Source organism: Cryptomeria japonica, chromosome 10 (genome assembly GCF_030272615.1).
Source record: "Cryptomeria japonica chromosome 10, Sugi_1.0, whole genome shotgun sequence".
In the NCBI taxonomy this organism is placed as follows: Eukaryota; Viridiplantae; Streptophyta; class Pinopsida; order Cupressales; family Cupressaceae; genus Cryptomeria; species Cryptomeria japonica.
Window position 1 is genome coordinate 162,103,538 of NC_081414.1, and position 72,089 is coordinate 162,175,626.

The 72,089-nt window shown below is 35.7% G+C and overlaps 1 protein-coding gene across 1 annotated transcript; it reads right to left on the bottom strand.

The window, feature by feature from the left end:
* Positions 1–21,620: 21,620 nt before the first annotated feature.
* Positions 21,621–58,200, bottom strand: LOC131068065 (pentatricopeptide repeat-containing protein At4g13650-like). The gene is made up of 3 exons (XM_059212284.1): positions 55,358–58,200; positions 54,845–54,913; positions 21,621–24,456 (listed from the first exon to the last, which is right to left on the bottom strand). Exons 1-3 carry the CDS (start codon positions 57,937–57,939, stop codon positions 21,621–21,623), a joined length of 5,487 nt encoding a protein of 1,828 aa, XP_059068267.1. The 5' UTR covers positions 57,940–58,200.
* Positions 58,201–72,089: the final 13,889 nt, after the last annotated feature.

Below are 72,089 nucleotides of genomic sequence, written 5' to 3' on the forward strand. Positions count from 1 at the left end.
TATTTTGGAGATGTTTTGATCGGTCAAATTGTCAGACAAAGGTTGAATCAAGAGGGTTTTTAAAAATTAGGGTTTTGACACTTAACCACTTAATTTTCAAAATTAAAGCACAAATATGAATTGATAATTTGTAATAGAAGGGCAGATCTGAAACAAGCATTAACATTTAGACATTTCACAAGCTTAATTACTAAAAAGAAATTTTAGGGTTTTTATGCAATCACCTCTAAAATTTTGCAAAAGATCAAACATGGAAATGTAATCAATTTTTTCAGATCTAAGCATGAAAAATCAGAAAGGATGTTCACGTCGGGTTCACCAAAATGTAAAGCGGAAAATCGCGATCGAACCCTAGTTGTTCTCCCCTCTTCCAACTCCGAGGAGAGAGAAGGGAGGTTCGCTAGGATTCGATGGTTTTCACTTAGGGGAGAGACTTTACATTCAAAAGAGGGGTTGAAACTCATAAGATCCAATCCCACATAATGCAAGATTGGATGCTAAATGAATTTCAAGGGTCAAGACAACAAGGCTACCCTCTTTTGTAAAGAATATTGATAAAGGAATTGAGCTAGGAATGCATAGAAAGTGACAAAGATTTACTTATAAACTGAGTTCGGATTATAGGATGAAGCTGCGGACCTGGAATTAGCAATAAAATGTCGATACGGCGCTGTCCTACAAATTTGAGCGAAAGTTGTCGGGATGATGGCGCCCGGCGCCACGGTCCTCCGAAAAATCCGCGAAACGAAGGGGGATCTGTTCGTCTCTGCACAAGGATTCCAGATCTTCAATTTCAGCCGCGTACCTGCAACCTACACACAGAAAAGCGAAGATGATTGGGGGGTTAGGGATTAGGGGTTTGCCTTTAGGTCAAACCCCGGTTTTGGAATTAACCAAGAAATGAGCAAGAGCTGTAAATGTAAATGACTGTAAAACAAGTACTAATACCTTGTTCTAAGGATGTTTGTATCCTTATGTGCGAAGGTTTTAGATGTTGTATGTTGTATGTTGTAGTAGTATGTGATCTCCTCTTCAATGGTTGAATCCTTGTCTTGAATGCAACACTTAGCCTTGAATGGAGACTTAGAAGGAATGCTTGAATGCTTGAATGCTTGAATGCTTGAATGCTTGAATGCTTGAGTATAGTTTCCACGCTTTGTACACATATCCTCTTCATGCCAAATGAGAGAGAAAAATGTAGTTTATATACTTGTCATTTAGGGCTGATAGACTGATTTTCCCGACCTTAGGCCGACCAAGAAAGTTAATTGCCAATTTGCAAACAAAAAGACCCGAGACCCCTTAGGAGACCGGGCCCAAAATAGGACCCAGGGACCAGGGCGCTAGGCGCCATGGTCCTGGGGACCAGGGCGCTGGGTGCCCTGGTCCTAAGGGACTAGGGCGTTGGACGCTCTGGTCCCACCTCTCGGGACAGCAGGGTGCAAGGAGGTTCAGGCCAGGGTACTTGAAAAATGCAGTTTTTGGTGTCGTGAGCAGGCTTCGGGGTCTCCATTTAGGTTGCGTGTTGCGTCGCCATCGTGAAGACTGAAATGCAGTCGAAATTGCAAGTGGTACAATTTTAGGACGCTACAGAAATATGCCTTCATCACTGTTGGTATCAAACTTACCAACATAATCACCTCTTTTGATAAAACATCTGCAACCAAAATTTTTAAAGTAACTGACATTACGTGATCCACCATACCAGTACTCATAGGGAGTTATATCCTTACCTCTTTTAACCAGTATCCAGTTCATTGTGTAAACAACTATGCTAACAACTTCTCTCTAGAATGTCTTAGCTACACCTCCTTGAATTAGCATAGTCATAGCAGCTTCAACTACTTACCGGTTGTTCCTTTCTGCAATACCATTCTGCTGTGGTGTTCTAGGTGCAAAAAGTTGCCTCTTGATTCCATTGTCTTCATAGTATCTAGTGAACTCCACTGAAGTAAATTCATCACCTTGATCAGTTCTTAAGCACTTTATCTTCTTTCCACTTTAATTTTCAGCTAAGGCTTTGAATGCCTTAAACTTGCTAAATACTTCTATCTTGTCTTTCAATAATGTGACCCGCATCATCCTTGAGCAATCATGGGTAAAAATCATGAAGTACCGATCACCTTGAATACTCCTAGTCCTCATTGGTCCACAAAGGTCGGTATGAACCAAATCTAGCAAAGCTGAGAAAGATTTTCTCTTGAAGGTTGAGGATGTCATCTTCCCTAACTGACATTCCTTGCACAAATCATTCACCGGTTTGTCCAACTATGGCAAACCTCTTACTGATTTGGACTTACTAACTTTTCCAATGTTATCAAAATTTACATGACAAAATCTTTGATGCCAAAGACAACTATCTTCTACTTTTTCAATTAAACAACTATTGACTTTAGAGCTTAAATTAAACAAGTTGCCTCTGGTCCATTTGTCGGTAGCAATCAGTTCACCTTTGCTTCTATAAATCTTGCAGACTCCATTCTTGAATTCCAGTGGGAACAACCACTATCTATTATCCAGTCATTTGAACTATCCATGCGAGAGACCAATGCCTTCTAATCTGATATCTCTTCTTTAATAGAAACAAAGACAATGTCCTCATTTGTATCTTCCTCAAATTCTTCATCTTTAATTCCTCCATCCACTACAATGAGACAATCTCTTTTAACTTTGCCTTTATACTTCTTATACTTCTCATGTTTTTTCTCATTATCTCCATTTGGGCAGTTAGCAATGATATGTCCAATCCGGTTACATGCAAAATATTTCAATGGTAATTTACCTCTGTACTTACTGGTACCTCTGGGTAACCGCTTGGCCAACAATTCTTCAAGCTCAATCAAACCATATTCATCATCTGCCTCTCTGTTGGATCTAGACTCCTGACTGTAGCTCACTTCTCTTCTTTTCCTTACCGGTGGGGTTGAAACTGAGGCTCTAAATGCAGATTCTAATCTCTAAACACTTCCATCAAAACCATTTAATTCAAATACATTTAATTTACCAATGATGAAGTCAAGAGTTACCTTTGTTTTATCAATAGACTCGAGTTCCTGAATGGTTGCAACTCGGATAGCGTAGACCGGTAGAAGGGTTCTCAATACCTTGCTAACCACTGTGGTATCCTCCACTATACCTCCAACACTTTCTCCTTGATCCTTTGACCATACTATGGAATGTTTTATCCTTCAGCCATCCATATATCATCAAATTTACCTCTCAGACTCTCTTCTTTAGCATTCTTAACATGCTCATCACTGTTATAGATATCTTCTAGTTTCTTCCATACTTCATATGTAGTCTCCAATCTATGAACATCAACATACTCTGAATCAGACAAGGAACTGATGATGGCCTCCAATGCTCGATTGTTTTCCAGTTGCTCCTTATTTTGATCATTTGTCACAATCCCACTAGGCAATTTATATGTAGTAACAACATGTTCCCAATATTGAATTCCTAAGCTCTTGATATAGATCTTCATCCTATCATTCTAGATTCTATAGTTTTCCCTATTGAACTTTAGACCTTCTTTCTTCATCATGTTCTCCTAGATCTTTTCCTCAAGCTGTTAGGTTTAAACACAAGAGGACCTGAAATGCTCTAATACCAACTGATAATATGATGAAACTATAAGGATCCAGTCAACTACTAAGAGAGAGGGGGGGGGGTGAATCCGTAGATAGAAAATAAACTAAAATTTCACCAAACAAACATTCAACTCAGAATCTAATCACTAAACTTAACTGGTTGACCAAAACATCAATGATACAATGCAACAGATCTGAAACTAAATACCATTTAACCAAAACATTAAACCACTTCACTAATATCAGTAATAGCTCATTTCAGATCACTTCCAGTCATCGAAACATATCTAAGTGGATTTACCAGTTAATCATATCAACCGTATCAAAACACATCCACAAAATCATTCACCACTTGACACAATGATTTTTCACGTGGAAACCCAAATGAGAAAAACCATGGTGGGGATGAATACCCACAAGTATTTTGAACTCTTTTGAAGTTTTCCCTGTTAGGAGCCAAGCCTTGTTAGAAGCTTATACAATAATGCCCTATTAAGAACAGATCCGGTTAAGGACCACCAAGTTAAGGGATTGAGTACAATACCTTGTTAAAGGTAATACCCTATTAGAGGTAAGCTCAGTAGAGGATTTCAAATCCAAGCTAATGGGTCACCTTGTTAGAGGATTTAAACAAGAAGCATGTTAAAGCTTACCCAGTTAGGGGATTTAACTGTTGTAATGGTTAGAGAACAACAAGTTCTTTGTTGATCTGGTAATAGCACTACCTTTCTTAATAAGATCCTTTATAGCTCCTATCTACCTTCACAACATTTTGCAAACACTCCTTCTGGTTTGGCAACAATCACACTACGACACTTAACCGAATTGCCAACACGATTACAAACAACTCATCGACCTTAAATACAAATATAATAGGTTGGTAACACAACACAAAACCTATTGTCGTGCTCTGTGAAGTGTACCTATACCTACAAACACAATGCACTCAATAAATCATTATAAGCATGGTTAGAAGATTTAAATCAAAGACATGTAAAACCATAGCTAATTGACTTATTGACTCCTAGTAAATGTGAGTATGAAAAATGCTCTCAGATCGGATTATGCAAAATTCAGTGACTTGACTACACTTAGATGGAGGATTTGAATGCTGAAAATGCATGATCTAGCAAGAATAGCATGATTAAGCTATATGAATACATTGATTGATCTAGAAAATTAACTAAAATGAAGATGCAATTAAGCTAAAATGAGCATGATAACATTGCTACCAAATGATAAACTAGAAGCTAGATGCCTATAGTAACAATGCTTAAGCTATGAATGAGATGAGATCCATATTGCTCAAAATGAGGTCTATTTATAGGATTTTCCAAGGCTAGGGGTGAGTTGGCATGAATCAATGGTTAAATTGGAGGAGGTTGGCAAAGGGAGTTGGATGAAAGGGAACACTTAGTGACAAGTGTCACAAGGTTCTAGAAGATATTGGATGAAAGAGGACATGGTGGTAGGTAGAATGGGTTAGGTTTAGGAGTCGTAGAAGTTAGGAGAATTTGAATTTAGAAATTCAAATAATAGGAAAAGGCTAATTAATCTTAACAACTCATAAATTTGATTTGTTTTAATTAATTAAAGGATTTAGAAGAAATGATTTTGGATGAAGGGAATTAATTAATTTGAATTAATTAATTAAAGGGGATTATTGGAATGAACCTATTAAGTAAATCCTTAGATTTATTAATAAGTAGGTGAAAGGGGAAATTTAATCAAATTGCTTAGTGAATTCAATTAAATTGGGGAGGAGAGATTAATTAAATAATTGCTTATTCAATTAATTATCTTCAGACCATTTTTAGGTGTATACACCTACAAATCTCATAGAGATTACAAACATATCGGTTCAATCATAACCATTGGACTACATAGCAATCAAATACACATTGTTCTAGATAACTTCAACTGCTCCAGGATCACCACACATTGGATCTTGTAGCTCATCATGTGTTTTTCACTTCATGCTATGCATTTGATCATTCCCAAGATAAACAATTATCTTCATGCGCCAAAACCTTTTTGAAACTCATCATGCTTATGTGGTATCTTCATCTCCGATTATCATTCGGTCATAGATCATCACAACTGATTCACCAAGCTCCGTTGGTTAGGGTTTTACATATCAACTGGTTGGGGTTACCGGTTGATCACTTTGCTTCAATAACAATACCGATTTCCTTCACTGATTTACTATTGGTTGCATTATTGCACCATTACCGGTTGCAATACAACTCCATTACCAGTTATTATTGACATCAATGACAAACTATACTTCATCAATGCAATCTTCATGCAATGCCAACAATAAGATAGGTATATATCTTGGGGAATAGAGGAGAGAGTGAGAGAGAGAGGTAGAGAGAGGGGAGAGAGGGAGAGTGATAGGGATAGAGATAAGTATAAAGCTTATGAGAGATAAAGAGAAATAGAGAGGGAAGGAGGGAGGAAGGGAGCAAGAGAGAGGAATAGAGGGAGATTTATGATAATAAATACAAGTAGGTAGTGAGGGAAGATAATGTATGTAGAGAGAGGGAAGGGGGAGATAGAGATAAGAAGAGAGGGAAAGGGTGAGAGAAAGATAATTGGAGAGGGAGCATGGGAGGGTGGGACATGGAGAAAGGGAGAGAGAGAGAGGGAGAGGTATGTAGAGAACTAGAGGTAGGGAAAGTATTGAGCACATTTTTTCATTATTCTTTTGCTTGGGAACTTTGGTCTATTGTTCTCTCTGATCTAGTTGTTTGCTGAATTCTCCCTAGTAATATGAAACAATTTCAAGATTCTTGGAACCTTTACCCTTTCTCCCACATGGTAACTGTTGAGATTTCAAAGAAGATTTTCCCTTTTATCTATTGGGGGCTATGGAAGGAGAGAAACAATCATATATTTAGGGAGAAAACTAAACAACTAATGAGTTGTTTATGATGATAAAACATAAAATCAATGAGAGCATTAATGTTGTTTCTTTTGGATTTTCTAAATGCTTGTTGTCTTACTCTAAGATGACACAAAAAAAAAGTTTGGTGTTTAAACCAGGACCTTACAAAGATGAATTGGAAAAAAATTCTTCTTAGAGGGTTAAGCAAATGGCAACCTTCGGAGGTGGGTGCGTCAAATGTAAAGTTTTGATGGTTGTTCCAAAGACAACCTTGGGAGAATGTTGGAGGGGTTATAAGAGATGGAAAGATAAAACTAATTGAATGCTATGTGAAGAAGATCAAAGTTGGTACCGGTAATAATGTTGAGGCAATTTCATCATGGAAAGGATTGAAGAGGTTGAAGGACCTTAATTATCAGAAATTTATCCTTCAAGGTGACTCTAAACTTATTGTGGATATCCTCAATGGGATTGTTGAAAGTCCATGGAATATCAAGTGCATCATTGATGACAACAAACTTATCCTTAGAAGCTTCACTCATTCTAAGATTATGCATATTTATAGGGAAGCTAATAAGGTTGCTGACAAAGTTTCAAACTAGGATATTAATTTTAATGAATAGAGGCCTATCGAGTTTATTAATTGTTCAACCAAGGTGAAAGACCTATTGTTTAATGATAGAGTAAATTTTCATAATAATGACAACCCCTTTAATTCATTTAATATTGGCCTTGGATTTTAATTATAAGTGTATTATTCAATGGGTGTTTGCCTTGATCAGATATCTCCTCGGTACGATTTTATTTTCCACGTTGCATATGGAACAAGAGGGTGGTTATTTCTAAGATGACTATTTCATTTTTGCATGTTGTGTAATAATGACAAGTTCTATTGAAGTAAACCTAGAGGAATGGAAATATTATTTGATTTTCAATTCATTTGTGCGATAACTTTAATCCATAATGATTTTGCTCAAACATATCAATTAAGCCATATTTTGAATTGGGTTCTTTGGTAATTTCTCTTTGCATATTTTCAGTTGGTTGTTAAGGATTTTTTCTTTCTATGTTAAAAAAGTCTATATGGGAGGGCCTTCAAAATGATTAGAACTAGGGAAATGTGATTACCTCAAGAAAATTGAGAAGCTCTTAGAGTTTTTGGCAAACACGGGCTTAACACCTTTTTTTTAATCCATGAGGGGATATGATCGAATCCTTACCACTAGATTTTGTAACTCTTGGAAAAAAAATGAAGTGACGATAGGCATCATTCAATTTTAGGTCACTTTGGAGTTAATAACCAAGTCTATAGGTTTGAAAAATGGAGGGGTTAAGGTAGTTAGTGTTAGACTTGTGTTGAATGGTTTCATTGATGTCAAATCCTATGATATAGTTAGGACAAGATGTGGCACCTTGAGTAGCAGTGGGAGACATGTATGTATGTGATGTTGATGGTTTTTGGTTGATATCCCAAAATATATGTTTACCATAAGGTTTGGTTCTCTAGAAGATGTGCTACAGTTGATATTAAATGTTGATTGATCACATTGATCCAAATTTCTCTGTTTACCAGATATGGTTTTGATCGATTGTATTCAAGAGTTTCTTGGTTCCATTCTTATTTTTGCTAAGTTGAGTAGTGTTATTTTGGGTCTAGTTTGATCCAAAATTGGAGATTGAGTTACAACATATATGCAAAGTATGATTCATGTTTTGGGTCCCGTATTGTGATGGATGCAATGTGTTTATTTGTCCAATGAAGTGCATTGTCGTATTGTCTACTTCTTATTCCCCTCCACCACCGGAATGTTTAGTGTTGACCTATTTCAAATCTCTGCTTCGCCAACTTAGAATATTATGTTGTTTGGGGATGTTACAAATAAGAGGATGATCTAAAGATGTGATGTATGGAAGATATGTGAGATTGAAAGGAAAAATCCGATTGATATGTGAAGTGTGTTGTTGCTGAGAGGCACCAGAAGTAGTTTCGGTATTGCAGATTGTGTCGCAGTGGTGGATTCTCTTTTCTTTCTTCTTCCTTCGATAGTGAGCCTTTTTGGGCAGTGAGACCTCCTACAATGAGTATTATAGTAGTGAGCCACCCTTTTGTAAAAACCACCTTAACTAGTGTCACCTTAACCAGTGTTATATTTTAAGAACTACCATTATCCATGTTTTTTCCCCTCTTTGGTTTTCCACGTAAATCCTAGTGTTCATTGTCTGATCTTTGGTTATATCTATTTTAATTAAATCCGTTGGTTGTTCTGGGTCTGTGAAATAATTAAAAGGAAACTTTAATTATCAACTAATTCACCCCCTTCTTATTTGCTTGGATATTCAACAATTAGAAGAAGTGGGGATTACAGAACATTCATGAACAAGTTCTTTGAAGATTACGAGAAGACGGTTGCTCTTCAAAATGGCTTCGACAACTCTGTTCTTCCCTCTCCTTAGGCCTTGGTCAAATACCATATTATGCGATATTTTATTATACAGGGTTGGTCTTCCAATATTCATATATACCACTTCCATATCCTTAATCATATTAGACACAGAATTCATCAATATCCTATTTATTTTGTTCTCCTCTTTCATTTATAACATAAAGGTTAAGGGAGTTGACCTGCCAATCCATCAAGGGTTAATCTTTTCCTTGTACAGTTATGTTTCTAGTTTCACACCCATAAGTAGTAGGCTTCTCACTCACCTTAACAACCCTAAGGTGAATCCCAACTATGTTAATATTGAATTGATTGAGAGAAAGATGCATACCCTTGAAAAAACCTAGTTCTTTCGGGAAGAAAAAAGGAAAGAAAAGTGATAAGCCTAATACTAAGGTGGAGGAAGATGAATTAAAAAGGAAATTTACTAGTCCTATACCAGGGGGTAAAAATAAAAAAAATGGAAGTGTAGTCTAAGGCCAGTAGTGTGATAATTGATTAGGACAATACTGAGAAAGAGCCTATGGAAGAGGAGAGACCCTAGAAAGACATTTTCAAATAAGAGGAGGGTCAAGGGGGTTGTAGGTCTTCTTGTCTAAAAGAAAAAGACACTAAAATTAAATAAAAACACCAAGAAGATGAGAAACTTGAGGCACCTTTAGGAAAGGAATTCCTCCTAGAATTTGATGATAGTAGAAAAGATTCAAGTTACAGTGATGAGGAGATGGGTCTAGAGAAAATTGAGGAAACCATGGTGGTTCAAGGAGGAGAAGAGGAGGCCAAGGACAATGTTATGGTACAAAATATGGGCATGTTAAATGTATAGGGAAAGCAGGAAAATTTGATAGCTCCGAAGAATTCCACTTCATGTTCTAATGACATGGTGGTAAATCTAAAAGTCTATGTGGTTGATTTGTAGGTGAGACTAAGGATTACATAATCTATTGTGGAAAGCCTTAGGGATGATAAAAAGTCCCTAATTAAAGCATTCAATTCCCTTACATTGATCACCAATGGTATAATGAGGGAGGTGATGTTTAGTGCTTTGGAATCAAGGAACACTGAGAGGGGGGGTGAATCAGTGTTCTACAATTTTTAACCTTATTAAATTGATCCTTCAAGTACTTAATGCAAATGAACAAAAGAAAGATGTAGAAACACAAAGCAATCAGAAAAAACACCATAACACCAAGATTTATACATGGAAAACCGGGTCAAGGGAAAAACCATGGTGGGGATGAGACCCACAAAATGAGTATACTTAAATATAATGTTTACAATGAAATACAAATGCATTCAGGCACACTTCGTAGAGCTCACTGCTCAAAATTTCAAGGGCTACAACCCTAGGAAGACTCACTGTCTTACAATATCTTTTAAAAAAGATAATTGGAATGTTTGAACTGAAAAACAACATCTACATATGCCAAAATATAGTTTCAGTTAAGCACAAAATACTTAATCTCACTCTACTTTTCTACACTACTCTATTCCACTGTTATGCAATATTCTGGAGCACAAGTCCTTCACTTGCGCATGTGAAACTACACACAATCGATTAAAAAAACTTTCCACACTTCCACTGATATTCAAAATGACAATATCCATCAGTCATATTTATCCGCAACATGAAATTAGGTCTTCTACATGTCGGCTTCAAGAACACTTTACAAATAATGAAATGTGTATACATAGTCAGCTCAATTCGAACTCCAATGCATATGCGGACCAAAAATAATTGTCCACACACTTCCCAGATGTTGGCTAAACATCCTCAAACACAAAAACAATTACCAAAATTACTCCATCAATTCCACACAATGATCAACTAACCAAAACGACCATACCACACTGTTCAAACCAAAAACCTATACACCGAATCTTCTAATTCACACAACAATCATCACTAGAGGCTAAGATTCTGTAATAAGGTACTCCAGACATCTAACAATCTTCCTCTATCTCTACAACACAAAATATTCAACAGAAATGAAATGCCAACCAAAATACTACATTCTATCGGATACTTTGTTCTAACTCACCAAACAACCAAATTTGCATTCTGACTTCCGGTAGGATCAGATCATACACTACGAATAGAAAAACTGACTTTGGTTACTATCAATGAAAACACTGAATGACTTGTACAGTGTCTCTTGCCAACAATCTCCCCTTTGGCATTGATGGCAACACTTAGTGAAAAATGACTAAGTGTCGAAATCAGTACGGACATATATATATATATACTGTAAAACTTCAAAAAATTCAACAACTCCAAAACTCCCCCTGAGATGAATACAACATTTTTCACTACCCTACACTCCCCCTTTGACATCAATGAAAAAGGTAGGGATCCACATGCCTAAAATTTACACAAAATTCTATATACATTAGCATATATACACTAAGACCTTACTAATTTACATACACTTGAAAATATCTGCAAAAATGTTTTTCAATGAGCTCAAATGGCTATCCCAACCCTTCTTGAGACACTCAAGAACATATATGAGGCCACTAAAAAGATAAGCTTACATCTTAGCTGACTTAAGATCAAAGGAGTCACCTATAGTAACAACATCCTGAGCGTCTTTCAATGCACTAAGCATTGTGTCCAACTTGGGAGTGATGTGGCTCCGAAGCTCATCAACTTTGCCTATAATCGTTTCCTTGTCATGACCCAAACTCCCAATTTTGTCAAGTAAAGATATTAATTTGTCTTCCTAACTAGTCACAGAGACTGACGATGGATCAAGCGACTGAGATATGTTGGCTAATTGTTTGTCATGCTCCTTAGACTTCTTTTCAATATCCCCAGTGAACTTTGACAATGATAAACATGACTTGTAAATGTTGCTACCTTCAAATACTACATATTGAATGCTCTTAATACAGGTATCCAACACAACTCTATCATCTGCAATCATTCTCTTCATTGTCTTGATCCTCTTGGCATTAAATTCATTACAAAACTTGGCCTCAACTGACTTCTCAAATGACTCAAAATGAGTACTCATCGAATTGATCAAACTTTTTAGCTAGTCGAAGGGGGTGTCAAATTTGAACTTGACATAGGAGGGCATTATCTTCTCAAGAATACCTGATGCAAGTGAGAGAAATTCACTATCTTAAGTGTGAGATTTTAGCAGGTCTTCACTTGCCTTGGCTTGAGAAAATGAGGCTAATTGCAGCTTTTGAATAGGAGATAGAGAGGCAAGGTTGATGGGAGCTGGGAAAAATTATGGATCAAGAATATTCTTATCCTTCACTGCTCCTACATTTTCTCTTGCTTCCAGAGCAGGTTCTTCCTTAACCTCAACCTTCTTCTCTTGTGCTACCTTCTCTGCATTGTCCTTCACTGGGACTGCATCCTACTCAGTTGCCTCAACAGTGTCGACCGGAGGATTTTGAGATTCCTCAACTGCATCCACATGAACCAAATCATCATCTTCCTTCTTCTCACCTTCTACCAAAATGGAAGGAACATCAACTCCAACCTGTGCATCATAGGATTGAATCATTGGAGCTTCCAGAGCAGATGACTTAGCAACATTATCTTGACCTTTCTTAGGAATAACCTCATATTGATTTAGGAGCAACATTTTCCGCAAGATTGTTTTAGTTTATTTCATGAATTCACCTGATTTTCCAATCATTAGCTTGTTGATCCTAGTTTTGCTCCCAAACTCACTTTTAGCTTCCTTAAGAATTTTGTCAACTTCTTGCACAGCTATAACATGACATAGTTGAACTAACAAATATTCTCTTAGTCTTTCCTCTTCTAATTTTTCACTATCCCTTCTTCTTTCCAAAACATCATAGAGACTTTTGGGGACTTCTAATACAATCTCTATAAGAGCTTTATTGAATTTTTTCAAGTAAACTATAGTGGCTTCTTCCAAAGTTCTCTGCCTGACTTCATCAAATTTGTCATAAAACTCAAAAAGCGGATTGAGATTACCTTGGACAGTTACTACTTTATCCAATTCTTTAAGTGACATCTCAAACTTGGTGAAATTTGTCTTTTTCTTCTTTCTTGCTTGGCCTTCACCAAAGGGCTTGTCCTTAGGGACATTTGAAGCTTTGGTTCCCTTTTGCTTAATTTCTTTAACCGCCTCATCAAATTTTGTCTCCTCATCATCATGGACAACAACATAGACTTTTGTTGGCTTGTCTTTCTTCCTCTTTCCTTCACCACCAGATGAATTAACTTTGGGTTTTACTAAGATGACAATCTTCTAAGAACCGGAGGAGGGCACAAAGCTCCTAGTTTGTTTTGGCTTGGGAGCAAAGACTTCCGATTTGGCCTTCTTCTCCTTAGCAAGTTCCTCTGCAGGTAGAATGTTCCTTTTCCTTTCTTTCTGGACAACCTCCTTAGAGATCCCAATGCTCTCTGCATATACTTCAACCTCCATCCTCACTTTCTTCTAGATTACTGGCTTCTTGAATTGTTTATGTAGTTTTAGGCTCTTCTCATCATAGGTTCCAATTCTCTCCTCATAATTGTCCACCGATTTGCTAAGAAAATGTTGAGGATATAGCTCAGGAATTTCCTTTTCAACCTCATACCCCATGGGCATGATCCAAAAAGTGCTTGGTTCCACAACTTCCATCAGACATGGATCTGTATCTACCATGAAGCAAATTGTGTCCTGGTACTTCTCAACTACTGATTTAGGAATCCTCTCCCTATCATGCATTGCACTCTGAAATTTTTTGAAGTAACCCTAGAGAGTGGCTTTCTGGGTCTTTCTATCTCTAGGACTATACACAAAATCTCTAATTTGGAGTGCTACCAATCTATCATAAGCCCATTGGACTTGACCTATTCTTGGAACTTCATTCATAAAGAAAAAGAATAAGCACAGAAGTAAAGTACCATATTTGAAAGTGTGCATCTTGTCCTATTTGATCTTGGCTATTTTCTTGATTAACTTACTCCAGAGCAATTCACACAAGTCATACTTCTTATTCTCTTGGATCATCTCATAAGCAACATATATTGTTGTTTTGGATACATAATTCTCTCTGCTAGAGCTGTAGATCTTATACCCGATGACCATAGAAGAAAATCTTACATCATGTTCAAGAATATCATTTATGGTCATTGCCCTTCGATCAAACTTCAAATCGATTGTGTCAATGATAGTCTGGTTCTTCACAGATTTTAGGGTATGTAGATCACCGAACAAGCACAAACTAGTTATTTCCCTAATGGCATCCTTGGTGATTTTGAAAGGCTTTTTTAACCACATAAATTCATCATGCATCCCACTAAGAACATATCAGACCCACTCAAGTTCATCAAACAATGAGAATCGGACAAACTACAAGAAACTCTTGTCCTCCAATGCCTTTATTCAAGTTTCAGCTTGAAATTCTCATCAATCAACTGCTTGTTGTAAAGATTCAACAAGTGAGAGCTTCCCAAATCCTCAATGTTGCAATGAGTGTAAACCCTAATATCCTCGATATGTAAAACAATGTATGGGACTATTGAAAATGCACTTTTAAAATCATCTTCCATGGAGATAAATGGATGTTTCTTGAAATTCAGCCAAGCTCTCTTAGTAATGTCTACAACTAGTGGAGTCTCCATACCAACAACAACCATTAAGAAATTTTGAACTTGAAAAGTTTCACCAAGAAATACCTCAACCACTGGATTAGATTTTTGCTCGAGAAATCTCTTTCAGGCTTTGATCTCTGGATATTTTGTTTGCAAAGCATTGTCCTCGTCTTCTCTCGAATGCAAAGTGAGAAACAAAAGAGTTAAGTCACCTTTTAATCATCCGCATACCTAACTTTTTGGAGTAATAAATTCACTTTTCCCTAATTCTTCTAGATACCCTACATACACAAATAGTCTCTCAAGAAATATTCTACGAATCTTCAATTCTGCTCATACTCTTTTGGAAATCCCTCCAAAAGATCTGCATTATCAGAATACATCTATCAACAATTTGTCGATCTTTCGGAAGTAACTTTTGGCAGGGGAGAAAATGATCTGCATGAAAACTCCCCTCAAGCCAAAGTCCTCAATCTAATTCCCAGAGGAATTTGCAGTACCGAAATCAGGAGTGGACTCGTTCTAGTATCTGAATCACTCTTCTTAACCCATGTCTTCTTCATCTGATCTCTGATCTCTTCCATAGTCATCTTTCCTTGTCCTTTATAATCTTTCTGCGCATTCTTACTCTTGTCCGTTGGACCCTTCCTATTCACATTCTTGCTTTTGCAGAATCTTGCAATGTGATCAGATTTGTTGCAATTGTAACATACAACATTTCCTTGTCTAGGCCTGAAATTCCATTGATTTCCTCTTGATCTGCACTAGTTAGCAACATGGCCAACTCTACCGCATACATAAAATTTGACATTCCTTCTATTGAAAGAGTTATTCATCATACTTCTACATTCATTTGACTTATGACCATACTTATTACAATTGAAATACTGACTAGAGAAAGATGGATCGTTATGATTCAGTCTATTTCTGCATTGACTAGCCATATGACCAAATTTATTGCAAACAATATAGTTACCATTGAGCTTAAGAGCATTAGGCTGCCTTACTAGAGACCTTTTAGCTTTGTTCTTCTGATGTTGAGACTTAGGATTGCTTTGACCAGATTTAGAGCTTTTGCCTTTCTCAAATCTAAGTCCTCACTTATCATCTTCACTCTTCTGAATTTGTAGCAACACATCAAGCTTAGATGAGCTAACCTTGAACTTCTCCTTGTACTCATTTGCAGTAGCAAGTTCATCCCTAAGAATGATAATCTGCCTTTCAAGCTCTTGCTCATTGTTCTTGGATTGTAGTAGTTCAAGCTTCAACTGGTCATTCTCATAGTTAAGTCTGCAACATTCATCAGATCTATCTTTCAAGGATTGATTAAGACTCTCTTCATTCTTCTTTCTTCATTCAATCTCCTTTGTCAACCTCATCACTATAGATTCCATCTCATTATTTTGGATTGCATTATCTCTAGCAAGTTTCTCACACTCTTCTGTCTTTTCGTTCAAGGCTCGGTGAACAATGCTTTGTTTTTTTTTCTCCTTTATCTTGTCAACAAGTTCCTTTCTCTTTTCTCTTGACTTGTTCAACTGATCTTTCAATGTCTGGATGAAGTTCTTAGCATCCTTAAGATTTTCTTTCATTTGTCAGGCCTCAGCTTGGGATTGATCAAGATCCTCAAGTGCCACAATAAGCTATTGTTGAAGACTGCCAGAATCCATTGATTCACCTTCACGGATCCTCCTCAACCTATTAGGCTTCTTCCGAGGGACTAGGCTTTGATACCAATTGTTGGAATCAAGGAACACTAAGAGGGGGGGTGAACCAGTGTTCTGCAATTTTTAACTTTATTAAATTGATCCTTCAAACAGTTAATGCAAATTAACAAAAGAAAGATGTAGAAACACAAAGCAATCAACAACAACACCATAACACCAAGATTTATACATGGAAAAATCGGTAAAGGGAGAAACCACGGTGGGGATGAGACCCACAAAATGAGTATACTCAAATATAATGTTTACAATGGAATGTGCATGCATTCAAGCACACTGCCTAGAGCTCACTAATCAAAATATCAAGGGCTACCACCCTAGGGAGACTCATTGTCTTACAATATCATTTACAAAAGATAATTGGAATGTCTAAACTGAAAAACAACATCTACATATGCCAAAATACAGTTTCGGTTAAGCACAAAATACTTAATATCACTCTTCTCTCCTACACTACTATGTTCCACTGTTCTGCAATATTCCAGAGCATAAATCCTTCACACGTGAAACTACACACAATCGATCAAAAACACTTGCCACACTTCCATCGATATTCAAAATGACAATATCCATTGGTCATATATATCCGCAACATGAAATTAGGTCTTCTACATGTCGGCTTCAAGAGCACTTTACAAATAATGAAACATGTATACATAGTCGGCTCAATATGAACTCCAATGCATATGCGGACCAAAAATAATTGTGCACATGCTTCCCAGATGTCAACTAAACATCCTTGAACACAAAAACAATTACCAAAATTACTCCATCAATTCCGCATAACGATCAACTAACCAAAATGACCATACAACACTATTCAACCCAAAAACCTGTACATTGGATCTTCTAATTCACACAACAATCATCATCAGAGGCTAAGATTCCAGAATGAGGTACTCAGACATCTAACAATCTTCCTCTAGCTCCACAACACAAAATATTCAACAAAAATGAAATGCCAACCACAATAATGCATTCTGTCAGATACTCTAATTTAACTCACTGGACTTACCAAATCTTCATTCTGACTTCCGATAGGATCAGATCATACATTGTGGATAGAATAACTGACTTCGATTGCCATCAATGACAACTCCAAATGACCTGTGCAATGTCTCTTGCCAACATAGTGTGGTCTCTAGCTAAAGCAAGCTAAAAAGACAGTAGAAGAAATATAAAGAGATTGAAGACTGTGACCTTGTTGTTGATGATTGGAAGAAAAACATCCATATTCTGGAATAGACTAGGGTTTTATTAAAAATCGTAAGGAATAGGCTTCTTCCTATTGTTTTTTATCGCCTTGATGGTTGCTATTAGCTATAGGTCTTCTTATGTTTATGATGATAAAATAAAGATTTATGTTATTATTAATTCTTAGCCTACATGTCATCTTTATGTTAGGAAGGTTACTTAATGACTTCAGTAGTAATGGTTGGTTTATATACTCTATTATATCATATCCATTTTTTATTATTTATGTTTGATGGTTGGTAGTGGTTGCTAGTTATTTGGTTTTAGTGGCTATTTTGCGGCTAGTTGTTTTTGTGTTGAACTTATATGGGATCAAGGCCCTTCCCTCAATAAAATAATTGTCCTTTGTATCATTATCCATTAATAACATCAAACTACCTTACAATTGCACTAAACTACCAATAAAAATATATTTATCATTTGTATCAACTTGTCCTTCATGTGCACATTTGTGTATCATTTGTACCATAATGCTCATCACTTGCACTATCGCACACCAAAAGCACCAATTTAGCCTTCATTTGTGGCTATTTAGCCTAAACATACCTTGATAGACCCAAGGGTTAGATACATATAGCTAGACCCAGTTTGAATAGCCACCCAAACACTCACACGTGCTCTACTCGACGATTGCTCACCTGAATGCATCCCATAGCTACAATAGCTTCACACTTTGGTGGCGCTAAATCTCTAAACTAGAGAAAGTGCAAATGACTAAAAGTGGGAGCCCTACACCCATTTATAGCCTCCCAAACCCTAATATGCATCATTTCCCTCATTGACTACTCCACCTAACCTATTCAGCCTATTTTTCTTCCTCTCCACTCTAGTTTTCCACCTTTTAGCTCTATTTCCTATCCCTAATCCATTATACCTAGCCCATTCTCCCTATAGATAGTTTGACCTAAAATTTATTTTCCCAATTGATCTCTTGAGGGGGCACCCAACCTCCATTTCTTGGCACATTAGGGCATTTCATAAAAAAAAAAATCTTACCAACATTATTTCTTTGAAACAACATCATTGTCTCAAAAAGGAGCAAAACATAGATGCCTAAAAATGACTAACACATTTTTCATCTCACCACCTTATCATTTCTCACCAATTCTTCTATTAACATTAATTAAATAATTTTAATAATTTAATTAAACTAATATTACATCCTTTCATCCACAATAATTAAGTAATTTTTAATTATTTAATTATTTCATCAAATATTCTTCTCCACATTAATTAAATAACTTTAGTTTTCTAATTAATCCATTCATTAATTATTATAAATCTACTACAATTATTTAATAATAAGCTAATATTTCCTCTTCTATTGCTTTTTCTATTTTTTATTTTTCTTAAAAATAAATAATTTTAATATTTAATTTATTTTCCAACCATGCACATGAATTAAATAATCTTGTTTATTTAATTCTATTAATATTTCTTTTTTTTTTAACAAATCTCTCACATTAGTTCACTCAAATTCACTCCTTATCTACTCATTAATAAAATCAACTTCACTCATCCATGCAACCAGTAAACTCATTCAGACAACTAGTTAGCTCCCAAATTTCGCTCCCCATAGGCATACATGTCACATGCACATTCCTCTTGTCTTCTCAATGATTCACATCCATTGATTCGTTTGATCAATCTACACCTTCAATTGATATCAAGTGAAAATCTCTAAATTAATCATCTTCTAATACATTAATCCTCCACAATTCTTTAGAATTCATGCTATCATACCATCCTTTTGTTATCACGGTTATGCTTGAGAATTGAGCAATCTACATAAGAAATCATTGGAGCACATAAGCAAACAATGGAACAATATGAAATTGTGTGAAGCTATAATTGTTTAATTACTTCATTTGTTGCATTAATCTCGTGCTTTATTGAGTGACTATTGAATGTGAAATTGATACTTTAATTATATTGTTTTATGTTTTCATATTACATTTTACATTCACAATTATGATCACCTTTTTTATTTTTTATTTTTTTATTTTTTTTACTACCTACGTTAAATTTATTTGGCTTATGTTTATAAACTATACATTCTTGGGTGGGACACTAGAAAAAAAAAATTAAAGCGAAGTTCTTTTTGGATATGTTAATAGTTTGACCCCTGAGCTTATTCTTTTTTGGTTTGTTCTTTTGATTTAGATTTTGAGTTATTTGGAAAAGGAGAAATAATGAGGTCTTCCAATACAAAAAGAGGCACCTTATGGAGTCTTCCACTAGACTCATTTTTTGCTATTCTTTTGAACAAATTACTATGTACATTGAACATTCTTAAAGACATGTTTATCAAGAAAATAGATGAAAGCTCAATTGATATTCACAAATCATATGCAAAATTCACTTAATTTTGACCACATAATGTCAAAAACCAAGATAGAAAGTTTCTTTAAGAATATATGAAAAATACTACATAAAATTCATAACTATTATTTATCATTGGATAAGGATGTTAATCTTAAGATCAAAAACCAAAACATCAACAATAGTGACAACATGAGTTCCATTTCTCCTCTATAGGAATATTTTAATTCAATGCATATGTTGCTAAGAATGTTTGGTACCATGTTCAAGACTATTTGACACTTGCCTCTAGGTAGATACTAATATACTATTGATCTTAATTGGAAATACATTATTGTATTTTGATGTTGCCATATTGCCACATTTTCATATATTTTGATGTTCTAAACTTCCTTCCATATACAACCTTTTATGTATTGTTAAATCTTGAGCCTTTTTGGTTTCATTATTTTAGTTTACATTGTATGGAACTTTATGCCAATTTATAGCTCAAATGGTCTCCCTAATATATCTATATTGTAATTTGTTTATTTTTTTATAATAAGTAATCAATTTTATAAAATTTGTTTACACCACATCTTAAATAAATTTATAATATTTTGAAATGTATTGTATATTGTTTTTTTATTTTGATAATGAGTTTGAATAGTAGTTAACTAAATATTATAATGCTATCAATCTTCACATTAAATTAAATTTCTATAATTAATACAATTTTACATTAATTGATATAAATTAATCAATGATATGATAATGATATTAATCGATCTATCAATTGATATAAATTTAAATTAATCAAACAATTAAATTAAAATTTAAAAATATTGATAGCAAATCATCTATAACAATATATCAATCAATCAATAAAATAAATTCCAAAATTCCAAAATATCAATATCAATTGAGAAATTTGATATAAATTAAAATTGTTATCACTTTATATGAATCAAAATAATTAAAATTAAGTTTAAAAAATTAGATCCCAATATTAAATTAAATTTGTAAATTGTATTTTACTATAAAATTAAAAGAATTACCATCGAAAAGAAAACATGCCCCAAGATTACAAAAGCAAAACAAGTGAAAAAAGCCAACATGTGTAAGAGAAGGTAACCATCTTCTGAAACAACTAGATAAAAAAAATAGGCATATAAGCCAAACTTATAGAAATACAATGCATGCGAGTGACAAAGATAACTTGTAGAAAAGTTAGCTTTCAAACTTGTAGGTGATAAAAATTAGGGGCCTTTGTATTTCATCTTTCATGCTATCAATTCTAAAGTTTGCGAAAAGAAATCAATGATTATGTATTAATTTTTGCATCAACGTTTTGAATCACCCTCTGATGAATGAATACAATCAGAGTAATTTGTGATTTGAAACATTGATGCAAAGATTTAATACACAATCAAATCGAGAAGCAATAAAACCTAATTTAATAGATTTGTGGAAAACTCATGTATTCAATTTAGCTTTGTTAGTATTTGTCAAACGTGTTCCATGATTTTTTATCTTTTAAATGGTCAAACAATTGTTTTTTATTGTGTTTACAATTACCATAAAATATTCTTTTATAATTATCTTCTAACTTCCATTTTTTAAATGTATACTAGAAAATGAAGTTATAATGCTTGGTCCTCTGGTTCAAAATTTGTTTCTTTTGCTTGTTTTATTTTTGAAGCAAATAATTGATTCTTTAACAACTCTAATAGTTGTTTCCAGGATGCAATCGCCAACTCTTCACTAGGATGGGAAGTAAATAATTATTTTTACTCCTCTTTCACAGATTAAACCTGGAGAATACCCTGCTACCTTCATCTCCCAAGCTAATTAATCCAACTCTGCATGGATCTCCTGTGCCTGTGGATATGATCTGTCTCCTACACAAAAAGCATGTACCATTTTATGGCCTTCAATCCAACTAAATCCAGGGATCTTTTTAATTCCTGTATCCTTCATCAATCTCCTCACCATTTGAACCTCATCCCACCTGCCCACTTCTGCATACATGTTCGAAAGAAGAACATAAGTCGCAGCATTTTTAGGATCCAGATCAAAAAGCAAAGTCGCTGTAAATACTCCTAAGCCCATATTCTTATATGATCTGCAGGCACCTAGAAAACACATCCACACAACCACCGCAGGTTTAACTGGCATCTTAATGATAAAGTTTAGGGAGTCCTCAAGATAGCCAGCACGAGCAAGAAGGTCAACCAGGCACACATAATGATCAACTGTAGGTGTAATGCAATAGGAGTTACTTATGTGATTGAAGTATGTGCAGCCCTCATCCACTAAACCTGCATGGCTGCATGCACATAGAACACAAGAAAAGCTTACAATGTCAGGAAATGTTCCAGAGTTCTTCATTAATTCAAAGATTTTGAGAGCATCCTTGCAAAGTCCATTTTGTGCATATCCTGCAATCATTGCATTCCAAGAGATGATATCTCTTTTAGAAATTCTGTCAAAAAGTTCCCGTGCTCTGTCTATGCTTCCACATTTTGCATACATGTTTACCAGGGCAGTTGCAACTACAACATCTGACAAAATTTCTGTATCCTTTATGCTTTGATGGATGTCCATACCGTGTTCCAAAGCTCCCGCTTTGGCACAGGCAAGAAAGATGCTAGCAAAGGTTGAGGAGTCTGGCGCTACACCTGCCAATTGCATTTGCTTGAAATTATCTAAAGCCTTTTCAACAAATCCATTTTGTGCATATCCTGCGATCATTGCAGTCCACGAGACCACATTTCGTTGAGGCATTTTGTTAAACAGTTCATACGCCTTGTCTATGCTTCCACATTTTGCATACATGTCTATCAGGGCAGTTGTAACCACAACATCTGACAAAAGTCCTCTGTCTATTATGCTCTGATGGATGCCCATGCCCTGTTCCAAATCTCCTATTTTGGCACAGGCAGGGAGGACGCTGGCAAAGGTTGTGGAATTTGGCTTTACACCTGACAATTGCATTTGCCTGAAGGTTTCTAAAGCCTTTTCATCAAATCCATTTTGTGCATATCCTGCGATCATTGCAGTCCATGAGAATTCGTTTCTTTGAGGCATAGTGTCAAACAACTCACATGCCTTGTCTATGCTTCCACATTTTGCATACATGTCTACCAGGGCTGTTGCAACTACAACGTCTGACAACATTCCTCTGTCCTTTACGCTTTGATGAATGCTCCTTCCCTGTTCCAAAGCTCCCATTTTGGCACAGGTAGGAAGGATGCTGGCATAGGTTGTGGAGTCTGGCTTTATGCCTATCAATTGCATTTGCTTGAAAATTTCTAAAGCCTTTTCAACAAATCCATTTTGTACATATCCTGCAATCATTGCATTCCATGAGATGACATCTCTTTGAGGCATTTTGTCAAACAGTTCACGTGCATTATCCATGCTTCCACATTTGGCATACATGTCTACCAAAGCTGTTGCAACAACAATATCCGACAAAACTCCTCTATCCTTTATGCTGTGATGGATGTCCATTCCCTGTTCCAAAGCTCCCATTTTGGCACAGGCAGGGAGGATGCTGGCAAAGGTTGTCAAGTCTGGCTTTACACCTGCCGACTGCATTTGCTTGAAAGTTTCTAAAGCCATTTCATCAAATCCATTTTGTGTATATCCTGAAATCATTGCAGTCCACGACACCACACTTCTTTTAGGCATTCTGTCAAAAAGTTCACGTGCCTTGTCTATGCTTCCACATTTTGAATACATGTCTACGAGGGCAGTTGCAACTGTAACATCTGAGAAAAAACCTCTATCCTCTATATTCTGATGGATGTCAATACCCTGTTCCAAAGCTCCCATTTTGGCACAGGCAGGAAGGACGCTGGCAAAGGTTATGGAGTCTGGCTTTACACCTGACAACTGCATTTGCTTGAAAGTTTGTAAGGACTTTTCAACGAATCCATTTTGTGCATATCCTGCAATCATTGCATTCCATGTGAACACATTTCTTTGAGGCATTCTGTCAAACAATTCACGTGCCTTGTCTATATTCCCACATTTTGCATACATGTCTACCAAGGCAGTTGCAACTACAACATCTGATAAAAATCCTCTATCCTTTATGCTTTGATGGATATCCATACCCTGTCCCAAAGCTCCCATTTTGGCACAGGCTGGGAGTACGCTAGCAAATGTGAACTGATCAGGTTGAAGCCCTGTTTGTTGCATATGGCGAAAGAGTGTGACTGCCTCTTGAGGATATCCACGTCTTCTGTACGCTGTAATAAGCGTATTCCATGAGACGCCATCTCGCTCGTTCATATGGTCAAACACTTTACGGGCATCAACCAAACTTCCGCACTTGACATACATGTAAATAAGCTTATTATGAAAAGTTGTTTGTGTAGCAAATGCGAATCGCCTATGAGCGATGAAAGCGTGGACATTTTCCCCTTGTGAAAGCGCGTTCTTGAGAACACAGGTCTGTAATAATTGAAGATATGGATGGAATTCTTCAGGGGGATTGTGTGTAGTAAGCAGAATGTGCAGCGCCTCCTTCAACTGACCGTCTCTGCATAATGTTGTCACATTGAGATGACTAGTGGATGGCAATGGCATTTGATGGCTGTAACCAAAGCGTTGAAAATCGGCAGTATTACTCAGTCTACGTGTATCCGAATGGTATTGCCAGTGGTAAGCCCGGAATCATTTTCAATTGAAGCGGAGATGATAGCAGACAATCAAGGTCAGGTTCATAACCACCAAGTATACTTAAACTTGCAAACTTGGCTTTTGATATCTTTAAGATTTAGGAATTAAATGCCATTCCTCTTTGATACATATGCCTTGCTTGTACTAGTAAATGCAATTTCAAGTTCATGTATGACTAAAGCTATTTGGGCATTTTACTTTAGTCAACCCTTTAATATAGATGTAGATATCTTTTAGAGTTTCAGTATGAAATTTTGACTAACATGCTATCGAGTTGGTTCAACTCTCGTTGGCTAGGTTTACCTGGCGGCTGGGTTGTTTGAGCACACTCAGTGGTCCATCAAGGTATTCTCACCTCAGCTTGCCCCCTCCATACCCAAAACTCGGCAAAATGTAAGAGCAAGGCCAGTTGTGGTTGGGTTGCTATGTGAATCGTTGGGCTGAGTCGTTGGGTTATCTCCTGATATCCAATTTTTTTAATATTTTTTGCTACTGAGCTCTTTAATATTTTACTTTAGAAGCAATGCAACAAATGTCTTTAAAGCTAGCACATGACATCAACTTGCAAAAAAAATATGTTTAGCTAAACATTAAGAAGGAAAGGTAAAAGAGTCTAGATAAATTAATATGGTAGCAATTCATCAATCTATCATTTGTGGGATCTACACAAATGTTGGTCGTGAATGGGAGCTACTTTCTTCCTTCCTTACTAATTTGTCAACAAATTTATTACTTTAACTAAAGTAATACTTAAACATTAAGAACTCAAACTCATTTGTTAGCATATATTCTTCTTCTATAATACAATTGTTCAAACTTTTGATCATTCATGCATGCAAGTAAGGAATTGAAAATGATCTCACAATATCAACTCTCATATAATAATTTGACATGAACATAACATCTTAACTACTAATATACAACACCAAAGTGTAGCTTTTCATTTTTCAAATTTATGAATAGATAGGGATATGGGAAAAGATCAATGACTACTCCATGGGATTACAAACTCTAAAACTTGGTTCAAGATGGAATTCAAAAGATTCAATTTCTAAGGTTTAATATTATATCACTGCCTTACAATGATTTAAACCTACATAATTAAAATGATGAAAATTATTTTACATACAATCATTACTATACTTACTATTAAGAAATATTGATTTCTCTCCTTGACAATTTGCTTGTCTAAAGAACATGCAATATAGGCAAAGAGAAAATTGAATTCAAATGTTTGTGCTCATATTATTATATGATAGTAAAATCATAAAAAAAAACACAGTTTCTCTTCACAACCTATTCCTCTCAAAAATTATCCACCCTTACAAATAAAAATGATTTTACATTATATAGTACCCCTTTCAAAACAACATATCATTGGGAACTGTCTAGTTTTGTCTAGCTTTCAAATTTGAAATTTGTCACCTTTTATTCCTAAAGGACATTTTAAAATTTGCAACAAGAAATGTGTATAGCACAACTTCCATTATTTAAATCTTCAAAATAATTTTTTTAGGATTTCTAGAAATTCAAAAGCTTAATATCTTGTTGTTTGGGTGTGATCTTTTGGTCCAAATTGATTCTCAAGGTAACTATGCATTCACATTCACAGCTTTGGGTAAATTTTTAGGTTCATAGATGTTTAAAAGCAAACTTACTTAAAAAAGGAATCTTATTAATTTTAGCTATTTTAATTTTTTTTACTATTATGCACCATTTTAGGGGATTTTTTAAGCACATATAACACTTTACTGCCTTACGACTCTTGATATAGACCAACTTAACCATAAACAACATTTTTGCTCTTGCCCTAGAGTTTAGGCAAATCATGACCACAAAGGGGATACAAATTGGATCAAAGCTTTAACCATGGGCATAAAATTAAAAACTAAACATAGGCTTGTAGTGTCGTAAATTGTACACCTTTTTTAGTGTGTCCAATTTCACGCTCTCCTAGCACCTATTTTAGTATTTCCCTTTCCTCTATGCATTATAAGACCTTTATTGTAATTAATTAATATTTAATTCAATATTGTGGGTCTTATTCCACTTTATTACATCATCACACTCTTATTTGGGACTTTAGTTCTAGGTGTACCCTTTATCATTTTATCCTGATTTATCCTTAAACCTACCCTAATTCAAACTCTCAAAACATATTTTATATATCTACACATTATAGTTTGAGCCACTGAGATGGAATTTGCATTAAAACCTCATTATCTCGTATCCCTAGAAATTCGCAAAAAAGTTGATAGGACCAGGGTGCTTTGATTTATCATGGTCCCACACTTTTTCCCTTGAATTTCAGGAGGATAATAAGATGGTCCTACCCTATGAAAATCTAGTTTCGCACAAAAATATATCAATTCTAAGTTGGCCTAAAGGTGATTTCAATTATGAAATCCCTATATAAGGCATCCTTCTCAACTCATTTTGATCTAAGCATTTTAAGTCTTCATCTACATTCAACCTAAAGCATTTTTGCATTCGTGAAGCATTTTCAAAGATCTTCAAGGCTGCATATTCATCCTTCAACCATTGTGGAGCAAAATTACATCAATCTTATGCAAGCATGTGTGTGTGATTACCTTCAAAAAGGAAAGCATCATAATCAATATCTAAGGTATATTTCCTTAAACAATTTTTTTTATTATTTGCATTATTTCATTCAAGGTTGATTCCAAACCAAGGTTTGACTTAGGCAGACCCCTATTCCCAACAATTTCCCCTTTCTTTCTATGTGTAGAAACAAGTATAGAGCTACGTTCGGGAGGATCGATAGAGTTCACAGAAATGAACAGGTTCAACTTTTAGAGGCAGAAAATTCAGTGGACCATGGCAAATTGATGCACCCTGATCTCGACAAATCAGGTTGAACTTCTAGGAACATATTTGTGACATCTTATTTTTCCCAGATCTAGGTTAGTGGCTCCATACAACATTTGTAGCGCATTGTTTCTGCCAATTTAAATCAGAAAATCCTTGTTTTACCCCATTTTCAACATTTTCACAATTCAAGTTAGAAAGAGGGAACCAAAACCCTAATTAGTGAATATAATAAGAAATCTTAGCCCTTTCCTTAGTTGGATTAAGGTTATATCTATTGGATTCACCCCTCTTTCAATGTATTGGATTATTTGGTTAATTGGTGGTCTTATCCTACTTGATGAAACCCTAGTTCCAAATTACACCTCTACAAGGCTACAACACCATGTATTAAATATAGGCACCTTATTTTTAATTAAAGTTGGTATGGATTACAACGATGATAGTAAGAAGGGGTTTAGTCATATGGAGGTTTCAAAGGTATACACCAACGAATGAAACAAGGGTGGTTGGGTAAAGAATTAAAAGATAATCGTCATAGGAAGGTATAAAGAGAGACGAATATGTTTAAAATGGTATAGAAAGAAGTATAGGGGGATGGAAACAAGAAGATTCAATAGTGGTCATAAATAAATTAAATGTGGATTAAGAGGTTGAGATTATTTAGTATAAGGTTGCCCATCTCCAAGGGATAGGTTTGTTATAAAGGAGTGGTAGGAAGAGAATGAGAAGATTGTAAGGTAATAGAAAAAATATAAATTAAATATTGAATAGAAAGGGTGGAGAAGAGGAAGTGGTATGGAAAGAAGAAGAAATGGAATCCAATATGGGTACATAATTATTTTGACAATATTCAAGGATACCCCTCCTAGAGTTGATAATACGAAGAGTATAGTTAAAGGTTTATGCATGCCAATAGAAAGAATGGAAAATGAGCTTACTTTTATTTGAGGGTAACAAGATGCACTTGTGAGAAGATAGACTAGGTGATGATCGAATTGTACCAAATAATTGCTTATGTAAGGAAGAAGAAGAGTTTTGTTTGGTATGGGAATGAGGTGTATGAGAAGTAGAGGAAAAAACATGATTGAAAAAGGAGAATACATTGTTAAACATAGAAGGACAAGAAGTCTCAAAAAGGTTTGGAAGTATAGGAGAATGAGAATCAGCTATGGAAAAATGAATCCTTCAAAGTGCTACATATATGTCATAAAAAGAAGATGATGAATGTGAGGAAACCTAAAGAAGATCAAAAGCATAAATACTATGCAACTTATAGGTTGACCGATTAGAAGAGCCTAAAAAGGAATCTTGAAAGTGGTTATTTTTAAAGGGGTGTCATTGTGTGTGAAAATAATTGCAAATGAAAATTTCTTAAGACTATCTCCAACTATCTTAACACTAATTAACAATTAAAAGAGATAAGACTAACATAATGGTAATAATCATGATGAGAATAAATGAGTTTAAATTGAAAACATAAACAAAAACCAATCTACGGAAAGAAGTGAAAAATGGCATCAAATTGTAGACCTGTAGATCAAAATAACCACTAGATCTAGGATTAGGACCTCTCATGGAGCTATTGAACCAAATTTTATTGAATTCTAACCTTAGGATGTTTATGTAATAGTTTGTACTTGTGGTTATAACCTACTCCTAAGGTTGTAGCCTAGTATTATATGTCAAAAACCTCTAAAACATAGGGATGATTGGAAATAATTTAATAAGTAGATGTTTGTATGAAACCTATTAGGAAGATGAAAATAAAGTGGTGTAAAATATAAAATAGATAGATATTAGGCCAAAATAGACTACACATTAGATTAAATTATGAAAGCAAAGATATACATGATTCATAAAAAACACAAAATAGAAAAGGATATTATAGAGAACCAAGAACCTACAAACCAAATTTTGGTGGATTTTAAGCCTAGAAAAAGGCCACTTGGGGTCCCAAAGCAAAGATGGTTCTTTTTAAAGGGGTGTCATTGTGTGTGAAAATAATTGCAAATGAAACTTTCCTAAGATTATTTGCAACTATCTTAACACTAATTAACAATCACGAGAGGTAAGACTAATAACATAACAATAACCATGATGGAAATAAATGATTTAAATTGAAAACATAAACATAAACTAAACTAAGGAAAGAAAGTGAAAAATGACATCAAACTATGCATCTATAGAACAAGATATAGGGTTAGGACATCTCATGGAGCTACTGAACCAAATTTTATCAAATTCTAACCTTAGGATATTTATGTAATAGTTTCTAGTTGTGGTTATAACCTACTCCTAAGGTTGTAGCTTAGTATTATTGTATACACCTAAAAATGGTCTGAAGATAATTAATTAAATAAGAAATTATTTAATTAATCCTCCTTCCTAATTTAATTAAATTCACTAAGCAATTTGATTAAATTTCCCTTTTCATCTACTTATCAATAAATCTAAGGATTTACTTAATAGGTTCATTTAACCCCTTTAATTAATTAATTCCCTCCATCCAAAATCATTTCTTCTAATCCCTAAGTAATTAAAACAAATCAATTATGAGTTGTTGAGATTAATTATCCTTTTCATATTATTTGAATTTTTAAATTCAAATTCTCCTAACTTCTACCACTCCTAAACCTAATCATTCCTAAACCTAACCCATTCTACCTACCACCATGTCCCCTTTCATCCAATATCTTCTAGAACCTTGTGACACTTGTCACTAAGTGTTCCCTTTCATCTAACTCCTTCTAGAAGCCTCTTGACACTTGTCACCATAGAGATGACAAATGTTCCCTTTAATCCAACCCCCTTTGTCATCCTCCAATTTAACCATTGATATCTTCAGATCAATCTTGACTGTTGATTCTTTCCACCTCACCCCTAGCCTTGGGAAATCCTATAAATAGACCTCATTTTGGAGCACAAAGGGTACCAATTTCATATCATGTTTGCATCCCAATTTCATATCCTAGTCCCAATTTCATGTCCCGATTTCATATCCCAATTTCATATCATTTTTGCATCCCATCTCATTCTCATCTTATGCATTGTTATTATAGGCATCTAGCTTCTAGTTTATCAGTTTTAGCAATGTTATCATGCTCAATTTTAGCTTAAATCTTAGTTTAATCATGCCATTCTTGCTAAGATCATGCATTTTCATCTTTCAAATCTTCCATCTAAGTGTAGTCAAGTCACTGGAATATGCATAATCAGATCTGAGAGCATTTTTCATACTCACATTTACTAGGAGGCAATAAGTCGATTAGCTATGGTTTTTGTCTTTCTTTGATTTAAATCTTCTAACCATGCTTGTAATGATTTATTGAGTGCATCATGGTTGCAAGTACAGGTACAGTTAACAGAGCACAACATTTTGGCACCCACCGTCGGGCAAAAATCATCATTTTCGGCCTCTTAATCTTCAACAAACTTCATCTCTGTTCGGCTCTCAATCGGATATTTGTACGAGTTGCCTTTTTAGCTCGTATGAACTTCCTTTTAGCCTAGGATGACACTTCATCCTGACTCGTACTAGGTATAATGCTGACTCATACGAGCTTTTACATTGAAAATTCTTTATTTGTTCTAGCTCATTCATGTGTCGTATGAGTTGATTTACACTTTCGTACCATATCTAATTGTGTTTCGTACGAATTTCTAGCTTCAAAATCTTAAGTTGTACGAGTCTACTTTTATTCTTGTGCGAAATCTAAATTTGTGTCGTACTAACTGGTAAATCATGTCGTACGAGTTTCTGCATCTCTGATTTTTTGATAAACTGCAAGTTAGAATTTTTAAGTTTGTCTATATGTTGGTAATTTGCATTTTTGAAGGCCTTATGGTCATTTTTAACCCTTGAAAGCAACATATGTGCTTTCAAAATCTCATCTACAACTCTTGGAGACCTTTCCAACGAGTTAAACGATTCGTAATTTTGAGTCCCGAGTAGAAAGTTATGCCTATTTGAAGTTAGGATAAAATTTCATATAGTTTTTTCTGAAAATTTCGTAGTTCGGATCACTAATGCTAATCTTGTTCTGTTTATGAGATTTTTGCAGCCGAACTCTTTTCTGCAGGATGCTTGTCTAAGATACACTTGTCAAAGACAAATTCAAAACATAGTCATGACTACTAATGGATCTATTTTGTAGGTTGCCTAAGGATTCAACAAAAACTTTGTGTATTCTTTAAGATTTTTAGGCACACTTCAATCTGGGCTTAAAGAAATGAACTATCATGTCTTATGTGTCTTTGATGATAGGCGAGTATGCTCTCACCTTTCTTAGGTGATCAGAAAGCTAGACTCATCTTTTGCTTTCATTAGTGCATCTCTTTAGCAGGCTTGCCCTCCCAAGGAGTTATTAACTCTTAGCCCTTAAGGCCAGTGAGAGGGGAATGACCTAAGTGGGAATGGCTAACGCCAAGTAATCCAACCCACTATAAAATAAAGGTGTTTTGATAAAAATCAAAGCAACGATAGTGCTCGGGAATAGCTCTCCTCCATACCTTTGGGTATATCAAACCTTGGTTTTCAAGGCTGGGAGACCTCTTAATTGAGTTTATACCCCGACGTGCCAAACAGATCCCTTACTAGTGCCGCTTAAAATAGAAGCTACCCGATTCACCTCTGAAAGGGTGATAATCTTTGTGCAAGAGAGATAGTAACTCTCCCAAGACACTTGCCATATCGTGCCCCCATAAGCGTTTGGAGTCGGATAATACGACGTTGAGAATCCATTGCGTGAGACTCAGTGACTGTATTCTGATTAGCTATTGGGTGTGTACCTAAGTCAGCAAGCAAAGGTTTTCATTCTCAGCCAACTTCCTTAAGGTTTAGCTTGATTGGAGTCATTTATCACATCATGTGTTTGCTATGTATTCATCCCTAAATGAGAAAATCAGACACCTAAAAACTGGAAAACATCAGCAAAACATCATCAGAATTCAAAGATCAAAATCAGCAAAACAAACACTTTTTGCCATTTTCTACAATTTGTCGTACGAGTCATAATCTCTGTCAGACAAGTTAACTTGCATAAAATCATTTGTTGTACTATCAGCTATCTTGTGTCGTACGAGTCATTTGTTTTGTTGTATGGTTCATAAAAGTGTGTCGTACGAGCCTCTGCTTTTTACATGAAAAACTATGTTATGTCATATGGTTCTATATCTTGCGTCATCCTAAGCTGAATCTTATGTCGTACAAAACTATGCATCTGTCAGTCCAAAGCTATGTCCTGCATGCTTGTTTTAGATTTATCATTTCTGCCTGATCGATTTGCAGTAAGCATAAACACCTGTTATCTATCAATCTATGCTTAGATTGTCTGCTTGGTTTACTTGGTCAAGTTATCACCCATCAAAATCAGATTCTAGAAGATATACACCTCAATATTTTCAAGTGCTCACCCCCAACAAGTTCAAGATCTAAACATCTCAAATTGCATTATCACCCTCTTTGATAAACTCATCACTCAAACATAGTTTCTCATCAGGATCAATCATCCTTTATCACAAAACTGAAACATTTGATCAGGATAATCTCATCCCACATCGTAGGATATATCATTCTTACTGGACTTGGTTCTTATCAAATAATCACCATTGCAATCCTAAACCGAAGATCGAAAAACTTGTAAACCTTTAAACACTTGAATCCTCTTTTATTGTCATATCACTCTATGGCCTTGAAATTAACTATTGATCACTTACCCAAAACAATCTTTTGGACAATTAAATCCTAGCACAATATCAAACACAATGCCCATTTTAACAAGAGAGCAGAGACATAAGATTGTTGAAACATTTGAAATAGCTATAAATCATATCAACATGACATACCAAAGTAAAATACAAGTAACAAGCCAACATATCAGAGAAATCAAACAAAATCAAAATCCAACTATGTTAAAACCTCACAAGGATTTAAATACATCTCAAAAGAAAGGTGGCTCTTTTATGCACCTCTTAAAGAGATCCCTAGAGGATTTGGGTAAAGAAGATCAAAATCGTGCACCCATGTCTAACAATGATCCATCCATCTATAAGAAAATTGAATATCCAAAGACATCTATTCCTACACCTCCTGAAAGCTTGCAAGAACCTTACATAGCATCCTTGCCAAACAATATTGTCATCAAACCTATTTCAGAGGATCCTATTCAAAGCTCATATCCTTCATATCCAAGCATTAATTCATCACAAAATCCCCACAATGCTCTCTTGCAAATTGAAGTCCTCATTCATATAATGCTTGTTAAATGTGTTCTAATAGATGGGGGAGTTGGCTTTAACATTTTCTCTTTGAGTCTTGTCCGTGCTTTGGGTTATTCAGAAGATGCAGTTGATCCCTTGGAAAAGATCAAAATTAAAACTTATGGTGAAGAAGAACATTACTCTAAAGGAATTGTGATGTTATCTATCAACGTGGGACCTATACAAAAAGACACATCATGCCAAGTTCTAGACGTAGACCTACCATACAATATACTCTTGGGAGGACCATGGATACATGATATGCAAGTTGTCCCATCAACCTATCATCAATGTGTCAAATTTCTCTATGAAGGACAGGAAATCACAATATCAACAGATTTGAATCCATTGCAGTGTTGTAGTAATCATAAATCAGCTCAAGAGGTCATTGTTTCACATAATAGAGAGGTAGCAGCTTCAAGCAAACAATCCAAGGAATAGTCATTTGCATCAATTCTGTCAAACATGGAAGAACAAATGTAGCTAAAAGATCAAGGAATTGGAGAATATTTGCTATCATGGAAAAAAAACAAGAGAAACTTGAAATTGAAAGAGAAGAAGCAGATATAGTAGTCGATGTAGTTCACACGTATGCAGAACAAACGTTAGGAACTAGCCTACTTGAATCAGAATCACATTCGACTGACATGGACTTAACCGAGGATGATCAGGATTTTCTTATACAAGGTCATTTTGATGAGAGTATTGTTCTAGACATCGAAATACATACTGAAAGCTCTGACATCTCTATCATGACCCCTAATATCTTTGAAACTATTCAACCTGAAGATCCTTTACCCTTAAGCCATCCCGAACCTATGGATTGGGAAAATGAAGGACATACTGACATTGATACCTTACCTAATGACCATGCCATATCCTTATATCTTGATGAAATCAAACTCGCAACAACTTTCACCAGGGATTCCTCTAATGTATCTTCAAGTCAAATGGATGTCAAATCTCCTAGTCGCAAAAATGAAAATCAAGAAACCAATATCAGGTCTAATGCTGAAAACCATTTCTTGGCAACATTAGATCAAGAAAAAGCAAAAATAAAGGATGCATCTAACGGTGAAAACCTCCTTGAGGCACCAGAAGATGGGAGATTTGACACTTTACCTGAATGTTATCAAGAGAAGTTATCTATCATAATAGCACCAGCAGAGGCAGTTATCATTGGCACAACTGATCTACATCCAACAATCTTTCTATCATAACTAGCAAGGCAAAAATACTTGGAACCCTTCAAAATGTGGCAAATCAATTTTACCTATTCATATACAAACATTCCAGGGTTTGATCCATTTCTTACAATACATCACCTGAATATCAGTCTGGGAACAAACATCAATAATGAAACACATCATGGATCAGGAGAAAAATATGAAGCATTAGTTACAGGTATCAAAATGGCTATAGAATGGAATATTAAACAACTTCAAGTCTTTGGAGACTCTCAGCTTGTCATTAATCAAATCAAGGATGACTATCAAACCAAAGATGACAAACTCATGCCTTACAAAAAGATAGTGGATGATATCAAGAAGTACTTTGTAGAAATAACTTTTGAATAGATTCTAAGAAATGATAATGAAGCAACAGACTCCGTGGCTACACTTGCTTCTCTATTGCAGACAGAGGAAAATCAACAACGTTATGAATTCCTGGTTGAAGAGTTGTTTCATCCCGCCTTTAATTGTCCTGATTCCCAAACCATCTGTCAACTTATTGGACATGATTCCTCCCGCTATGGCCAAACTTACACATACCTGAAAGACAATATCCTACCTCCAGACTTATCGAAAAACCAAAAGAGAAACTTTATTGGCCAATCGTCACATTTTACTCTCATCGCAGATACCCTGTTTAAACAAGGTCTAGATGGTACTCTCTTAAGATGTCTCGAACAAGAAGAATATGAGAAATCCTTACATGAAGTCCATAATGGCATTTGTGGCACTGTGGTCTTACCCTTTCGAAAAAACTCATATGCTTGGGCTATTATTGGTCGACTATGGAACGAGATTTTTTTAAGATAGCAAGAACATGCAAACAATGTCAAATCCATGGGAACTTTATTCATGCACCAACACAAGAACTACATGCTTTAGCAACATCTTGGCCTTTTTGTCAATGGTGACTTGATCTAGTAGGAAAGATAAATCCTTCCTCATCTAATGGACACAAATTCATCTTGGTAGCTACAGAATATTTTATAAAATGGATTGAAGCGGTACCTCTCATAAACATCACAGGAAAACAAATTGCTGCATTTATCTTGAACTATAGCATCTATCGCTATGGAATACTAATGACCATTATCATTGATAATGGGTGACCATTCAAAAATCAAGATTTACAAGAGCTATATGAGAAGTTCAAAATCCAACACAGATTCTCCACACCATTTTATCCACAGGGAAATGGGCAGGCAGAAGCATCTAACAAAACTATTCTGAAAATCCTCAAAAAGATAGTGAACGATGCTGGGAAAGATTGGCATATTCAACTGAACCCTTCTCTATGGGCCTACCGCACCAGTATCCGCACATCGACATGTGCCACACCTTTCTCTCTTGTATATGGATCAGAAGCCATATTGCCAATCGAAGTAGAGATATCTTCTCTATATGTATCACTAAAAGGTCTCATCCTAGATGAAGAACATAGAGTATCTAGACTGCAAGAGTTAGAACTGATCTAGGAATGAAGACAAAATGTCTTTGATCATCTAAAGGTATATCAACAAGGAATGTGCACGAGCTATAATCATAAGGTTAAACCAAGAATCTTTCAAGTTGGAGAACTAGTGCTAAAGGAAAATCCACGCAACCAGGCAGATCGAGAAAAGAAAGGAAAATTTAAACCAAACTGATTAGGTCCATTTGTGGTCACAATAGTATTTGGATCAGGAGCATATCAACTATCAACACAGGATGAAGATCAGCTCGAAAAACCCATCAATAGCATGCACCTAAAGAAATTCTTTGTCTAAAAAATCACAAAAAAATAAAAAACAGTGAAAAATCAGAAAAATCAAAAACAGTGAAAAAAGCAGAAAAAATAAAAAAAAGTGAAAAAGCAAAAAAAAAAAAAACAGGGAAAAAATAGAAAAAATGAAAAAAAAAGTGAAAAAGCAGAAAATCCAAAAAAATCAAATATCAGAAAAAGTGCAATAAAAACAGATGGTGAAAACCTGGCAAACAGGCACTATCTGTCCGCTAGCTCTTCCATCTATTAATTCATGCATTCATTCCACTTGCATTCATGCATTTTCCATCAGCGCTATACATGACCATCATAAGCATTTGTACATACGCAGACATCCCAGGTGGCTTCTTACCATGGTTTGGATCATTGGATATATCATAACGAATTTGTTTCTAGGCTTGGGGCAGAATCCTACACTTAGCTGGGGGCAAAACTCTTGATCATTCTGAGCTTAATCAAACAAGTAGAACAAACAGTTAGACAACTCTTATCGAGCGAAAATTGAGACACATCCAACGTTGAACACAAGATCAAACTATCAACTATCAACCTATCACGAAGTCAATGAAAGCACATCACACACTTTTTAGTGGATAATATATCTTTTGAATAATGATTGTAACATGATTGTTCAAATTTTTCTATATTGCTTTTCGCTATCATGATTTCTGAGTGACTCCAGGATGTCATTGACTAGAGGAACAAGGAAGAAACATGATATTTTTCTTGTCTATTGTCTGAAAATTAATCATTAATATGTGCAAATTTGTCTCGGGACATGATCATCGAAGTATCATAGAAGACATTTCCAATTTGCGTATTGAAATGATTAATACTGCCTATTTTATGCAAACAACACTCAGGTCATCTCGGTTCAATTATACCTCGATGCTTGTGTTAACTTGCTATATCAAAATCTAGGAAAGTAATGCTCAGGTCATCATGGTTTAATTATACCATCGATGTTTGCACTCACTTCCCACATTTCAAAAGCTCAATGATGACAAAAACACAAAATAATCCAGTGACTGGTCTGGTCATAGTTTGCATCTCCATTGCATTTTAGCTTGCATTTCATTCTTGCATGGGATCATACAAGCTCCTTTTATCCAAGGTTAAATATATCACATGAATCATCAAAGTATCATCACAAGTGTATACACAATTAGAATGACGACTCATCTCTCTCATGATATCGTCAACCCAGCCAAATCTTATGCTATCTCTCTCAACAGAATCAACAATCAGCATATCCAAATATTTCAGCAACTTGCTATCAACAAATTGTCAGTTCTTTATCTAATCAACCTTATCAAATCAAATCAATCAATCAAACCTAATCAATTATGTCACGTCTTATATAGGATGAATCCTTCTTGAAACCAGACGATCTGATTCTGATTCATGTGTTATACATGATGTATCCTTCCTGAAACCAGACGTTCTAATCATGTCTTATACATGATGAATCCTTCCTGAAACCAGACACTTTGATCATCGTTGTCTTATACAGGATGAATCTTTCCTAAAACTAGACTGAATCTAGTCAATCAAGATTTTTCAATCTTATCAACCTAAGCAATCAAGCTAATCAAAGAACTCACATTTTCATCAAACCACAGTTGCAGAAATAAAATCAAATATATCAGATATCAATCTCGCAAAAACTCCAAAGATCAATTATCTCAATTGATCTCCTGAGGGGGCATCATCATACCGTGATTTAGCAATCAAGAGCTGGGGCATCCTATCAAATCAATATCATCATCAAAATAAGATTATTCTTTGAATCAATGTGTCATCACACCTCGCTTCAAAGAGGGGCAAAATGTATACACCTAAAAATGGTCCGAAGATAATTAATTAAATAAGCAATTATTTAATTAATCCTCCTTCCCAATTTAATTAAATTCACTAAGCAATTTGATTAAATTTCCCTTTTCATCTACTTATCAATAAATCTAAGGATTTACTTAATAGGTTCATTTAACCCCTTTAATTAATTAATTCCCTCCATCCAAAATAATTTCTTCTAATCCCTAATTAATTAAACAAATCAATTATGAGTTGTTGAGATTAATTATCCTTTTCATATTATTTGAATTTTTAAATTCAAATTCTCCTAACTTCTACCACTCCTAAACCTAACCATTACATATGATGATTTTACTAATAAATTCATTGAGAGATTTTACAAAAAAAGATCTTGAGTTGCATTAGGGAGTTTCAAAATTGAAACAAAATGGTATAGTATAGGCTTACATAACAAAATTTAAGAGATTATTAGTTATGGTTCTGAATATTACAAAGAGGAGGTTGATAGTACTTTTTAATAGTGAAGGAATAGTGAATCCCATTAGAGGATGGTTTAAGGCCTTTTGATCCACCTAGTTTATAAGAGGCTACGATGAAATCTAGGAGCATGGAGCTCACTATCATAAAAAACTCTCCAAGATGAAAAAGGTTAAAAACATGATAACAAGGAAAATATTCAATCCAAAGAGTCCTCGTAAAAAAGGGTGGAAGATGAACTCAAAAAGATCTAAAAAGAAAAATCTTTGTTTCACATGCAAGGAACCATGGGCCATGGGCATAAGTGTGTGGAAAAGGGAAAAAATCATTAACTGGAGGCATATTCAGCGGATAAATCAGAATAAGAAACTTCAAACTAACAAATTGAAACAAAGGATAGTGAGGAAGAAAAGTCAGTAGAAGGGTTTGGAGAAGAGAAGGGAAGAGAAGGTGTACAAGTATTAGACTCTCTAATCTTAAAAATAATGATACAGTCAAAGTTAGAGGCACATTGGAATGACATCACATTTTTGCCCTTAATGACATCAGAGCAACACATAATTTTATTAATGAGGAAATAGTAGCACAAAGAGGGCTAAAAACTACAAGGTTTGGTGGCTTAGGAGTTGTGGCAGTGAATGTTCACACTAGATGTCTTGCATGAGGATGATTTCTCAAATGAGGTTCCCTTTGAATCTGTAAAGCAGAAAATCGATCGAACCCTAGTTGCTCTCCCCTCTTCTAACTCCAAGGAGAGAGAAGGGAGGTCACTAGGGTTGATGGTTTTCACTTAGGGAAGACTTTACATTCAAAAGAGGGGTTGAAACCCACAAGATCCAATCCCACACAATGCAAGATTGGATTCTAAATGTGTTTCAAGGGTTAAGACAACAAGGCTACCCTCTTTTGTAAAGAATGTGCATAGAAGGATTAAGCTAGGAATGCATAGAAAGTGAGAAAGATTCGCTTATAAACTGAGATAGGGATATAGGATGAAGCTGCGGACCTGGAATTAGCAGTAAAATGTCGATACGGCGCTGTCCTGCAAATTTGAGTGAAAGTTGACGGGACGATGGCGCCCGGTGTGCACACGGTCCTCCGAAAAATCCGCGAAACGAAGGGGGATCTGTTCGTCTCTGCACAAGGAATCCAAATCTTCAATTTCAGCCGCGTACCTACAACCTACACACAGAAAAGCGAAGACGATTGGGGGGTTAGGGATTAGGGGTTTGCCTTTAGGTCAAACCCCGGTTTTGGAATTAACCAAGAAATGAGAAATGATGTAAATGTAAATGATTGTAATGTAAAACAAGTACTAATACCTTGTTGTAAGGATGTTTGTATCCTTATGTGCGAAGGTATAGATGTTGTTGTATGTTGTATGTTGTAGTAGTATGTAGTAAGTGATCTCCTCTTCAATGGTTGAATTCTTGTCTTGAATGCAACACTTAGCCTTGAATGGAGACTTGGAATGATCAATTGCTTGAATGCTTGAATGCTTGAATGCTTGAATGCTTGAATATTTGAGTATCGTTTCCATGCCTTTTTTTCCGTCATATCAAAATGAGAGAGAAAATGCTGTTTATATACTTGTCAATTAGGGTTGATAGATTGATTTTCTCGACCTTAGGCCGACCAGGAAATGTTAATTTTCCAATTTGCAAACAAAAAGACCCGAAGTCCCATAGGAGACCGGGCCCAAAATAGGGCCAGGGACCAGGGCGCTGGGCGCTCTGGTCCCACCTCCCGAGACAGCAGGGTGCAAAGGAGGTTCAGGCCAGGGTGCAAGAAAATGTAGTTTTTGGTGTCGTGGACAAGTTTCGGGGTCTCCATTCAGGTTGCGTGTTGCGTCGCCATCGTGAAGACCGAAATGCAGTCGAAATTGCAAGTGTCACAATTTTAGGACGCTACATTTAGCCCCCACTTTAGCGGGAGTATGTATGCTCATACTTCCAGTAAAGTACAAGGAAACAACATTGAAAGACTTTCACCACGTCAAGGAGGCAAGACACACCAAGCCCCCAGTGGACTAAGGATCTTACGACTTCGATTGACAAAGTAAAAGGGAAGATCATGAGGGAAAACTATGACTGTCAGTAGTAAGGTTCCCTCACTATGAGTCATGCAAGAGAAATACCAAAAATTTTCAAGGCAAAGCTAAGTTCACCAAGAAGTTTTCAAGTATCCTGAAGGGATAGATAGGGTGTATGCCCCCCTACGTTAAAGCGATCGCACACGCCTCAACGGGGGTGATTGTTTTAACGTAGTGATACACATAAGAAATGAGAAGGGAAAGGAGCACATTATCACAAAGATTTAGCCCCCAAGTGTGAGATAAACCCAAGGATAATAGACACAAAACACAAAGCACGAGGTGACTTCGCTTTCCTCGGGGTCAGTATGCTGTATGATAATTCATGTATATATCATATGTATGTATGCATGATTGTTCTTCATTCCCCAATCAAGGAAGGTCACCTAGAAGAAGGGAACACATGTGTCTTTTGAGTCAACATGAGAGAGACAAAAAGAGATCTCAATGCTTTGCATCGTCCTCAAGTAGACAACACCAAGGACAACAAATAGAAGAACGAGAATAACATATAGAAGAAGTAACAAAAGAGAGGAGGAGAGGATCTGCTATGCTAATGTAACTAGTCTAGCACGTCATCTACCTCCCGATCTTGCTGATCAATGTTTCGGGAAGGCAGGGAACACGCTAGAGGAGGAACATCCAACACAGCAGATGGAGCTATCACAAGATCCAAACAAGGGCTATGTTCATGTTCTGAGCCACGTTGTTCTTGTCTAGGAGCTAGGATAAGTGCTTTAGAAAATTCATTAGATAAATGGTTATCAATATCAACAAGTTCATATTCACTATCATAAGCAAGAGGAGTAACATGTTCATCATGAATAACATTTTCATCTATAGCATCATCAAGATTTATAAAAATAGGATCTTTAACTCGTATAGGATCAAGATCATCATGCATCTTATGTTTAGGAGATTTTGGAGAAAATGGAATAATGCTTGTTAAAGGTGTTTTTGGAGTTTGCAAAGTTTGAGAAGCAGTTGCTTGAGCTCTAAGATGACGCTTTCGTCGGCGTTCACCTGCAGAACGATTTTGTCTAGTCTTAGTAGGAAGTGGAGAAGATTGAGGAGGAGGAATGTTCTCATCCTTATCACTTGGGTGTTTAGGTTGTGGTCTCTTAGGCTGGATAATAGGAGAAGAAGAAGGTCTCTTCTCTCTATAAAAAGAAGGAGGAGGAACTGCTCCATATAAAGGAGGAATTCTTGGTTTAGGAAGAAGACCAAGTCCATCATGACAAGGAGGTATAGGTCTACTTTTAGAAGGTTTATTAGGCATAGACATAGTCACATCCATAGGGATGGGTTGGGAATCTTCTTGAGGAAAGATATTAGTTTTATCTTTCAAAGGAAGAACTTCCTTCTCAAGAACGATAGGAATGTCAAGTTTGGGTGTTCTAGGTTCACTTAGAGATAGGATCATATCTGTTTTCCACTTTTGATAAGATTTGAAAAGATGATCACTTCGCAGAGGAAGAGATTGGAATTGTTTAGGCCAAAAATAATCAATAGGAACACTAGAAGTTCTTTCAGCTGGTTTAAAGAGACTATGATTGACAGTAACAACTTCACCATTATGGGGAAATTTCAAACACTTATGAATAGGAGAAGCAATAGCTTTCATGGAAGATAGCCAAGGATAGCCAAGCTTCACACGAAATTGTTCGGATGAAGGAATAATAGCAAAGTTCACATCAAGGGATTTGTTATGGACTTCAATAGGTAATGTAATAGAACCAATTGCAGGAGAAGAAAATGCATCAAACAATTTCACAATCACATCTGTTTTGTCATAGATTACTTGATTCAATTGCAAAGTAAAAAGAAATTCCTCAGTAATAACATTAACCATGCACGAAGGATCAATAAGCACTCCACGACAAGGTGTATCCTTAACTTTTGCAACTATGTATAAAGGACCATCAGGTGCCCTGATAGTTTCACTAGAATCAAATGTGATGGAAGGTTCTTTAGGGTTTTCTTGCTACTCTACAAAGTTAATCACATTCGGAGTCATAGACACAAGACCATCAGATGAGAGAGGAATCATTAGCCTCAATCACATTAGATGTATGGGAAGGTAATGGATCAGTAAAAATCTGAAGATTTTGGTTAGGAGGAGCTACAGATGTATTGCCTTTATCATTCACTCCAGAAACAGAAATAGTATTATTATCAATCAAATCTTGAATCTTACCCTTTAAAGAAAAACATTTTTCAGTATCATGCCCAGGTTGATGATGAAATTGACAAAAAGATTTGTTATCAAAATAAGGTGAAGTAATCTTTGCAGGATCAATTTGCCTTATAGGAGGAAGAGTAAGCACATTTTGTTCCAATAACTTATTCATAATACTATGCAATGATTCATTCAAAGGAGTATACTTTCTTTCTTTCTTGAAAAATTTAGAAATAGGAGGCACACCTGATGCTGCATTCACATTGTTGTTGATGATGTTTTCATTGAATTTGATGGAATCTCTGTTCGGTTTAAACTTTCCGAATGGTTGTTGACTGCTATCACCCTTATCACTCGGAGCCATAGGATGTGATTGTTCCATTTGACTCACAGTCAGTTGATAATTGTGAAGAGTTGCACACAACTGTTGGAAAGAAGTAAACTCAGAAAACAGAAGTTTATCTCGAATATCTTTTTGTAAATTAGAAATAAAGATTCTTTGAATATCATTGTCAGGCACTGGAAAAGAAATTTGAGCATACAAATGCTTATATCTACCAATGAAATCAGTCACTTTTTCTTTAACACCTTGTTTACAATGCATTAAATCAATCAAAGTAACTTTAGGACTTATATTGTTTTGAAATTGTTGAATAAAAGCATTTGCAAGTTGTTTGAAAGAAGTAATAGAATAAGAAGGCAACGAGCAATACCATTGTAGGGCTTTGTCTCTTAATGCTCTAGTAAACAATTTTGCAAGCAACCTTTGGTCATAAGCAAAATCGGTACATATTGTTTGAAAAGTCTTAACATGTGTTAGAGGATCACCTTTACCATTATAAAGTTCCAAATGCGGGATTTCAACATGTTTAGGAGGGATAGCTCGAACAATGTCTAGAGAAAGTGGGCTCGCAACATCAAATGTGGGCACACTAAACTTAGATTGATTCATAGAGGCAATTTGTTGCTGTAAAGAAGAGACAGTTTGTGCAAGATTGTTAATGGTCGCTTCAGTCGAAGAGTTCATATTAGATGTGTTAGATTGAGATGGAGGTGTTATGTTATTGAAAGAAGGTAAAGAGTAAGGTGGCGGGACACTATGATAGTTAGTCATAGGAGAGGATTGGGAAAGAGGAACACTACAAGGAGGAATGGAATGGTTAAATGAATTGTCCCCTTGTGTCATGTTCATTTGTGAAGATGTAATAGGAACACTCATTGAAGGAATGAATGAAGAAGTTGGATTAAATGAAGGAAGAGGGTTAATTGAAGAAGGGGGATTGCTCCCATGACTAGTGATCATAGGCGGAATGTCTTGTATAGAAGTAGTCATTATGTTTGATGTAAAGGTAGGTATGCTAGCAATAGAAGTTGTCAAAGGAATAGAATGATTGACTTGAGTGGGAGGTTGTGTATAACCTAAAGTTTCGGCACAACTCTTTATAGGCATCACATTCGAATCCACAATGTGTGCAATACCACGCAAAATATCAATTCCATTCTTATCACTTTGAAGCATATGTTTTAGACCCTCAATTAAAGGAAGAGCTTGACTATCGGGGTATTCTTGAGACATCCATTGTCGAAAATCGTCAAATTGGTTATCCAATTTCGCAAGTTGTTCTACAGAAACCTCATGGAGAGCTTCTTCATCATTAGGAGGATTAGAGGAATTACCCATGTCCTCATTAAAAAGGCTATTCAAATTAGGTTCCATCTCCTCAGTAATTAAACCTCGGAAAGACTTAATTCTACGGCTTCGTCTAACGGGAATAGTGTAAGTAGGGCTTATTGTTGTAAAACTCATGCACTAGAGAGGGAGAGGAGATTTTGAATTTTAGAGGTAGCAATTTTCAGTGAAATCAGCCAATCTCCTAGATTTAAGCTGTTAAATGCAATCACGACAGTCTCCCAAAATTTCAAAAAAAATGTCAGGGACCGTGGCGCTCGGAGTGCACATGGTCCTTGCAACTTTTTTCGAAATTTGCAGGGATGAAAGTTATGATGATTTTAGAGCTAATCTGAAAAGATTGAGTGATTTTACGATCTGCAGATAGGCCAAATTAAAGTTACAATCTCAAAATTGAACCCTACCCAGGTTGTCGAAAAATGCAAAATTTGAATTTTGAAAAAGAGAGGGAAATTGAAATTTTGAATTTTATGATTTTAGAGGGAATACCAAAAGCAATGCAAGTTTTGAAATTTAAAAGTTGACTCAATTTCACGCGAAATTCAATTTTGAAAGCGGAAATCAAAGTTGTTGTAATTAGGCACTTAATTTCAAAAGTCACAAATTGCAAGAATTTTGAATAAAGCACTGAAATTTCGAATGAATGCAAACACACTTTTCAGATTTAGGACAGTAAGAACACAATTTTGACACAAAATTTCGATTTCACCAATTTTTGAATGATTAGAAACCCTAAACCAAGCAATCACAAGACCAACTTTGACTGTAATTTTGAAAGTGTTAGATTTGATAAAATCAGCCAAAATTCTGGATTTTAGCAGGAAAATATAGTAAGATCTTGCTCCCAAAATTTCGGAAAAAATGTCGGGGACGATGGCGCTCGGAGTGCACACGGTCCTCACAACTTTTTTCCAAATTTTCAGAGATGAAAGATATTGTGATTTTATTGCGGAATCCAAAGTTACAGCTGATTTGGAGATGTTTTGATCAGTGAAATTGTCGGACAAAGGTTGAATCAAGAGGGTTTCAAAAATTAGGGTTTTGACACTTAACCACTTAATTTTAAAAATTAAAGCACAAATATGAACTGATAATTTGCAATAGAAGGGCAGATCTAAAACAAGCATTAATAATTAAACATTTCACAAGTTCAATTACTAAAAAGAAAATTTAGGGTTTTTTATGTAATTAACTTCTAAAATTTGCAAAAGATCAAACATGGAAATGCAATCAAGGAAACCAATTTTCAAATCTAAGCATGAAAAATCAGAAAGGATGTTCACGTCGGGTTCACCAAAATGTAAAGCGGAAAATCGATCGAACCCTAGTTGCTCTCCCCTCTTCTAACTCCAAGGAGAGAGAAGGGAGGTCGCTAGGGTTGATGGTTTTCACTTAGGGAAGACTTTACATTCAAAAGAGGGGTTGAAACCCACAAGATCCAATCCCACACAATGCAAGATTGGATTCTAAATGTGTTTCAAGGGTTAAGACAGCAAGGCTACCCTCTTTTGTAAAGAATGTGCATAGAAGGATTAAGCTAGGAATGCATAGAAAGTGAGAAAGATTTGCTTATAAACTGAGATAGGGATATAGGATGAAGCTGCAGACCTGGAATTAGCAGTAAAATGTCGATACGGCGTTGTCCTGCAAATTTGAGTGAAAGTTGACGGGACGATGGCGCCCGACGTGCACACGGTCCTCCGAAAAATCTGCGAAACGAAGGGGGATCTGTTCGTCTCTGCACAAGGAATCCAGATCTTCAATTTCAGCCGCGTACCTGCAACCTACACACAGAAAAGCGAAGACGATTGGGGGGTTAGGGATTAGGGGTTTGCCTTTAGGTCAAACCCCGGTTTTGGAATTAACCAAGAAATGAGAAATGTTGTAAATGTAAATGATTGTAATGTAAAACAAGTACTAATACCTTGTTGTAAGGATGTTTGTATCCTTATGTGCGAAGGTATAGATGTTGTTGTATGTTGTATGTTGTAGTAGTATGTAGTAAGTGATCTCTTCTTCAATGGTTGAATCCTTGTCTTGAATGCAACACTTAGCCTTGAATGGAGACTTGGAATGATCAATTGCTTGAATGCTTGAATGTTTGAATGCTTGAATATTTGAGTATCGTTTCCACGCCTTTTTTCCCGTCATATCAAAATGAGAGAGAAAATGTCGTTTATATACTTGTCAATTAGGGTTGATAGACTGATTTTCCCGACCTTAGGCTGACCAGGAAATGTTAATTTTCCAATTTGCAAACAAAAAGACCCGAAGTCCCATAGGAGACCGGGCCCAAAATAGGGCCAGGGACCAGGGCGCTGGGCGCTCTGGTCCCACCTCTCGGGACAGCAGGGTGCAAAGGAGGTTCAGGCCAGGGTGCAAGAAAATGCAGTTTTTGGTGTCGTGGACAAGTTTCGGGGTCTCCATTCAGGTTGCGTGTTGCGTCGCCATCGTGAAGACCGAAATGCAGTCGAAATTGCAAGTGTCGCAATTTTAGGATGCTACAGAATCACTATGAAGTCAATGGTAACTTTTACATGGTGAACCCTGGAAATATTGAGGTTGTTCTTGGTATGCATTAGCTTTGATCTCTTGGTGAGGTCACCTTGAACCTCAATGATATGGAGCTCAAATGTTAGAATTGTCATAAAAAGGTGGTGTTGAGAGGAATGATATGGGAAGGTACCCATAATGCTACATGCCAAATTATGTAGGGAGTGTCCTATTATGTGCCAATCACCAAGTCACAACAAGGAGGTACTAATGAAGTTCAGATTTTGGATAACCCTTTTTTTGACATGGATGTTGAGTTTGCATTCATAATCCTCTTTTTGAGTTGTATGACGATACTTTAGAGGAAGAACAAATTCTTAATCAAAGTTTGTTTCCTATGATGGACCAATATGAATGTGATCATTATGGCATGATAAATGACTTTATGACTTCACCACAACTAGATGAACACTATGTTGTCTTAGAGATTGATAGACCTTGGTGTGGTGGAGCTATGTTTTGGGTGAGTACTTATGCCTAGGATTGCCTGCATGGGCTATTTGAAATCAAAGGTGATAGGAGAGACATACCAATGGTGAAAGAGATGTTGTTATTATCTCTTTTTTTTAGTCATTTTATTAGTCCATTTGTATTCATATAAGTGAATTAGAGAGAGTTTTTGAATAAAGTTTGGATCACTTACATGTTGGTAACTCATGGAAGTGAGTTTGTAGCCAAGGGAATGAACAATAACCTTATCTTGGCCAACTAGTTTCAGAATTGCAATGATTTTTCTTCATGGATACTATTAAATTTTGGAAATACCTACTTGAATAGCTGCAACCTTGATATTTTTCAAACTATTCAGTCTCTTGACATGGTTAGTTTGGGGTTTCACATGAAGGGAATGAGTGTTGCAATTAACCAAGTTCTATGTTGGATCAATATCTAGGCACCCATTGGTCGTTACTTCTTTTTTTTAGCTTGCACTTATGGAGTAGATAATAATTTACTTTACATAGAAAACCATTATGTTAGAGTGCAATGTTTTGAGAATGAGATAGTTAACATTTACTTTGTTAAGTTGGTTCTTATGGTGCCTCAGATTTTCTATTATGGAGAGTAGTTTGCTAAGGAGTGGGCTAAAATTTTACAATGTTTGGGTTCTCTTCTTGCAAGAGAATGTCCCAAGAGTTTTTGTACAAAAGTTCAATAGTACAGTGTTCTAAGCAATGAGAGCTATAGATCTCTTAGATTTTTTTGGTATTTTGAATCTCATTGAGTTTGGCTCAATATCACTAAGTATATGAGCAAAATTTGCTTGAGGACAAGCAATGTTGGGGAGGAAGGACCATAGTGTCCCCTTTTCGCATCTAGCCAATTTGATTTATTGTTAAACTGTTTCTTGGGTTCCTCTAAGCTAAGCAGAGTTGGATAGGGGACTCAATTTTTGGTGGAGAATTTGAGCCTATGAATTTAATGAGTTTGGGTTGACTTTCTATTTTTAATCATATTACTATTTATAATGAGTGCTATTTTTGGTATTTGGTCTTTGAATTTCAATTTTTAGTATATTATTAATTATGGTAAGTGTTATTTTTGGTAGCTAGTCTTAATCTTAATTCTCCTCAACTATAGAGTGCATTGTCTTTAGACAACTTGGTGAATTTCCTAAGGTTGAGAAATAATATTCTATTATTTCACTTAAATGCTTTAATATAGTGAGTTTATAACTTAAGTGAAATAAAGTGTTAAAAATGACCCCTTGGGCCATGCCTAGGTAAGTGAACAACTTTAAGTTAATTTTGAAATTATGAGATGGCTCTAGAGGTGGACACCAAGACTATCTAGGAGAAAATAATATTTTAATATTATTTGTGTGGCCCTCAAAAGTGGACATGGCATTTAGTGAAGAAAATAAAAGATTGAAAAGTGTTATTTTATTTGCCAAAGTGGGACATCAACTTGAGGAAAAAAATATGAAATATTAAAAAGGTCAAACATTATTTTATTATTTCTAAGTTGCCCTAATTTCTTATTGAGACTCTACAAAAGAGAGCTTTGGCTTTCATTCTAATTATGTGAAATATTGTGAAGATACTCAAATGTTGCTAGAATGAACTTATAGTTCTTTTGAAGATTTTTTAGGATGAAATCCCTCATCAGTTAACCTGGTTTTGGTGGTGAAAGATCTACCCTAGCTAGTTGTGTTTTACAATTCAAGATTCCAATGATTTTAGATCCCATTGGTGAATTTGATTTGATGATAATGAAGGTTTTCAAGGTATTTTGATGTGTGTTCTCTTGCTTTGGTGTGTTGGGTCCTTTTTTAGAGTGATGTATGGGTGTGGTAGAGTTTTAATGCTTTTGTAGTGTGTCAGTCATTATTTTAAAAGATTTTTAGTCGGGTGCCCTTTTTCCATGTGTCATATGTCAACTTTGGTGGAGGATTGAATTTACTAGAGAAATTGTCCTTCTAGGGAAGAGTGCCCATTTTCTCTTGGCACATGAGAATTTTTAGAAGTTAAACTTGTATTTATCGTTGGCCTATTTCCTGACCAAGGGTTCAATTTGAATGCATGAGGAAATATTTGAACCTTGTTTGTGTATAGAATTTACTTGCAGGAATTGCCCCTGCAATGCTTGGATTCCAAATTTTTGTAACAAACTTCTAAGAACTCTTTATAAGAATTATTTTAGCCTTTGGATGAGTTAGAAATCTTTGCATCAACCCAAGTTTCAGTGGTAAATCTCTTGAGAAGGTTGACATAGAAGCAAGTTCTTCATTCTTGTTATGAGTTATTTGGAGAAGTTTTGAAGAGATTGTTGTTCACTTGTATGTCTAAAAACCTACATTTTGTCTCTTTAATCTTAAATCTAGAAGCCTTTAAATTGGATTAAACTAAATTATTTACATAGATTTTATGAATTGTCAACTAATTTTAGTTTGAAAAATGTATTAAGCATAGTCAATTTTGAAGTTAATAACTTAGGGAATTCTCAATTGTTCCCATCAAATTACTCTGAGGAAGTGATGTTGAGATTTGGTTTGTTCCATAAACTATAGGTTAGAATATAAAGTATCACAAAATATATAAAAGATGGTCGAACATTCTTTAATCTATCTTGATTTCATTTTCAACCTATAAGTTTGACCTGTCCATGTTTTGTAGACAATGTATTACTGTACATGCATGCTTTGACATAAAAAATATTATATTAACTAAGGGAAAGTATGTTTATCATTTCTTTAATTTTTTTCATTGATATGTTCTTGTTTTAGCTTGAAAAACTATTATATGATTTCATATGCCTATTCATAAATTCAACATCAAAGATCCAAGGTAGCCTTAGAGTCTTAACACATTCAAGATCTCTAGAATTGCTTCAATGCTAGGGCCACACACATGAAATATGTGCAAGGTACCTAATTATGGCCTTCTTCATGCAAAAGATGTGGTAATAAAAGAAAACACAACAATTCTAAAAGCCTCCATCATCATGTAGGATGGTTTCCCCAAAAATAACCTACCTTAATCCAATAAGCAATGTGGCATGGTACCCAATGACAATCATCAAAACTAGATTTCCAAATTCATTGGTAAAGCTTCATACTAGGGCAATCGACCTAAGCATGGGAAGATTAACATATAGGCACTAGGAACTCATGACTTTCGATAGGACTGGTCCCTAAATTATCATCTTATTATTTGTCAAGAAAAATATGCAAACCAAAATCTCCCATTTTGAACTCCTAAGATAACTCTAATTAATTTTTTTCGTGTTTATTTGACTAATATATTTAGTGATTTACAATTTGAGTGCTTGATTGCCATTTCCACATATTTGTGATGTTAACATTTTTATTACTCAAACATTAACCTATCTTGTAGCCTAGATTTTGTTGATTTTTTTAATAAGAATTTTTTCTTGTGTTGACACATATATCATATGATTTAAAGAACCACCACCATATTCCCTACTTTTGTCATGTAATATATGAGATTATTTTGTAATTATACTTTTTTAGAATAGTTAGTAAAGGAGGGTTTTTGAAAGGGCTCAAACCCTTGGACAAAGACTAACATAGACTTAATGCAGTTCATCAATCAAGAATGAAACTTCAAACATGTGCTAACAAAAGAGTCTACCAACACCAACACTATAAAAACAAACAATAGACCCTAAACTAACATCAAAACAACATCAAGAGGATAATAATAAAGCACAATGCTAAGACTACTTTTTGTATAATAAAACATACTACCCACATATAATTCCACAAGAAACCTTCAATCATGGTATTGTACAAGTTGTTTGAAGCCAAAAAAGATCTAGAGAACACAAACTTCCATCAATGACAACATTCACTATCTCCCTAAGATAGATCTCCTTCCTATTAATTCTCTCTTTTAACTTTGACCCCTATATTGAATAAATTCTTGGATTTTCTACTTGACCTCAAATTAGTTTCTTATTTAAGAGAGGAGGAGACATCTTACACTCTTGAATTTGGAATAAAGAACAAGGGATAAATTCTTCCTCTTCCACATCTTTCCACTTATTAGTTTTCCTTCTTTACCTAGCTTCTCTAGGCCTTAGTTACTAAATTTTTTTATTAAGACCGACAATGAAGTTGCTTCCATTCAAATGCTCCATGCTATTATAATGTATATATAAATAATTTATTTACTATTTTAGATGCACCTTGGAGCTTTAGTTGTGATACTATTAATGATAGTCACATTGATTTAGTTTATACAAGAATATAAAGCACTTCATGATAAATTATCTTCTATTTTAAACATTGAATGCACTCATGACAAACACTACCAATGACTTAGAAATACATGTTTCCATATAACTTTAAAGTAGTCAAATGCATTTGCATGAGATGATGAATTAATGCTCATCATTCTAGAGACTTTCCAAAATCAAATTTTCTTATTTTATTGTAGATACATATGTATGCTTATTATAACATTCCAACATTGTTAAATTGATTGCACAAAATTTTTCAGCTACATGACTATAAATATTTGAAAAATATGAATTGAGTCCTGTATAATAAAATATTGATATGCTATAAGTATAAAATGCAAGATTCTTAATGTAGTTGTGACTAAGGATTGCAAACAAATATTAGATGTGGCATATGACATTTAGTCTTTACTAGTGCTTATTAGGTTTTCAACTAATGTGAAATTATTCAATCCCTATCTTATTAAATGGAATTTAATGCTAGTGACATTTGTTAGGTTTGTCCCATGTAAATAAAATAGTAAATTTGACAATATTATGTGTAGACACATGAATTTGATCACTAACATTTGATTAAATTAATCATCTTAATCTTTTTTCTTCTATAGTCCACCTATTAATTAAATAATTAAATTATTTGATTAAGTCTATTTTTGTATAGTCATAGATAAATTAATTTACCTAAGGTTCTTAGTCACATTTAATTAGATAAACTCTCATATTTATTTAATTAAATATACCCACTCCTTCCAATTTTGAATTAAATTTAATCCAAAAATCCCCATTTCCTCATCCACCTGTATTTTTCTGTATCTTCCACTTGCATCCTAAACTCGGTCTTAATCAACCTATTTAATTAAATAAACAAGGATCCTTATTTATTTAATTTAATCCCTTTCCTCCCACTTCAAATTAAAATCTAATTTTTAATTCCCCCTCTCATTCTCTTTCTGGTGGTCAAATCCTCCTACATTTCCCACTTGCCCTTAATCCATGATTATTCCTGTAATCATTCCCTCTAAACATGTGCACATTCTTAATCCCAAAGATTAGCCTCCAAAGTCAACCCCATGTCCACTCAACCTTAAATTCCACCCACTTTTGGAAAGGACCCACATGGGTCTCTTTCTCCTTTGGCCTCTCCAAGGAATTAAAAATTCCTTTATTTCATTCTCCCCAAGTACCTTGGAGAGTGGAAACAAGAAATGTCTTTATGGAAAATCTTCCTTACACTATCCATCACTTCTCACATCCTCCTATGTCCTCTCAAGCTCTCCTAAATTGAAATTTGTCAACTTCTCATGAGAGGTGAGAACCCTAGTCATCCTCCACCCTAGATCTCCATCTCTGAATCTTGGTCCTCCATTCCATCTCTCACACACTTAACTAAAACTTCCAATTCATTCTCTCATTCATGCAAATTAGATGATGCAACATTCAAGCAAGCAAGGAGAGAATTGGAGAACTCATGCCCTTTTGGAGAACAATTACTATCAACACCTTGTTCATGCCATCATCACCATACTTCCAATCCTCATAGCTTGAGCAATCTTGGAGCACTCTTACTATTATGTTGCCAAATTCGTGAACACACATCCAATCTTCCACCAAATGACACATCCTTACATCAAAGAGGGCCATTAGCCTATTACACTTGCTGGTTTGGTTTGCATCTTTTATGTTTGTCTTATTTTTGTCCAATCATGATGTTATTGTGATTTTGTGTGTTTGAATGTTTTAACATGTTTTTAGCATTCCTTTGAACTCACATTTCAATGCACTCATTATGAATATGATTATAATACTTTTTTTAATCATTAATATTTTTTGAGTTCTTGTTTTAAAGCTATTGTCACTCCAAACACAAGAAGGAATGCTCTATTTAGCTCTATCAATCACCTCAAATTCTTACTCTCATTGGTATCAATTTAGAAATGTCATCATGTACAATCAATACTACCATTTATGTTTGAGTACAATGCATTTTGAATTGTGATTTTATTTTAAATATAAAAATGTTCTTATCTTCTCTCTAATACCAATCTATAAACCTTACTATGCAAGTATTTCAATTGTTTTGCATATTTACTAATTGCAATATAGGAAAAATTGTAATTTTTAAGTTTTTCATATAAAAATTATAATGGTATATTTCTAATTAAAACACAATTAGATTGGAAACAAATTAAATTTTAAAAAATGTTGAAAATTGACAAATCTATTAGCTATCTCACCAAGCAATAGGATGTGAAAAACATTAAAAGTATCCAATGCTAAATGAGACAAAATCTACATATACTGATTTAAAATTACATCCCAAATCTTGAATGTGTAAGTTAATATCAAATAGTCAACATCACATAGACAAAATATAATGAAATTAATCTAAACAAACAGATTAATGCAAAATGACTAGAATAATTGTGAACTCTCATCTTCATTCCCTGTTGATCAAGCATCTTTCCATTTACATGAAAAATTCCTCACCTTGAAATTTTTCGCTAATCTCCATCTCCTCTAGCTTCTCATTTTTCAGATTGCTTCATTTAGCATTATCAATAATCTCTGCATCTCTCACAACAATTTCTCTTCCAACAATCTTGGAGATAAATTTCGTTGCAGTGTGGGAGTCAGCACATACTCGAAGGTTCTTAACAACTCTAATACTTGTTCCAAGGGCCGTGACTAACAAACCGAATGCAATTGCCAACTTTTCAGTATGGTGGCAGAGAAATAATTCCTTTTTGTTCTCTTCCACAGCATTATGTTAATGTCTTGAATCAGCAAAATACCCTTTTGCCTTCATCTCCAAGCCAATTTCTCCAACATTGCATGGTGTGTCTGTGGATGCAATCTGTCTCCTACACAAAAGCATGTATTGTTTTGTGGTCTTCAATCCAACTACTGAAAAGATAATAAAATTAATCCAAACCAAAGAATTCTTCAAAATGACAAGAGCAATTGTGAGCCCTCATCCTCCATTTCCTGCTTATCAGGCATCTTTCCATTTACTTAAATATTCCTCACCTCGTACTTTTTCTCTGTTCTCCACCTCATCCTTTAGCTTGTCTTTTATCATATATGCAGGTTTCATGAAAACAATTCAAAGAAATGGCCATGTTATCATAAAGCAAGTTTTTGACAGATACCCCCAACAGTATACATAACTAGTGATCTGCATTGCACTCAATGCCATCGATTTTATGAAGCCAACAACATGGTCTATATTGCCCAATAGTTAAACCCTATTACTGCATACCTGACATTTGCGAGGCTATTTTTCAGACTGCTTCATTTAGCATCACCAATAATCTCCACAAGAACATTGTCCCTGTTTAAAATGATGGAAACGGTTTGCATCTCTCACAACAATTTCTCTTGCAACAATCTTAGAGATAAATTTCGTTGCAGTGTGACAATCAGCACATACTCGAAGGTTCTTAACAACTCTAATAGTTGTTCCCGAGGCTGTGCTTAACAAACCAAATGCAATTGCCAACTTTTCACTATGGTGACAGAGAAATAATTCCTTTTCCTCCTCTTCCACAGCATTAAGTAAATGTCTTGAATTAGGAAAATACCCTGCTGCCTTCATCTCCCAAGCCAATTTCTCCAGCATTGCATAGATCTCCTTTGACTGTGGATGTGATCTGTCTCCGACACAAAAAGCATGTACCATTCCGTGGTCTTCAATCCAACTACATCCAGGGATCTTTTTAATCCCCTCATCTTTCATCAATCTCCTTACCATTTGAACTTCATCCCACCTGCCCACTTCTGCATATATGTTTGAGAGAAGAACATAAGTCGCAACATTTTTCGGATCCAAATCAAAAAGCAGAGTCGCTGTAAATACTCCTAAGCCAATATTCATATGTGATTTACAGGCACCAAGAAAACACATCCACACAACCACCACAGGTTTAACTGGCATCTTAATGATAAAGTTGAGGCTGTCCTCAAGATAGCCAGCACGGCCAAGAAGGTCAACCATGCACACATAATGGTCAACTGTAGGTGTAATGCAGTAAAGGCTACTCATGTGAGTGAAGTATGTGCAACCATTATGCACTAAACCTGCATAACTGCATGCACACAGTACACAAGCAAAGCTTACAATGTCAGGATATGTTCCAGAGTGCTCCATTAATTCAAAAATTTTGAGAGCATCCTCAGAAAATCCATTTTGTGCATATCCTGCAATCATTGCATTCCATGAAATGACATCTCTTTGAGGCATACTGTCAAACAGTTCACGCGCCTTGCCTATACTTCCACATTTTGAATACATGTCTACCAGGGCAGTTGCAACTACAACATCTGATAAAATTCCTCTATCCTTTATGCTTTTATGGATGTCCATACCCTGTTCTAAAGCTCCCATTTTGGCACAGGCAGGGAGGACGCTAGCAAAGGTTGTGGAGTCTGGCTTTATACCTGCCGATTGCATTTGCTTGAAAGTTTCTAAAGCCTTTTCAACAAATCCATTTTGCGCATATCCTGCAATCATTGCAGTCCATGAGAACACATTTTTTTGAGGCATTCTGTCAAACAACTCACGTGCCTTGTCTAAACTTCCACATTTTGCATACATGTCTATCAGGGCAGTTGCAACTACAACATCTGACAAAATTCCTTCATCCTTTATGTTTTGATGAATATTAATACCGTGTTCCAAAGCTCCCATTTTGGCACAGGCAGGGAGGATGCTGGCAAAGGTTGTGGAATTCGGTTTTACTCCTGTCAATTGCATTTGCTTGAACGCTTCTAAGGCTCTTTCAGTCAATCCATTCTGTACATATCCTGCAATCATTGCAGTCCATGAATACACATTTTTTTGAGGCATCATGCAAAACAATTCATGTGCCTTGTCTATCATTCCACATTTTGCGTACATGTCTACCAGGGTAGTCGCAACTATAACATCTGACAAAAATTCTCTATCCTTCATGCTTTTGTGGATGTCCATACCCTGTTCCAAAAACCCCATTTTAGCACAAGAAGAGAGGATACTGGCAAAGGTTGCGGAGTCTGGCTTTACACCTGCCGACTGCATTTCCTTTAAAGTTTCTAAAGCATTTTCAACAAATCCATTTTGTGCATATCCTGCAATCATTGCAGTCCATGAGACTACATCTCTTCGAGGCATTTTGTCAAATATTTCGCGTGCTTTGTCTATGCTTCTACATTTTGCATACATGTCTACCAAGGCAGTTGCAACTCCAACATCTGACAAAATTCCTCTATCCTTGATGCTATGGTGGATATCCATACCCTGATCCAAAGCTCCCATTTTGGCACAGGCCGGGAGGATGCTGACAAAGGTTGTGGAACTTGGCTTTACACCTGCCGATTGCATTTGCTTGAATGTTTCTAAAGCCTTCTCAACAAATCCATTGTGTGCATATCCGGCAATCATTGCATTCCATGAGATGACATCTCTTTGAGGCATTCTCTCAAACAGTTCACATGCCTTGTCTATGCTTCCACATTTCGCATACACGTCTACCAAAGCATTTCCAACTATAGTATCTGACAAAAAACCCCCTTCCATTATACTTTGATGGATGTCCATACCTTGTTCCAAAGCTCCCATTTTGGCACAGGCTGGAAGTACGCTGGCAAATGTGAACTTATCCGGTTGAAGACCTGTTTGTTGCATATGGTAAAACAGTGTGACTGCCTCTTGAGGAAACCCATGTCTTTTGTACGCTGCAATAATCGTATTCCATGAGACGCTGTCTCGTTCTTTCATATGGTTAAACACTTTACGGGCATCAACCAAACTTCCGCACTTGACATACATGTAAATAAGCTTATTATGGAATGTTACGCGTGTAGCAAGACGAATCGCCTGTGAGCGATGTAAAGGTGGACATTTTTGCATTATGAAAGCGCGTTCTTGAGAATACAAGTCTTGGATAAAATAGAATAGTCTTCAGGGCGGGTTTTGTGCAATCAGCAGAATGTGCAGCGCCTCCTTCATGATGTGGTAGTTTGAAATGAGTAGCGGATGACTATGGCATTTTATGACTGTAATTGGAGTGTGTAAAATAAACTGAAGTCATAGGATTTGAAACCAGTGAGTGAGTTTTATTGGCAATGCAGAGAGCCATACTTGCTCGAACTGTAAAACGGATCTATGAGACAAATTTGTTAAAAACAGATTCTTTTTATTTTTAAATTTTTTTTTATTTTATTTCTAAAACACCATTTTATGAAAGTGATAACATTTGATTATAAATCTGTTACATATATGGAGGGAAAGGAACCATTCCCATGTGTATATTAGACTTATTGAATGTATACATATAAAACATATAAACACATATTAATTTAAAGTATTTATTTAATGGAGTTGATTAACATTTACATTTACTACTTTTAGAAAGAAAATAAAAAAGATATGGTGTTTTTTTATGGTTGGAAACGAATATCAAATGGATATGACATCAAAATTGATATGTCTCTCAATCAAAAAATGGTTGCGACAATAGTATGGATAGATAAAAATTTGGATATTCTTCATTTCTCTACTTTAGATCAACTTTGTTGATTAGGGTCAAGGTCATGTTCAAGTTCATGATTATTAGTTGGATCTATACTTGTAAACATGACCTTTATATGTCTTTTAGGTTCCACCTTTTTATCAAATTTTGGAACTAATTGTTTTTCCTTCTTTGGGGACTTGTGGGTTGGCAATAATGACAAATGTCTTTGCTAGGTTGGTGTAAAACTAGATCTACAAAGGAGTTGTGCCTTAATCAACCCCTTAATAAAAATAAAATAGAATACAACATTTTTTAGATAGGCACATGCTTGTGCACACATCCTTTTAGACCTCTAATTGAAGTATGAGCATCTAACTAATAAGCCAATAAGTGCTTTGACATCCAATTGTACTAGAATGGATGTAATAAATATCTTTAAATAATATATCATAACATCAATTTGTGAAACTTGCAAGTAGTAAACCTTTGACAAATAAGTTAAATGGGATTGGATAAATTTATATAGCAATTACGCATCAATTTTCATTCTATGAGATGTACAGTAGCTTTGGTTGTGAATTGGACCTACTCTATCCCTTCATTTGCTAATTTATTTACAAATTTATCACTTTTCCTTAAGCAATGGATAAAAGTTAAGAATGAAAACTCACTATTTATTATCAACACTTCTTCTAGATTGCAATTTAACTTCTAACGATCAACTTATCCTTTAATATAGTCATTAAGAACTAAAACTCATTCTTTAACATCTATATTTCTTCTAGAATGTAATTTAACTTCTAATCATCAATGTTTCCTTTAATGTAGTCATTAATAACCACCTGTGTATGTTCTTCTACTTCCAAGTTCTTACAACCCAAACCTTTGGTCATCTACATACCTTCTAATAAAGCTAAAACCCATGCTTCATTATTTATCTTATTCCATAAGGAGGAGTTTCCCTTGAAACAAACTTCTCGTTCTAATGTTTATCAATAGTGTGCATCCATACCTATCAACCTCTGATTCTTTGAATTGCTCCATCAAAATTTAGTTTCAAATTTTCCTCATTAGATTGGCACTATTTTTTATTTATTCTTTCAATCTTTTTACTGACCCTTAAGTTATTTAGTGTGAATGTTATTCCGTAACTATTCTAAGTATTAATTTGGCAATTTGTTGATGTCCTCAATGTGTCTAATTTTAATGTTAGAGCAAAATTTGAATAGCTAATTTACATGCATCATTCTCTCCTTTTTATCATTAATGCAAATTATGTTATGAACTAGCTCATAAGGAGTATGATATTTTGAAGTGCGCTATAGTAATTTTTGTCACATAAATCTAATTATTTTTATCCTTAAAATTTAACCTACTAATACCTAATGCCTAAAATTATTGTTGCAAACTTTATGTTTCTATAATATAATTTAGTATTTTAGATATAATTAGAAATATAGATATTATTTGTAGACTTATCTTTTAAAGTAAACGTAAAATAGTATTTTCATGTATAATTCATAACTCATATTCTTATCCAACACCATAATTTGTATAATATTAAACATGTATAAAAAGGAGTACATGACACAAGATCTCCACTTGTAAATTATAATAATGTTGAACACAATGTACCACTGAGAGGGGGGGTGAATAAGTGGTTCCTAAATTCTTTTCCTTTTTTAAAACAACCTTAGAATAACAGTTATTATCCGAAGCACTAAACAGTCAAATTGGTAAGACAAATGAGGATGCCAAAAGAGACAAACACACAAATGCAACCCACAACACCAGATGTACGAGGAAAACCCAATATGAGAAAAACCTCAGTGAGAAATGCTGCTAGAGACTACTTGTCCAATCCAACCTCACGAGTGAAACAATGGATTACAAATATTTAGGGCACCAACCCAATGAGCACCAACCCCAGCACCAAGGTCCAACTTGGTGATGTATATTGAAATACAATTTTGATATAGTTATAGATTTTGGTTTGCAAATGAGTTCTGCAACACTTGATCAAATAGAATTCTGTCGGTTAACAACCTTCTCTTCTTCTCTCTCAGCCTCACAACACACTTAGTCACACTTGGATGCCTTCTTGACCAATCACACCTTACTTGTTAGCTTAACTACTAGACCTGCAACAATTTACCGGTACTATGTCACTATCGGTTATACCCTCTCACCAGTTTTGCTTGCTAACTCACTCTGCAACTTTCTTAGAATAAATTATAAGGAAGATGATCCTTCTCTGTGCTCAAGCTCTCTTCACTCTCCTTCTTCACATCAAGCATCAAATATTTCTGTCTCAAGCTCACATATTTATAATTTTTTATTCCTGCCAAAAACTATATTCAAACAATGTCGTGTTAGGTTTTGCCTTCTCCAACTTGATCCAAATTTGATTTGATTCAATCTTCTTTTCCAGGGATATGATCTTCATGACATTGAATAGCACCAGCAAAGATTCACATTCCAATGTGCATTTTCTAAATCTGGAGGTCTGCACCATGCTTTTTTGTTTTTCTTTGTCATACGCCATTAATGGATTTGTTGTTTCCTTCAACAAATAGGTATGAAGATCAAATCTTCTTACAGGATCAGTTCAGTCACTTGATTTTGCCTTGTCATCTTCTTGTCAATTTCTATTTTGTGCTCCGATTCAACTATCGGTTCTTGATTAGGATCTGTCTTCTTCTGCTTGATCTTCTTGTTTTTAAAAAACTTTTCTATATGTCCAAACTCTTGACAGTTATAGCATTTCACATTTTCATTTAAAGATGAATCTTTGAAATTATTGTAGGGCACCTGTTTATTCTTCCTACATTAAAAATTCCTATGACCATATCCATTGCACTGATAACAAACAACATTCATATCCCAGAGTGCATTAAAAAGATTTCTACTTTCATAAATCATAGAGGGCTTATTGGTTAATCTACAGTCAGCTATTCTATGCCCAAATTTGTTATACCGGTAACAATAACCATGAAAGTTTGAAACATACCGGTTATGTTGCCTTGGTCCTGTAAACGACTGCCTCATCGGGGGTCTTCCCTTCATGCTGCTAACTCTGGTGAATCCTCCATGGTCAACTCTTCCATTTCTCCTTGGATCTGCATGTCGGTATATTGAGTGTGGCCTCCGGTTCATTGATTGTGTATATCAGTTTGTGTGGTGATTTCTAATAGCATCTGAATATGTCTTCTTATAGGAATCTTTTCTTACCATGAATGTCTACTTGCCTTCACCTTTATTTGAAGAGGTGAACTGTATCTCCTTACCGGATGTGTCTTTACTATTTGAACTTTGACCTTCTTCAAATCCCAAGCCACCGATATCTTTGGATTGCTTCTGTTCGCTCAACATCTTGTCTAAGGCTTTAGTGATGCCTTCATATTTGATTCTTACTTTTAATTCTTCCTTGCTTTCTTCAAGCTCCTTTCTGAGCTTCACTATTTTTGCTTTCAGATCTTAATGCTCCTTTTCCTTCTTCATCAGATCAGAGGATGTAACTTCACATATCCTCTTGGCTTCTTCCAGCTGAAGTTTCAAGTCAGATATAACTTGATTGGACTCATCCATTGATTTCTTCAAGAGACCTTGTTCATCTACTACAACAAGCTTGAAATTCTTGAGTTCTCTTCTTGTTTTACTCAGCTCCTCAAGAGCACTTACAAGCTCACCTTCTAGATCTACTTCAGCCTCAATGTCTTCATCTTCCTCATCTTCACCAACTGGTTCATCAAGTTCCATAAAGAGATTAACTTCTCTTTCATTCTCATGGTAGTCATCTTCTGATTCACTTCATCCGTGGCATCATCCTCAATAGTATATAGGTTGTTCTGCTTCTGGTGGCTTCTTCTTCCTTGCCGGTAGATATTTCTTTCTTTGTATTTACTAGAAGCTCTGCTAAAGCCTCTTGACTCATCTCCATCAGTATTATTATAAGGACATTTTGCAGCAAAGTGTCCAACTTTACCACAATTGAAATATTTGAGTGGTAGCTTTCCGTTATACTTGTCAGATCCTCTTTTGAGCTTTCTGACAAATTTTGCTACCTCTGCATCAAAGTCTTCGCTGGATTCTTTATGAGCAACCACTTCTTTGCCCTTATTGGTGGAATTGAATGCTGCCTCTTTCCTTGAGGATGTATCACTGGTTGTTCTCATTTCATAGGCTGTCAGTGAGCCAAATAGCTCATCCATTGTGAAGATCTTCAGATCCTTGGATTCTTCTATGGAAGACACCTTAGCATCATACTTAGGTGTGAGAGATCTAAGTACCTTTTTGACAAGAATCTCATATGCAATTTATTCTCCAAATCCTCTAATGGTGCTCACAGTTTCATCAAATCTATGAAGACAGTTTGCAATCTTTTCTTCATCCTTCATCCTGATGCCTTCAAGTTGGCCCCTTAGTGTTTGCAACTTGGCCTCTTTGACTTTTGCATCTCCTTTAAATAACCTTTGCATTTTATCCCAAGTCTCCTTGGTGGATGCATAGTGCATGACCTTGACAAACTCATTATCAAACAACCCACTCAAGATGGCATGTTTAGCCTTTGCATTGTTCTCATACTCCTTCTTGGCATCCGGATCAGTGGGAGGAACACTAGGGATAATATACCCATTCTTGACAGACATCCACACATCAAAACCAAGGGAGGAAATATAGGTCTCCATTATTCTACTCCAAGAGGCATAGTTGGATCCATCAAACATGGGGGATTTTGAGGAGGTAGACTCATTTCTTGCCATTGTGTTCTAAGTCCAGAATCTACCCAAGATTTAATCAACCGAGAACCTAGGCTCTGATACCAATTGTTGAACACAATGTACCATTGATAGGGGGTGAATCAGTGGTTCCTAAATTCTTTTCCTTTTTAAAACAATCTTAGAATAATGTTTATTATCCTAAGCACTAAATATTCAAATTGGTAAGACAAATGAGGATGCCAAAAGAGACAAGCACACAAATGCAACCCACAACACCAGATGTACGAGGAAAACCCAATATGGGAAAAACCTCAGTGAGAAATGTTGTTGGAGACTACTTCTCCAATCCAACCTCACAAGTGAAACAATGGATTACAAAGATTTAGGGCACCAACCCAAGGAGCACCAACCCCTGTTGATTTCAGGGCACCAATCCAAGGAGTGCAAACCCATGCACAAAGCTCCAACTTGGTGATGTATATTGAAATACAATTCTGATACAGTTATAGCTTCCGGTTGCAAATGAGTTCTACAACACTTGATCAAATAGATTTATGTCGGTTAACAACCTTCTCTTCTTCTATCTTAGCCTCACAACACACTAGTCACACTTGGATTCCTTCTTGACCAATCACACCTTACTTGTTAGCTCAACTGCTAGACCTGCAATAATTTACCGATACTCTGTCATTGTCGGTTATACCCTCTCACCGGTTTTGCCTGTTAACTCACTCTGCAACTTTCTTAGAATAAATTCTAAGGAAGATGATCCTTCTCTATGCTCAAGCTCTCTTCATTCTCCTTCTTCACATCAAGCATCAAATATTTCTATCTCAAGATCACATATTTATAATCTTGGATTCCTGCCAAAAATTGTATTCAAACAATGTCGTGTTAGGTTTTGCCTTCTCCAACTCGATCCAAATCTGATTCGATTCGATTTGCTTTTCTAGGGATATTATCTTCATGACATCGAACAACACCAACAAATCTTCACATTCCAATGTGCGTTTTCTAAATCTGGAGGTCTACACCACACTTTTATGCTTTTCTCTATCATACACCATTAATGGCTTTGTTGTTTCCTTTAGCAAATAGGTACGAAGATCAAATCTTCTTGCAAGATCAATTCAGTCGCTTGTCAACTTGCCTTCCTAGAGCCGCTATTCTCTGACATCCTTCATGACTTGTGGTTTCTTCATAAAATTCGACCTTCTTGTTGACTTATTACATCGATGCACACTTCATTGACTTGTGCAATATCACCACCTAGCATCCAGCTGTCATGTTTGTCGACATCCACCTCTACTTGGATATCTATGTCGGTTTGACCTTCTTTGTTGACCAAGGTTGACTACCAACTTAGTTCACCTTACCGGTATGACCAACAAACATCATTTTTACCTGCAACACATCCTCTTGATAATTCATCTTGCCTTTCGGTATTTCTTCATGCCATCCTCTTTGTTCTACTCACTGGGTGTTGTTGTGATTCTTTCAACATTACGCCTCTTCATCATAAACAAACAACCAACCTTCATCCCGATTGTTGGATACAATTGTTTAATTGTGTATTGTCTTTGATGTTACACAAATGTCATATCAGTCTACCGAGCTCAGAATGTTCGGCAAGGCAGTTAGACAGAGTCTACCGAGTTCAGACGGTAAGAGAAGCAAGTTACAGAGTCTATCAGGCACTCCAGAATGCTATACCAAGTTCGCAGTCTTTACCGAGTTCAGTCGGTCTTCGAAGAATATGTGAAGGAAAGTCAGTCTTTACCGAGTTCTCAGTCTTTACCGAGTTCAGTCGGTCTTCGAAGAATATGTGAAGGAAAGTCAGTCTTTACCGAGTTCGCAGTCTTTACCGAGTTCAGTCGGTCTTCGAAGAATATGTGAAGGAAAGTCAGTCTTTACCGACTTCGCAGTACTTACCGAGTTCAGTCGGTTATCGAAGAATCAGCAGTGTTCACCGAGCATCAGTGAAATGTTTATGCAGCCGACCGAAGCAATATTTATTGAAACTTGTATATGTAGCCGACCTATGTAATATTTATTGTAACTTGTAATTGGGCCGACTTGGTAACCTGAATGGTATATATGAGAGATCAAGTTGCGATTTCGAAGTGTGGTGAAGTGTGAGAAGTATGGAAATGTGAAGGAGTAGAAATGTGCGAATTCTGATGAAGGATCAGTGATATCCTTGAGGTGCAGAAAAGATATATGTGATCAGTAAGGATCTATTGGCGCAGAACAGAGATCTGTATCAGCAAGATAAGTTGTATTTAATTCAGATCACTTCATTGTTGCTTTCTAACCATTGTAGCAGTGATACCGAAATCTCTTAACAGAGTTGGTCTAACAACCATTTTTGTAAATCCTCTGACAAGGTGACAATTCGGTTGAATTGTTCTTAAGACCTTTCACAAGGCCACTCCTAGCAGGGTGATTAAATCCTCTAACAGGGTCACACCTAACAGTGTGTTTTGTAACCTTTAACAGGGTTGGCTCCTAACAGGGCTCACTTCAGAAGAGTGAAAATCAGTAACTAGTTACATTGGTGGTTTTCCCAAAATTGGGTTTCCACGTTATATCTGGTGTTACTTGTGTTCATCTTATTTGTTTTATGCATGTTAATGTTTAATGAACAATGATAAGTTAATTTACCGAGTTTCAGCAGTTTATATTTAAGACATCTAAGGGACTTGTGGATTTATTTTTGTGGTAACTGATTCACCCCTCCCCTCTCAGTTACTCCATCCATATTTCTAACAATTGGTATCAGAGCTTTCGGTGCTTGTAAGAAGGATTTCAAGGATCTAAGCTAAAGATCAAGATGTCTTACAAGAGGGAAATTCCAAGGCTAAACAGAAATAACTTTTTAGCATGACAAGGTCTCATGAGACTCCATTTGGCTTCCATTGGAGATACAGGATTGACACATCTTGACACAGAATATGTGACACCCACTGGTACACTAACTGTTGCTGATATTGCTGCAAAGAAGACTCATAACACCATGATGATAGACATTGCATCTGCCCTAAGCTATGAAGAGTTTGATGATGTCAAAGATTGCAAAAGTGCATTTGAAATGTGGAACAAGCTGAAAGATATCTATGGTGGTGATGACAATGTGAGAAGAGCCAAAGCAGAAAGCTTGAGAGGACAGTTTGATCAATTAAAAATGAGTGAGGATGAAAATATTGCAAAATATGTTGAAAGAGTCAAAGCCAGTGTCAGTGCAATCAAAGCTTCTGGAGGTGATATCTCAGAGGAAACAGTCATAAGCAAAGTTCTCAGAACATTACTACCCATTTATGCAATCAGAGTTTCTGCAATTCAGGAAAGAAGATGTGAAGCAAATCATAAGATAAATTTAGAGGCCATAGTTGGAAGATTAACTGCATTTGAGTTAGACAACTATGACAACTATGTTCCAGCTTCCAAAAACATGGAATCAGCATTTGAAGCTAAGGTTTCACTCAAGGAGAAAGGCAAAAAGAAAAAGGAATCTCGGTCAGAAAGTGAAGATGAATCAGAACCAAGTTCAGACAGTGATCTTGAAATAATTGAAGCTCTTCTAGCAAGGAAATATTCCAAAGGCAGAGGAAAATACAGAGGCAAAGTTCCTCTAATCTGTTTTTCATGTGATGAAGTCGGTCATATTGCTGCTAGATGCCCAAACAAGTAGAGCAAAGATGAGAAGAAAGATCACAAATGGAATGGCAAAAAGGACTACAAATCATTCAAAGGTAAGAAAACATGCTTTATGGCTAAGGATTCTGATAATAGTGAAGATGAAATTGTTTATATTGCTATAAGAGATGATTCTGATAATGATGAGGAAGATAAGATGGCACTTATTTCTCATATAAGCAAAAATGATATTTGGATCATAGACAGTGGTTGCTCTCATCATATGACGGGTGATAAAACCAAGTTTGAACATTTTATAGACTATGATGGAGGTAGTGTAAGGTTTGGTAATAATGAACCTCGCTACATAAAAGGAAGAGGTAGAATCCCTATAACCAAAAAACTTGTATTTGATGATGCCTACTGGGTTGAAGGTCTCAATCACAACTTGATGAGTGTGGCACAGCTACTTAATAGTGGACTCAAGGTGGAATTCATGCATGGAAAGGCCAAACTGCTAAATAATCAAGGAAAGCTGATTGGATCAGGCACTCAAACAAAAGGTAATTTGTTCCGACTTGAAACAAGTGAAAATTCATGTTTTATTGCTCAAGTTGAAGAAAGTTGGTTATGGCACAAAAGGTTATGTCATGTAAATTTTGATAACCTAGTGAAAATAAGTAAATTCAGAAAAGTAAGAGGTATTCCAGATATAAAGAAACCTGAGGTCGGTCTATGTAAGAATTGTCAAATTGGAAAGATGGGAAAGACTAGTTTCAAAAGCAAAAACTATCAATCTGAAGATATATTAGAAATTGTGCATACTGATTTATGTGGACCCATAGGAACTGAAAGTTATACTGGAGAAAAGTTCTTCATTCTTTTTGTTGATGATTACTCAAGAATGATGACTGTCATGTATTTAAAGAACAAATCAGAAGCATTTGAAAAGTTCAAATGGTATTTGGCCAGAGTAGAAAAAGAAACAAGTAAAAGACTTAAATGTCTAAGGTCAGACAGAGGTGGTGAATTCATCTCTCATGAATTCAATAACTTTTGCATTGAAAGAGGAATCAAAAGACAAGTATCCGCCCCTAGAACTCCTGAGCAAAATGGAATAGCTGAAAGAAGGAACATATCTATCATGGATTGTGCAAGAACCTTAATGATTGAAAAGAATATTGCTATCAAATACTGGAAGGAAGCTATCAGCACTGCTGTTCATACCTTGAACCGAGTACAACTGAAGAAGGACTCATTCAAAACCCCCTATGAATTATGGTATGGCTACAAACCTAATGTAAGTTACCTAAAAGTATTTGGAAGTAAATGTTACATTTTGAAAGAATCTAGAAAAGGAAAATTTGATGTGAAAGGTGATGAAGGTATATTCTTTGGATATTCTTGCAAGAGTAAAGCATATAGATGTTTGAACTTGTCTACTCATAAAGTTATAGAAAGTGCACATGTGAAAGTTGATGAGTTTGCAGAAAGATCTGAAGAAGAAAGCAAAAGAGAACCAGAAGATTATAGAAGATTTGTGTCTATTGAACCTGATACAATACCAGATACATCTGCCAATCAGGAATCTTCTACTCCCGAGTCATTAGTAACCGAGTTACAGAAAGAGAAAACCGAGCCAGTATCTACCGAGTCTGATGAACCAGAACCAGTGTCTACCGAGTCTGAAGAAACCGAGCCAATATTTACCGAGCCGGACCAGCCAGTTGAAGAACAAGAGGACAATGATGAAATTCATTCTAAAGGCAAGAAACCTGTATTAGCCGAGTATGTCAGACGACATCATTCAGCAGATCAGATCATTGCAGACAAATCTGAAGGAACCATGACAAGAGGTAAGTTGAAAAGAACTTGTTTACTTGCTGATTTTGAACCTAGAAATGTCAAAGATGCATTGAGAAATGATAGTTGGATAGAGGCTATGAAAGAAGAGATAGAACAGATAGAGAAAAACAAGACATGGACTCTTGTACCCAGACCTAAGGATAAAAATGTGATTGGAACTAAGTGGGTATTCAGAAATAAACTGAATGAAGATGGCAAAGTTTCAAGAAACAAAGCAAGACTAGTATGCAAAGGATATGCTCAACAAGAAGGAATAGACTATGGAGAAACTTTTACTCCTGTTGCAAGATTGGAAGGAGTCAGAACCTTACTTGCTTATGCCGCCTACAAAGGATTCAAAGTTTATCAGATGGATGTTAAATCTGCATTTCTTAATGGTATATTGGATGAAGAGGTTTATATTGAACAACCTGAAGGTTTTGTTGATCCACAAAAGAAGGACATGGTCTGCAAATTACATAAAGCATTGTATGGTCTGAAACAAGCCCCTAGAGCATGGTATGAAAGATTGCATAACTATCTTATTCAGATTGGATTTCAAAGAACTAATGATAACAGTAGCTTGTATATCAAGGAAGGATCAGATAACAAAATTGTCTTAGCAGAAATATTTGTAGATGATACTATTTTCACAGGAAATGATGATCTTTGCAAAGAATTTTCAGTACAAATGAATAAAGAATTTGAAATGTCTATGTTTGGTGAGATCAAATTCTTTGTTGGTCTTCAAATTCAACAGAACAAAAATGGTATCTACATTACACAATCAAAATACATCAAAGAGATACTGAAAAAGTTCGGTATGGAAGATTGTAAACCAGTTGGAACTCCTATGTGTACTGGATTGAAGCTTACCAAGGAAGATGAATCACAAGAAGTAGATCAAACACTGTATAGATCTATGATTGGAAAGCTGCAGTGTGTTGTTCATACTAGGCCAGATATTGCTCTTGCAGTTGGTATTGTTGCAAGATTCTCAGCAAAATCAAGAGAAAGTCACATGACGGCAATCAAAAGATTAATGAGATATTTGAAAGGAACTGAAGAGTATGGATTATGGTACAAATTTGGAGGAAATTTTGATTTGAAAGTATTTACTGATGCTGATTGGGCAGGAAACATTGATGACAGAAAAAGTACAAGCGGAGGAGCATTTTTTCTAGGAAAGAGATTGGTTTCCTGGACAAGCAAAAAGCAGAACTGTATATCCCAATCTACAGCAGAGGCAGAATATGTTGCTGCAGCAGTAAATTGTTCAAATGTTGTTTGGTTTAAACAGCTATTGGCAGGCATGAAAATGGAAATCAAAGAACCAATTGTTATGTTCTATGATAATACAAGTGCAATTGACATGTCCAAGAATCCAGTGATGCATCCCAAAACCAAGCACATTGCAATAAAATATCATTTTGTCTGAGAATTGGTGCAGGACAAGGAGATCAGATTGGAATATATTCACACAAAGGAACAAATTGCTGACATATTCACAAAACCATTGGCTAAGGATGCATTCTTGTATCTAAGAGGTAAGTTAGGGGTCACTCTCCTATCTGAAATTCACTAAAGAAAAGTTTTAGTGATGCATCAACTCATCCTAAGTGAAAAATCTACTAGTTGATGCAGTATAATCAGGAAAATATTGCATATGAATCAGTACAAAAGGTACATTATAACTCAGATGAAGTCTTATTGTCTATGGCATGTGTTGTCAAAGAGGGAGAGTTTTACTGTCATATCCTACTAAAATTTGAAAGAAAGTTCATTAAGATAAAGAGGGAGAGTTGTTTGATAAAGAGGGAGAGTTTTACCGTCCAAAGATGAAGTTACTTCACAGAGGGAGATTATTGAAAGAAGGAGTGTTCTCTATCCAAAGGGAAAGATATGTTGGCATGTTGCTGTCATAAAAGAAAAGACCTGTTTTCAAATTTCATTCTGCTATGACATGTTGTGTTGCCATCAATGCCAAAGAGGGAGATTGTTGGATACAATTATTTAATTGTGTATTGTCTTTGATGTTACACAAATGTCATATCAGTCTACCGAGCTCAGAATGTTCGGCAAGGCAGTTAGACAGAGTCTACCAAGTTCAGACGGTAAGAGAAGCAAGTTACAGAGTCTACCAGGCACTCCGGAATGCTATATCGAGTTCGCAGTCTTTACCGAGTTCAGTCGGTCTTCGAAGAATATGTGAAGGAAAGTCAGTCTTTACCGAGTTCTCAGTCTTTACCGAGTTCAGTCGGTCTTCGAAGAATATGTGAAGGAAAGTCAGTCTTTACCGAGTTCGCAGTCTTTACCGAGTTCAGTCGGTCTTCGAAGAATATGTGAAGGAAAGTCAGTCTTTACCGACTTCGCAGTACTTACCGAGTTCAGTCAGTTACCGAAGAATCAACAGTGTTCACCGAGCATCAGTGAAATGTTTATGCAGCCGACCGAAGCAATATTTATTGAAACTTGTATATGTAGCCGACCTATGTAATATTTATTGTAACTTGTAATTGGGCCGACTTGGTCACCTGAATGGTATATATGAGAGATCAAGTTGCGATTTCGAAGTGTGGTGAAGTGTGAGAAGTATGGAAATGTGAAGGAGCAGAAATGTGCGAATTCTGATGAAGGATCAGTGATATCCTTGAGGTGCAGAAAAGATATATGTGATCAGTAAGGATCTATTGGCGCAGAACAGAGATCTGTATCAGCAAGATAAGTTGTATTTAATTCAGATCACTTCATTGTTGCTTTCTAACCATTGTAGCAGTGATACCGAAATCTCTTAACAGAGTTGGTCTAACAACCATTTTTGTAAATCCTCTGACAAGGTGACAATTTGGTTGAATTGTTCTTAAGACCTTTCACAAGGCCACTCCTAGCAGGGTGATTAAATCCTCTAACAGGGTCACACCTAACAGTGTGTTTTGTAACCTTTAACAGGGTTGGCTCCTAACAGGGCTCACTTCAGAAGAGTGAAAATCAGTAACTAGTTACATTGGTGGTTTTCCCAAAATTGGGTTTCCACGTTATATCTGGTGTTACTTGTGTTCATGTTATTTGTTTTATGCATGTTAATGTTTAATGAACAATGATAAGTTAATTTACCGAGTTTCAACAGTTTATATTTAAGACATCTAAGGGACTTGTGGATTTATTTTTGTGGTAACTGATTCACCCCTCCCCTCTCAGTTACTCCATCCATATTTCCAACACCCGATTTGTACCTTACCGATAAGCCTGCTTTATTGATAGATGACACAATTCATGTGTACCGGTAGCCTTCCTTCTGTCCACTCACTCACATGTGGATTGCCATCATATGTCTTTCTCTTCTT

What these genes read in the sequence shown, in the direction of transcription:
- LOC131068065 (XM_059212284.1), bottom strand. Translation starts at nt 57,939, where the DNA reads ATGCAAAAATGTCCACCTTTACATCGCTCACAGGCGATTCGTCTTGCT. An exon ending in TGTTCTTGTGGAGATTATTG is followed by an intron (nt 54,914 to 55,357) that starts GTGATGCTAAAT and finishes GCTTTTGTGTAG; the next exon opens with GAGACAGATTGCATCCACAG. An exon ending in TTGGAGATGAAGGCAAAAGG is followed by an intron (nt 24,457 to 54,844) that starts GTATTTTGCTGA and finishes CAATTGAAAATG; the next exon opens with ATTCCGGGCTTACCACTGGC.